We start from the raw sequence: 72,089 nt of genomic DNA on the forward strand, positions 1-72,089 counted from the left end.
AAAAACCATATGATTATCTCAATATATGCAGAGAAAGCCTTTGACAAAATTCAACATCCATTTATGAAAAAAAAAAAAAACCCTCCAGAAAGCAGGAATAGAAGGAACATTCCTCAACATAATAAAAGCTATATATGACAAACCCACAGTAAACATTATCCTCAGTGATGAAAATTTGAAAGCATTTCCCCTAAAGCAGGAACAAGGCAAGGGTGCCCACTCTCACCACTACTATTCAACATAGTTTTGAAAGTTTTAGCCACAACAGTCAGAGAAGAAAAAGAAATAAAAGGAATCCAGGTTGGAAAAGAAGTAAAACTCTCACTGTTTGCAGATGACATGATCCTCTACATAGAAAACCCTAAAGACTCCACCAGAAAATTACTAGAGCTAATCAATGAATATAGTAAAGTTGCAGGATATAAAATCAAAACAGAGAAATGCCTTGCATTCCTATACACTAACAATGAGAAAACAGAAAGATAAATAAAGGAAACAATTCCATTCACCATTGCAATGAAAAAAATAAAATACTTAGGAATATATCTACCTAAAGAAACAAAAGACCTATATATAGAAAACCTATATATAAAACACTGGTGAAAGAAATCAAAGAGGACACAAATAGATGGAGAAATAAACTGTGTTCATGGATCGGAAGAATCAATATAGTGAAAATGAGTATATTACCCAAAGCAATCTATAGATTCACTGCAATCCCTATCAAGCTACCAATGGTATTTTTCACAAAACAAGAATAAAAAATTTCATAATTTGTATGGAAATACAAAAAACCTAGAGTAGCCAAAGCAATCTTGAGAAAGAAGAATGGTACTGGAGGAATCAACCTGCCTGATTTTAGGCTATACTACAAAGCTACAGTCATCAAGATAGTATGGTACTGGGATAAAGACAGAAATATAGCTCAATGGAACAAAATAGAAAGCCCAGAGATATATCCATGCACCTATGGAGGACACCTTATCTTTGACAAAGGAGGCAAGAATATACAATGGAGAAAAGACAATCTCTTTAACAAGTGGTGCTGGGAAAACTGGTCAACCACTTGTAAAAGAATGAAACTAGAACACTTTCTAACACCATACACAAAAATAAACTCAAAATGGATGAAAGATATAAATGTAAGACCAGGAACTATTAAACTCCTAGAGGAAAACATAGGCAAAACACTCTCCAACATAAACCACAGCAGGATCCTCTATGACCCACCTCCCAGAATATTGACAATAAAACCAAAAATAAACAAATGGGACCTAATTAAAATTAAACACAACAAAGGAAACTATAAGCAAGGTGAAAAGACAGCCTTAAGAATGGGAGAAAATAATGGCAAATGAAGCAACGGACAAAGAATTAATCTCAAAAATATACAAGCAACTCTTGCAGCTCAATTCCAGGAAAGTAAATGACCCAATCAAAAAATGGGCCAAAGAACTAAACAGACATTTCTCCAAAGAAGACATACAGATGGCTACAAACACATGAAAGGATGTTCAACATCACTCATTATTAGAGAAATGCAAATCAGAACCACAGTGAGATACATCTCACACGGGTCAGAATGGCTGCTATCCAAAAGTCTACAAACAATAAATGCTGGAGAGGGTGTGGAAAAAAGGGAACCCTCTTACACTGTTTGTGGGAATGCAAACTAGTACAGCCACTATGGAGAACAGTGTGGAGATTCCTTAAAAAACTGGAAATAGAACTGCCATATGACCTAGCAATCCCACTGTTGGGCATACACACTGAGGAAACCAGAATTGAAAGAGACACGTGTACCCCAATGTTCATTGCAGCACTGTTTATAATAGCCAGGACGTGGAAGCAACTTAGATGTCCGTCAACAGACAGATGGATAAGAAAGCTGTGGTACGTATACACAATGGAATAATACTCAGCCATTAAAAAGAATACATATGAATCAGTTCTAAATAGGTGGATGAAACTGGAGCTTATTATACAGAGTGACGTAAGCCAGAAAGAAAAACACCAATACAGTATACTAACTCATATATATGAAATTTAGAAAAATGGTAACGATAACCCTATATGCAAGACAGCAAAAGAGACACAGATGTATAGAAGAGTCTTTTGGACTCTGTGGGAGAAGGCGAGGGTGGGATGATTTGATAGAATAGCATTGAAACATGTTTATTTTATGTGAAACAGATCGCCAGTCCAGGTTTGATGCATGAGACAGGGTGCTCAATGCTGGTGCACTGGGATGACCCGGAGGAATGGAATGGGGAGGGAGGTGGGAGGGGGGTTCAGGATGGGGAACACATGTACACCTATGGCTGATTCATGTCAATGTATGGCAAAAACCACTACAGTATTGTAAAGTAATTAGCCCCCAATTAAAATAAATAAATTAAAAAAAATTAAAAATGAGAATGTTGCAAATATAAAAAGAATTTTTGCATCTTTGTTTACAGGAGGTATGGGTATATAGTTTTCTTTTCTTGTAATGTCTTTGCCTGATTTTAGTACTAGAGGAATGCTGTCCTCATTGAATGAGTTAGGAAGCATTTCCTCATCTTCTATTCTCTGAAAAGAGATTGCAAAGAGTTGGTATTATTTTTTCCTTAAATTTTTGGTAGAATTCACCAGTAAACTTTACATGCCTCCTGAGAAATCTGTATGTAGGTCAAGAAGCAATAGTTAGAACTGGACATGGAACAACAGGCTTGCTCCAAATTGGGAAAGGGGTACATCAAAACTATATATTGTCATCTTGCTTATTTAACTTCTATGCAGAGTACATCATGCGAAATGCTGGACTGGATGAAGCACCAGCTGGAATCAAGATTGCAGGGAGAAATATCAATAACCTCTGGTATGCAGATGACACCATCCTTATGGCAGAAAGCGAAGAACTAAAGAGCCTTTGATGAAAGTGAGAGGAGAGTGAAAAAGCTGGCTTAAAACTCAACATTCAAAAAACTAAGATGGTGGCATCCAGTCCCATCACTCATGGCAAACAGATATGGAAACAGTGGCAGACTTTATTTTCTTGGGCTCCAAAATCACTGCAGATGGCGACTGCAGCCATGAAATTAAAAGACGCTTGCTCCTTGGAAGAGAAGTTATGACCAACCTAGACAGCATATTAAAAAACAGAAACATTATTTTGCCAACAAAGGTCCATCTAGTCAAAGCTATGGTTTTTCCAGTAGTCATGTATAGATGTGAGAGTTGGACTATAAAGAAAACTGAGCACAGATGAATTGGTGCTTTTGAACTGTGGTGTTGGAGAAGACTCTTGAGAGTCCCTTGGACTTCAAGGAGATCCAACCTGTCAATCCTAAAGGAAATCAGTCCTGAATATCCATTGGAAGAACAGATGCTGAAGCTGAAACTCCAATACTTAGGCCACCTGATGCAAACAACTGACTCATTTGAAAAGACCCTGTTCTGACAAAACAGTGGCTCAGCACTCAGACTTTTGTCCTGTCGTTGGCATGCTGTCATTGAAACACATGACGTTTAATGCACGGAAGGTAAAAGAGTGGATGAAGAATTATTCATTGGTTTTTCAAACTAGAATTAATATGCATCATTTCCACCTACATTCCATTGGCAAAATCTTAATCAAGGTGGAGCTTAAGAAAGTCCAGATATTTCTTAACATGTGGTATAACGTGCTATAATCTTGGAATTCTAGTCCAAAAAGAACCAAGGTCTGCTAAGGGAGGAAGTATTTTTATGGAAAGCCTAGCAGAAACATACTTGTTTGCAACAAATTGTATTTCTTTAAATCTTTTTATGATGAATCCTTTCGTTTACAGAATTAAACCTTAGGAATTATTACATATGTTAATTCAATGAAGTGTTACATTTTTATAGGAAACTTACCACTGAGTCAAAACATAAACCTTCATTTGTGACTTGGATGGTTACACCCAGATTCAGGAGGCCAAGAGGTCCTAGATCTCATTAGGTACCACCACTAACTTATCAATTCTCCAGTTCCAAGGAGGGCTTAAACAACCTTACTCGGGTTTGTTCTGCACACCCAGAAAAGAATACATAGGAGAACTGATGTGGTAACTCCGAGTTCAATGTCCAGATTGCCTGGGCAGATGACTTCATCTATCAGTCCTCTGGGCTTCCCTGATAGCTCAGTTGGTAAAGAATCCACCTGCAATGCAGGAGACACCAGTTTGATTCCTGGGTCGGGAAGATCTGCTGGAGAAGGGATAGGTAACCCATTCCAGTTTTCTTGGGTTTCCCTTGTGGCTCAGCTGGTAAAGAATCCACCTGCAATGTAGGAGACCTGGGTCAATCCCTGGATTGGGACGATCCCCTGGAGACAGGAAAGGCTACCCACTCCAGTATTCTGACCTGGAGATTTCCACGGACTCTATAGTCCATGGGGTCACAAAGAATCGGACATGACTGAGCACCTTTCACTTGACTTTACTCAGTCCTCTATCTCGTAATCTGTGAAATAGGTTATTCATAGTACCTAGTTCATAAAGTCATTGTGAAGATTAAATGAGTTATCTAATGTTATAGGCATTAGCTATTATTATTACTATTATTTGGCACAAAACAATGAAGACTTTTTTTTTAAGAAAAAGGACAAATATCTTTATTTCTTCTCTATCCACTCAGAATATATCTTGACCCTGTAGCATTATTGATTTAGCATTTTGGTTAGGTAGTGCATTACAGAGCATTTGATGGTGAAAACAGCCATACTTTTTATTTCTATGACTAGGAATGTATGGTGAACAGTCGGAATGTGATCACTATGTGAGATAAAAGGCAATTCCATTTGGTGTGGACAAGGCCCACTGTTCATTTGGCAGTGTGCTTCTTATATATCTCCAGGAATTCAGTCACATCTTCAGGAGACCCCAAGATGATGGGCGACTTCTGATGGATGTCAGTGGGAACAATGTCCAGCACAGTTTCCTTCCCGGTGGTAGCCATTCCTCCTGCCTTCTCTATGACATAGGCCATGGGGTTACATTCATACAGTAGTCTCAGCTGGAAAACAAGAGCAGCGTGCTCACACCAGAACATATTACACAGAAAAGAGATTTGTTCCATAGCAAAGTAGTGCAGAGCCGATCCAAGGTAACTGATACTTTCCTTTACCTTCCGTGAGGTTGTAAAAGCTCCCCCCATGAGATTGTGTCTAAGACTGAATGGTTAATTTAATCATTGGGTTAAGTTATGCCATCCATCAAGAGCCAGCAATAGATTGCCTGATGCATGTGAGGCAGACCACCTGGACTCAGGACTGAATGACATTTTGGCAGAACCAATGGTTCCCTTCTCTTTATAGCCCGGAGAATGGACCTAATGAGTGATTCTGTGTGTGTTTTGAATGGACCTTTGCCTATTCTAAAAGCATTTAAAGTCCATGGCAGTGTCTGGCTGCAGACATCTGGAAAGCAGACAGGCTCCTCCAAACAGTGTAATATTGTTTGCAAACTCTGTACACATTCCTTTTACAATTCTCCTAAGGCTCGAGGGTTGGGATTTAGTATGCTATACATCTTGGCATTTACTTTTAAATATTAACTTTTTTATTGTATGCATTTTCATGCAGTCTGCCTACTGAGTAGACAGCTTTTTGCAGGTGTTTCCTGACTCTATTTCCATACAGGTGTCAGGGTCAGATGTGCAAAGCTGAAAATAAAAAGGGGGGGGAGGAACCTCAATATTTACATTAAAGAACAATTTTTTGAGGCATTAGAGAAAAGTGCTATAAAGCAGGCTAATCACATAGGTTGGGATGTCAGAGGGGGCTATGATAAGAGTGGTGTTTTAAGTAAATAAGAACATCCTAGTAAACTGGATGCCACATGCCATAAACAGAGATCTGATCATATCTGAAATACATCAATTTATAACTATCTTATGGGGATCGTTGTTCCTTCTCTCATATTAAAAAAAGGTGGGGGGTCAAAAGGACACTACTTGAGAAGCAAACACACTGACCCTCTGTGTAGGAGAAAAGTGGGACACCCTTTCACCAGCATGAGCAAGCACAGCCCATCCCATGGCTTCCAGGAAGCCTGTGGGCATGAGACCAATGCATCAATAACAGCTCACCTGAAAGCTCTAGGTGTCCCCAGAGATTCTTTCCTTCTATAGAAAGGTATCATTTTCCGAGCAGCAAATGTCAGCTCATTAAGTTATTTCAATTTTCTGCCTTTTGAAAAAGCAATCAAAGAAAACCTCTATGTGGGATACATATGTGATTTGCTGCCTTGGTAATGAGGTTGGACTCTTTCATTTCACTTTATGAATGGAATTCATTCTGTCCAAGCCAAACCACATACCCACTGGAAGCACTAAGCACTTTCAGTCCCCTCTGACCATAACATCTTTACTTATCTTTAGCAACAGAAGGGCTCTCGAGAGATCATTTTTACCTGATATCACCTGACATGAACCAGGACAGCCTTTAATCTAGAAAAGAATATGCCATAGACATCCTTTGCTTCCTACTGCAGAGCATAACGGCTTCCGTGACCCTTCTTTCTTCCTCAGTCAAACCCCGTGGGCTGCAAATGAAATCTACTGCTGCTCCACCACTCATAGGGGATTTATTTACCTTTCCACTGGGGCTTTTCTTGTTAGCTGGATACATAAAGATCCCTCCATAGACTAGGGTGCGGTGTACATCGGCTACCATGGAGCCCACGTACCTGGCGCCATAGGGGGCTGAGTTGTCCTATAAGATGAAGACCAGCAATAATTAGGGTTATAAAAAGAGAGATTTCTTTCTGTCCTCTATGCTTATTCGATTCAGCAATCAAACAGAGCACCTTTTTTGAGGTGTGTATTTAGTGATGAAAATCTGTTCCCAAGAAGCAGAAAATGGGAATAATGGAGACAGCCTCTCACATCTCATAGTAGCTCAGCTTACCCAAGGAGGCCCCAAGCAGAATGGGGCAGATTTGGGCTCTGGGGTGGGGCAGGCATTTAGCAAGATCTGGCAGGAAGAAGGATTCCATGGAGCTGAGAAGCAGGGACAACGGTGAGGTTTGCATCTCACAGGAGCAGGAACTGCTCAGGAAAAGGAGAAGCTGTCTGCCTTGGGCCCGGGGAGGAGCCTGGTGCCACTGGGGCAGACGGCATTTCTAGGGAGAGGTGGAAGGAGAGATGATAAAGCTGGAGAGAGAGCCTGGGAGTCGGCTCCGAGGGCCCCAAGTGCCATACTAATAGCATTTGGGCTTCGTCCTTAGAGCACAGCAGCCTCTAGTGGTGTCAAGCTAGAATAGGACAAAATTGGATTTTCCCACATAGGACCAGCCATTTCTTCTCTTCGTTTTCAGTGATTTGTAACCTCTTTAGAGAGCTACCACAATGGATGCTAAATCTAGAGATGACACAGAAATCCATCCAGTCCACGGGGCTGGGGCCTGGGGTACAAGAATCACGTTTGTACCAACTGAGATCACGGACCCCAGAAGTGAACATGTTTTATTGCCACGATGTCATTCACCTGGCTGACATGATCGTCCTGACTTTCTTCAGTCAAGAGAAAGTGACAAAGGGGTAATGTCCCAGGACAGGGTTTCCAGTCCCCAGTACCTGAGTGGGAACTTAACCATAGGGGTCAGTGCACAGTGGAGTCCACTTACTTCCACCCCACCCCCCACCTTTGCTCTCCAGGGTAAATCATGAATCAACACATTTCTGCAAGCTCAGGGGCCATCCCCACCACCACCATCCCCAGCCCTCACTTACTGGGGGGAACTTCTTCCTCTGGACATACTCAGTGAGGGCAGGATCAAAGTCCTTCGCATAGCCCTCATTGAGGCTGTAGATGCTCCCTTTCTTTTTAATCTTCACATCCCTGTCCACCAAAATGAACTCTCCAATGGCCTGTGAAACAGAAAGGGAAGTGGAAAGGTGAGGACGTCTCCTCCAGGCCTACAGGAGAGGGTCGCAGATTGGGTTGGGGAGAAGGGGCGGCTCGAGGCCTGAGGTCACGCCTGTGCTTCAGTATATGCTTCAGTACAAAGAGCTAAGATTTTGTGTTTTCAATGAGGTGTAATTGACATAACATTATGTTAGTCTCAGGTATACAACATAATGCTTCCATATTTGTGTATGTTGTGAAATGATTACCAGCAAGGGAAATCCTTGGCCTAAGACAGGTGTGCCTTTGGGGGGGAAAAAAAGATGAGACTGGAGCTAGGATATCAGGAGAAGGTGTTCATGGTTGCTCTTATCTTAGCTTTCCGGTTTTTGTTCTGTCTTGATGTCATTTTCCCCGAGTACCCTGAGTTTACCGCATGTATAACTTCTGATGCCTTTGCTCACTGATCTGAAGACTGTTTCTCAGGACTCAAGCTTCCTCAAAGTCCCAGCACTAAGCTGATGCCTTCAGGGCTTAGATTCTTCAATGTTAATGTTAAGTCGCTTCAGTCACGTCTGACTCTTTGAGACTCTATGGACTGTAGCCTGCCAGGCTCCTCTGTCCATAGGATTCTCCAAGCAAGAATACTGGAGTGAGTTGCCATTTTGGAGATTTGAACTTGGGAAAACAGTGTCACATCACTACTGGAGCTCTGGACTGTTTGGGGCTTCTCCATGTCCCTGATAAGAGAGTGATTGAGGCTCTACCCATCTGAGAAAGAAGTTGCTCCAGAGACAGGCAAGTTAAGAAGGGAGGCCCTCCCATGGACACATCTCTCCCCAGCCACTTATTCCCATAGCAAAGCTTGGTTCCTGACAATATGGAGCACATTGAAACTAGAGAGGAAGGAAGGGAGGGAAGGAGAGAGGAGTGTAGGGAGAGAAAAGAGATGAGAAACAGTGGTCACTGAAAGGTACCATTGTGAGTGATTCTTTTTTTTTTCCTTTATGATTTTTTTTGTGAAAGTCCAGAAAATGAAGCCATTGCACAAGTGCTCATGAAGCCATGCTTCACAGACACCTCACCCTGGTACCTGGCCAAAGCATCCTACCCATGGAGGGGGTGAGTCTCTTGTACATGAAGAAAAGAGACTGAAAAGCCTATCGTACTTTAAAGCTTGCTAGAGAGGCACATAAAGCTGTTGCAGTCTTTTTAGCGGAAACTGTCAGCCAAAATGAAATGAAAGTACTATCCTGATCAGAGGCTTGCCACCCCCCGCAATCCCCACTCCGCAGGCATGGGGAGAAGAGGCTTTGTCAGCAATGGGGAGGGCAGCAAGCAGGAAGGAGGGCAGCCAGCCTGCATGGTTCTTCCAAACACTGAGTGACCATTAGGCGTGAGGACAGAAAGAGACTGTGAAACACACAGAAACTTACTCCCAGACACAACATCTGCAATCTTGAAACAAGAAGAGATTTAATGTTTCCATCAGTTCAAAGGTAATAGAGAAGTCACCAGAAGAATGTCTGGAGAAGAGGTAAATGCCCAGCAAGAGGATAAATTCACAAACATCAGTGATTTCGGAAACCAATCCCTGGGGTCAATGTGAACTTTGCTCTGGGTCTGCCACTGTTTTCCCCTGAAATAATGGCCTTTGGAGGCTTGAACTAGTGCCATTTCCTTACCCTTGTTTATTTGTTAAGTACCAGTATGCCAAGGAGCCGAAGTCCAGTTGTGCAACAGTGCAGGGGACAAAGGCAGCCTGTGTTCCAATTTCTATGACCTGCCACCCACAAACCCTGAGGCCCCACCACCAGCAGCCTGCTCCTCACAGGACCCCAGTAGGTAACGGTACCTAGTGTTCAGTTTGTCAGCAAAATGCATCAAATAAATAAAGTGCTTCATTAAATGTTATCTGAGGACATTTCTAAAACTGAAAGGTATTTATAAACTCAATTCTTTTTCCCTTGGGACACTGGACCAAAGGCATACCTACTGAAGATGATTCTATGGAGTCCACATCAAAGGTGGGTTTAATCGGGCAAAGTATTTAAAGAGAGTTCTTTGCCTGGTTTATCTGCTGTGTTAAAACTGTCATCTAACAGAGTAAATAAGCAACCCCAATTAATAGACATATGGAAGAAAGTATCCTCAAATTAAAATTAATATTCATTAGCAAATGAATATTTTTCATGGTGCCTTGGGCTCCTCTTCATGAGGGAGTTTCCTCTATAAGGTGGACTAAGAAATTATCTTCATTTCCTTATTTCCACTTCCTCAAGCTCGTCAAAGTCTTTCAAAACCACAAGAGTTCACTGAAGGTTTGCATGCACTGAAGCTTGCATTTCATTTGATGTTGCAATGCACATCAAATGAATCTGGGAGCTAATTTTGAAGAAATGAGGTGGTCTACTGCTTCAGCTGGGACACCCATTCACCTCAGGAAAATAAACTGGTAATGGAGAGAGTGGGTGGCAAACAGAACATCTAGGGCCCCATCTGGTCTATAAACGTGCTTTAGTTGGCTGGCACAGTGTTTTACACATCCAGAAACCTAACATTTTCTAAAAAGCCAGTGTTTCTTGAAACACTGGAAGCCGTAGAAGAGAGCCGCTATTCCCAAGGAGTAACAACCACTGGACCTCCCCAGTTCCCTGCCGCCCCCCACCGCCCTTCACAGTGCCTGCCATCTTGCCCCAGCACACTCCACTCATTCGTGTGGCCTGCCCAGCCCAGCAGGCATCTGAGTCAGCTCAGTAATGTCCACCCTAAAGAATTCATTGTGAAATAAAGACTCCCTCTTGTGCTCTGGACAGACACCATTTGTCACCTCAGTAATCTTCTTATAATGTACACATATGGCCCATCCATCTCTCTACCCTGCTTCCCCACCCCATCATCTCTGTCCCTCCATGGGTCTCATCTTCCACCTTTAGGAACTGACTCCCACCGCCACACACACAACAGACACTCACAGCCACCAGCCAAGCACCTAACTTTGCCCCCCACTCCGGGATCTCTCACCGGGTCCAGCATGAAGCAGTTGACTCCATTCGCCATGGCCAGGACCAACATAGTGGCACTGCCATAGAGCGCATAGCCAGCGGCCACCAGGTTCCGGCCTGGCTGCAGAGCGTCCTTCTCAGAAGGGTCATCTTTCGAAATCTAGGACAAGAAAGAAAATAAAACACATTTTTGTTTTGTTCTGTTTTGTGGTTCTTTTTGCAGTTCCTCCCTTAGCAAGATGCATTATCAAGGTGCTCTCCTAATGAAACAGGGCGTCTTCTTGGATGGGGAGGGGGACGGGGGCAGGGAGGAGGGCTTCCTCCACACACCAGTCATATCCTGATTATATTACCACAGCGACCTTCCCACCAAAACCCAAATTTCCTGCATCTGGATCCATCTTTCCAATCTGAGTCCTCCTTCAATCTTACTAATTTGATATTCCTTCATTTCTCCATTATCACTCTCAAAAAAAGAGCATGCCTCCATGCCAGCGCCCACTAATTTAATCTTATTACAGGCATCAATGTCTTTCCCTTGCCTACTCTATCTTTATTTAAACAAATTAAAACTGGGCTGCACGGCTACCAGTCTGGCGAGGAAATCAATTTCCTGATCCTGCCAGTTGGGGCACATACTCCAGTGAGCAACATGCTCCACAGCCACACAAAGAAACTCTCAGAAATACAGGCACTATCTCCCCAGGGTCATTACCATGCAGGACCATGCTCTCCATGTTTTTAACCATGACCCACAGTGAAAAATACATTTTATATCACAAACCAGTACCAATACAACTACATAAATTTAACAAAACAATACTTACACTTAGAACATGACATCTACTCTAATCTCCTTTGTTTTTTCATTAAAAACACAGCCCACTGGGTCAGTGCCTCAGTTTGTTCCCTAATACTAAGGAAAGGAACAACTTAAGGGCATGGCTCCTAAGCAGTGGTCACTAATAATTATCTTCTTAACAACTGGCTTCTATGGTCCTCAAAACAGCTGCAAACAAATCTTTCTGCTTGAAAATTCTCTACTTGAATTTAAACAGAAATGAAAATGAGCCGTTTCTGCAAATTTCATTTATTCCTTCCCCAACCACAGATTCTAGGGCCTGAGAATAAATAAGGGAATTCACATCATGATACTGGAGATGGAGGTCACCTCAGCAAACACATTCCTGGTAATTTTCCCTATAACTTTTGAATGTGTGACCCAGAGTCCAGGTACTGCAGAATCACTTGAGATGTTTATTTAAAATGCAATTCTGGGCCTGCGACCTAAACTTACTAATCAGATTTTCTAAGGTGGGCCCTGGGAATCCGCATTTTACCATGCACCATAGATGACTCTTGCACTGAAGCTTAAGAACCACTCATGTAAAAGGAAGAGTCACAAAAAATCACCTCTTTCATTTTTTTCTCGTATCTCCAAGCTTTGTGTTTAATAGTTTTCATCTAGATGGTCGGTTGGTTTCTTGGCTGGTTGGGTTGGGCCAAGTTATTTGATTTAGTTTGGTTTGTATTCCCAGGGTAGTACAGCTAAACATGGACTAAACACAGTATCAAATATTTGAGTTGTTTTCTCAAACTCCAAATTTTGCAAGTGCACAACCTTGAAAGAGGAATTGACTTCCTTCAAAACCAGTGATATAATGGGAAGAAAACAGGCAGGCTCTAAACCTCTCCTCTGTCATAACTACTTAACCCTGCAAGTGCAGCACAACATAGAACAAAGTCAGTATGTAAACAGATAAGCTGACTGGAAGCCCCTGGAGGCTTGGAGTAGTCAGTTCTCTACCAAGAAAAGTCCTTCAGAGAATCACCTCATCCAGAATCATCCATGTTGGCCTGTGGCACAAGAAAGAACAAGCTTGTATTTCCCAGATGGTCCATTGGTTAAGAATCTGTCTGTCAATGAAGGGGCTACAGGTTCAATTCCTGGTTCGGGAAGAGTCCATATGCCTCAGAGCAACTAAGCCCATGTGCAACAACAAAAGAAATCACTGCAATGAGAAGCAAGAGCACCACAACTGGAGAGTAGCCTCTACTTGATGCAACTAGAGAAAGCCCTCTTGCAACAATGAAGACCCAGCAGAGTCAAAAATTTAAAAAAAAATTTTTTTTAAAGAATGAACCACTTTTCCCTGAAATACTGTCACCAAATAATCTCAACCCTTCAACTTCCTTGCGTGGAATAAGAAATGGTAACATCTAGTGATGCTTTCTAAGGTCCACTTGACTTCACATTCCAGGATGTCTGGCTCTGGGTGAGTGATCACACCATCGTGATTATCTGGGTCATGAAGATCTTTTTTGTACAGTTCTTCTGTGTATTCTTACCACCTCTTCTTAATATCTTCTGTGTTTTTAAGGTCTATACAATTTCTGTCCTTTATCGAGCCCATCTTTGCATGAAATGTTGCCTTGGTATAGTGGAGGTGATGGAATTCCAGTTGAGCTATTTCAAATCCTGAAAGATGATGCTGTGAAAGTGCTGCACTCAATATGCCAGCAAATTTGGAAAACTCAGCAGTGGCCACAGGACTGGAAAAGGTCAGTTTTCATTCCAATCCCAAAGAAAGGCAATGCCAAAGAATGCTCAAACGACCGCACAACTGCACTCATCTCACACGCTAGTAAAGTAATGCTCAAAATTCTCCAAGCCAGGCTTCAGCAATACGTGAACTGTGATCTTCCAGATGTTCAAGCTGGTTTTAGAAAAGGCAGAGGAACCAGAGATCAAATTGCCAAATCCGCTGGATCATCGAAAAAGCAAGAGAGTTCCAGAAAAATATCTATTTCTGCTTTATTGACTATGCCAAAGCCTTTGACTGTGTGGATCACAATAAACTCTGGAAAATTCTGAAAGAGATGGGAATACCAGACCACCAAACCTGCCTCTTGAGAAATCTGTATGCAGGTCAGGAAGCAACAGTTAGGACTGGACATGGAACAACAGATTGGTTCCAAATAAGAAAAGGAGTACGTCAAGGCTGTATATTGTCACCCTGCTTATTTAACTTATATGCAGAGTACATCATGAGAAACGCTGGGCTGGAGGAAGCACAAGCTGGAATCAAGATTGCCAGGAGAAATCTCAATAACCTCAGATATGCAGATGACAGCACCCTTATGGCAGAAAGTGAAGAGGAACTAAAAAGCCTCTTGATGAAAGTGAAGGACAAGAGTGAAAAAGTTGGCTTAAAGCTCAACATTCAGAAAACTAAGATCATGGCATCCAGTCCCATCACTTCATGGGAAATAGATGGGGAAACAGTGGAAACAGTGTCAGACTTTATTTTTTTTGGCTCCAAAATCACTGAAGGTGGTGATTGCAGCCATGAAATTAAAAGATACTTACTCCTTGGAAGGAAAGTTATGACCAACCTAGATAGCATATTAAAAAGCAGAGACATTACTTTGCCAACAAAGGTCTGTCTAGTCAAGGCTATGGCTTTTCCAGTGGTCATGTATGGTTGTGAGAGTTGGACTATAAAGAAAGCTGAGCACCAAAGAACTGATGCTTTTGAACTGTGGTGTTGGAGAAGACTCTTGAGAGTCCCTTGGACTGCAAGGAGATCCAACCAGTCCATCCTAAAGGAGATCAGTCCTGGGTGTTCATTGGAAGGACTGATGCTAAAGCTGAAACTCCAATACTTTGGCCACTTCATGTGAAGAGTTGACTCATTGGAAAAGACTCTGATCCTGGGAGGGGTTGGGGGCAGGAGGAGAAGGGGATGACAGAGGATAAGATGGCTGGATGGCATCACCAACTCAATGGACATGAGTTTGAGTGAACTCTGGGAGTTGGTGATGGACAGGGAGGCCTGGTGTGCTGCGATTCTTGGGGTCGCAAAGAGTTGGACATGACTGAGCAACTGAACTGAACTGAACATTTTCTATGATCCATATGCTCAAAAGAAATACAAAGTAATTCCATCTAGTCATGGAGTTGGAGGAATTTTTTTCTAGCCCAAACCCCTTTCTAATGCCCAACCTCCTCCAAACCCCCAACAATGAATGCCTTTATTCAAAAAGAACCTATTACAGTCTCATGTGGATGCTCACAGACCAATGTGCAAAAAGCTTGGCAAAAATTAGAAAGCCTCTGGACCCTACCTTTTTCTACTTATCACAGGCCACCATCTGCTGCAGGTATTGCTTTGTTTTAACCCATGCTACTCCATATAGAGCATTAAAGACACCATGGATTCTGGAGACTTGAGGTGGTAGAGAAGAAAGTCAGGCAGAAGTGGTGTGGGGCTGTCATGTCAACAGTCTTCCCACAGAGGGACAACCCAACCCTCCCTAGAAGTTCTCAAAAGACATTTGGCAGCATCTCCAGTAACTCAGCCAATATTACTCACTACTGTACCAACCTAGTGTACAAAAAATATATATACAATGAGGTCTCTGATCTCAAGGGGTGTATAATCTGGAGTGAACATCAGCTGATTTTGCCTGGCCAGCATGCTTCACTCTTCTGCTGACAACTGAACTTTAATCTTCCTTAAGATACTGTCCCCCTCACTCTTAGCTCCAATGGTGGGCACATGACCCTGACTTGACCAGTCAGATCACTGCATGCCTTAGGCCACAGTGACTGGTTGAGAGATGGACTCATGACGTAAGTCAAGCCAAGCAGGGCTGATGAGGTGAAATCCCTGTTGAAATTGTTGGACAAGAGATTTCCATCTTCTTTTACTTGTCTATTAACTTTTGGCTGTGATGGGTCTTCATTGCTGCATGCGGGCTTTCTCTAGTTGCCACAAGCGGAGGCTACTCTTCCTTTGTGGTGCATGGCTTCTCACTGCAGTGGCTTCTCTTGTTGAGGAGCACAGGCTCTAGGTCCACAGGCTTCCGTAGTTGCCTCATGTAGGTTCAGTGCAGTGGCCTCTAGGGCATCCGGGCTCTAGAGTCCAGGCTTAGTAGTTGTGGCACATGGGCTTAGTTGCCCTGTTCATGTGGAATCTTCCGGGACCAGGGATAGAACCCATGTCCCCTGTACTGGCAGGTGAATTCTTAACCACTGGACCATCAGGGAAGTCTAAGTTTTGCATCTTCTGTTTGAGTTACTGAAAGGATTGAATGTAAGCCCAGACCTACTGGGAACCATTCTTCTACCAGAAAGGAGGGAGCTATAGAGATAGAAAGTGTCCTGTTATGTGAGTGTCTGAGTCCTTGAAAACAGCTGTACTACCCAGTGGACTTTCTAGTTACATACACCCATCATTTTCCATTCCCTTCCCTCCTTCCTTTCTCTCCTTAAGTTGGTTTGAGTTGTGAAACTGTGTGTTGGATATTAATAGAAAAAGCAAGTAATATTAATGGCTACTATTTATTGAGCACTTTTTATGTGCCAGGCACTATTTTCATTGCTGTTATGCTTAATTTTCAATATCTTGTCCTTACGGATAAGGAAATAAGAGGTTATATTGCCCAAGGTCCCACAAACCTAGTAAGTGTCAATGTCAGGAAGCCATATTCTATATGGCTATTAAGACTCTCTGTGTCCAGTTAAGGGAAGTGAATTGGATTCTGAAGCTGCTAGAGCACATCTGAAACTCTGCTTTTACTTCTGGGGACAGGATATGTTTAACGGATATTAAAAATTAGAATGTATCCAATAGAGGATAAGCACACTAGAGAGAGGTCGAAAAATCATCTCACATGAAAGATATTTAACTTAAGATTTAAAAGAAAGGGCTTTCCACGTGGTGCTAGTGGTAAAGAACCCTCCTGCCAATACAGGAGACTTAAAAGAAAGAGACTTGGGTTTGATCCCTGGGTCAGAAAGATCCCCTGGAGAAGGAAATGGCAACCCACTCCAGTATTCTTGCCTGGAGAATTCCATGGGCAGAGGACCCTGATGGGCTACAGTCCATAGGGTCGCAAAGAGTTGAACATGACTGAAGCGACTTTGCAAGCTTCAAAAGAGAGAGAGAGGAGGGCAAAAAAGCCATTTCCACGCATGTAAAAGAATCTTATTTTCTAATGATACAAAAGGCCATTATGAGCAACAGGGAGACAGATTTTGATTCAATATTTGGACAAACACTCATTCAACACCTCAGGAAATTCTACCCCTTCTGAATATCTCCAGCCAGAGGCAGGGTGATACTTCTGGAGGTGCCATGGCAGGAACTTCATAGAAACACTGGAACACAGGCCCTAAGAGATCCCTTTGGAGCCTGTTTCCAGGCATCTTGTGGGCAAGACCAGCTCACTGTTGCCGGATTCCGGATACCAAGTGATGTTATGCCACTGAGTGGGTGCACCAGGAAGCTGAATTCCAGCCCAGAACCAGCTCTGCAGAAAGCAGGAGAGGCCTCCTTTAAAACATCAGACATTTCAGTATTTACGCCCTGTAAGCTCTCAAATGGCTTCAAACAATCAATAAGGCTATTGAAAACTGAAATGACTTAAAGGCGATGTGACACTCATCACCTCTCTGTCTTTAAGAGAGTCACTTCAGGTTTATTGAGAAGAGTGTGGAGATGCATTGTTGAGTTCTTCCAGCATTTGTAACTCAAGCTGCCGTTGCAAGCTGTTTTTATTTTTTTTCAGTTGATAGTGTCAGTTTCCCAATTTTTTTCTCCCTTAAAAGAGTCTTTATTGGGGGAGGGGGCTTGAGGTAGAAACTGGGGCTGGCAAATGTTAATGCTGCTTTAGCTTTGGTTGAGTCATCAACCAAAAGCCTACCTCTATATGAAGAATTTTGCTACAAAGCTCTCTTGTATACTATAATATTTAGATCTGCTACCTTGCAGATAAAATTACATGCCTGCATATCTATACCAAGAATGGAATATTTCATGGTATGACTTGAAAGATAGATTAATTCCCGCCTTTGTCTTTCTGGTATGAGTATTAGAACCTTCAATTACTTAAACTGTCTCCCAGCCAAGACAAATGCAAAATTTATTTCAGTAACGAAAGAAAACTGTCCCACGGTGGTCCTACTCTCCATGTTTGAAAGGAGATTATGTGCAATACTAGACAAGTCACTTTGAAAAGTAACGCACAAATTGCAGTCTCAGTTCTTAAGTTATGGCCTCTATATCCCAGAATGGGGGAGTTGGAGGAAGCTCGGAGGTCAGCTGAATTAGCTGCCTCGTCCATTAAGATGAAGGAAAGGGCTCAGCCTCAAAGGCATCTGTAAAGTTTTATTTCTAAAATAAACAAGAGGACTGAAGACAAGATGACACATTTTAGATTTCATCGTGTTTTATGATGGACCCACAGGTATTTATCTATTTTTCACTTGTCTGTATATTTGAACTCTCTCCCACCTGCCAGCCCTCCACACACAGACTTAAAGAGAGGCTTTAGAGGTAGAGTTCCTGCACAGGTCATGCGGGTAGAAGAGACACAGGGCAGAAATCTGGATCCCCATGCTGTACCAGTGTGCTTTCTGTAATTTATAACAAAGGAGTTCAGGGTCAGCAAACTCCTCCCATAAACCAACAGAGAGTAAATATTCTAGGCTTTACTGTCAGAGTCCTTATCACAAGCACTTAACCCTGCCTGTGTCGTGCAAAATCAGCCAAAGGCAACATGTAAACAAGCAAGCTGACCATATGTCATTAAAACTTTATTTATGGAGACTGAAAATTAAGTTTCATATAAATGTCACGGGTCATGAAATATTATTCTTTTAATTTTCTTTTTAGCCATTCAAAAATGCCAAAGAGTTATTTTTTTGTTCACAGGCCATAGCAATCAGGCAATGGGCTGGATTGGGCCGGGGGAGACCATAGTCTGCAGACTTGATTTAGAAAATTTAAAGGACAGTTTTGATATAATCCCTACTGTTGTCACACTCTCACAATTCTCAATTCACATGGTTATCAGTGCTACAGCTATGCACCGTCTCTTCCCACCTACCTCTTACTACATTTTCTTTTAACAACTTAATAGATTTTCACCATGCAGTTAATGCTGGAAAAAGTCATAACTTGAGAAATAAGGGTTTTGTGTGTGTTTTGTTTTTTTTTTTTTCCCTGGTGGCTCAGGTCGTAGAGAATCTGTCTGTGATATGGGAGACCTGTGTTTGATCCCTGGGTTGGGAAGATCCCCTGGAGAAGGGAATGGCTACTTACTTCAGTATTCTTGCCCAGAGAATTCCATGGACAGAGGAGTCTGGCAGGCTACAGTCCATGGGGTCACAAAGAGTTGGACACAACTGAGTGACTAACACTTTCACTTTGGGGCTTCCCTGGTTACTTAGCTGGTAAATAATCTGCCTGCAATGCAGGAGACCTCGGTTCGATTCCTGGGTTGGAAAGATCCACTGAAGAAGGATAGGCTATCCCCCTACTTCAAGCCTCATGGGGTTTCATGATGTACAGTCTGGCTGTGCCATCAATAGTGAAACAGGACTGGATGTTCAACCTTAACTCTACTTTTGATCCCAAACCAGCTGCTTGATCCATTACATTTTACCTTTTTGTAGATGCCAAAGATGGTTCCAATGGACACAAGGCAGTCGATGTTGGATGATCCATCAAGGGGATCAAAACAGACCACATATTTACCCTGAACAAAAAAGAAAGAAAATATTAATACAACTTTGCTTTTAAAATGAATACATTGTAACAAAACAGAGAATATACACTAAGAGGTTAAAAGAAGAAATCTAAGTGAAAATTCAAGAAATGTGTTTATTTATACTCTGTCAGGGAAGGTATGAGATGGTACACAGAGTGAAAACAATAACAAATATATATCAAAAGATCATTAGGAAGAGAAACACAGAATAGGAGGCATAGATGAAGGTGAGAAATAAAAACATTAAATAATAATTTATTATATCATTGATTTGAATGAATCATCATTATGGTTTGAGTTTCCTGGCAGTCAAGGAAGAAGAGAAACAAGATTAGTCACTTCATTCTCTTTATTCATAAGGGAAATGTTAGTTGCTCAGTCGTGTCTGACTCTTTGTGACCCCATGGACTGTAGCTTGCCAGGCTCCTCTATTAATCCATGGAATTCTCCAAGCAAGAACACTGGAGTGGGTACCCATTCCTTTCTCCAGGGGATCTTCCCGACCCAGGGATCAAAACCATGTCTCCCACACTGCAGGCAGATTCTTTACTGTTTGAGCCACAAATGTAATAATTTAGGTGAAATAAAGTCAACATTAAGGTCTATAAGAAAATTTTCATGTCGTTCCTACAGTTGACACTTGGGGTTACAATGCACAGAGTTCTCACCCATATTCCTATTATAATTCCCAAAGGAAATAACCCTCAACTATAGTGGAACTACCAAAGATTCAGTCTACGGACAGGATTTTCAGTGGTACTCTGTACCTGATTGGTATTGGTTCTCAAGAGCCAATTGTGCACATCTCTTCCCAACTCTATTTTCAGTGATGTCATGTTGATAACTTAAAATCAATTATGGGACACCATTTCACAGTTTCAAGTGACAAGTGCTACAAATTAAAGATTTTTTTTTCTAATAGAGAAACAGTTTACCAGCATACCACTGGAAATTTTCCTTCTCCAAGTTAGCCACTTTAATACGTGGTTTTAAAATTTTTGCATCAAATTAAGGCACTTCTCTGATTCCCTGGCTTCTTGCTCCTAACAAATCCTCCTGGCCAATGCAGGAGAAACTGTCATCAGGAAAACAGGAGTATGCTTATCACTACAGTGCATTGTAATCAGAGAAGTTGGGCTGACAGAGAATATTAAACAGCAAATTCAATCCTAAAATTAACATGCCCAAAACTGATAAGTACCTTTAGAAACACAGCAGAGAACAATACGAACTTCAGTAGTATTTTAGGAATGACACAAAGCAATCAAATTGGATGTGACTCTCCATTTCTCTTATAAAGGTTAGATTGGATATCAGGCAGTGTCTTTAAATTGACCTCCTGTTGCTTTTTTCTCATCATACTCCTTCAGGTCCTCAATTCATCTCAAACAGGGAAAGATAGTAAGCCCTAAAACTGCATTTTTCTACTCAAAAGGTATTATTAGTATTATATGATTGTTGTTCAATAAAACCTGGATATACCCTTTCATTCACTTTTTCAACAATAATCTACTGTTGATCCCCTACAATGCACCAGGTATTGTGCCAGATGCTGGGATATAGAGAATAGAAATTGTTCTCTGCCCTCAAGAAGCAATCAGATTGGAGTGGAGCAGGACCTATAGGGCTTTCTTAGGAAAGATCCTCTCCCCCACCCCTATGTCCTCTGCCTGCCTTTTGTCTGTAGAAAAACACTTTGGCCAAAGAATAAATTCAATCAAGGAAAACAATCAAGGAAGACCAAATAATAGTTTAGTCATTAAGCAAAGTCAAGAACCTTTATTTCTTTCTTCTGAGCCATATCCCTTGAGCTGTTTTGCAGATACTGAATCCCCCACCAGGTAGAAGAAGTTAACTACATGAAAACCAGGCTAACCATTAAGCTTACACAATTATTTTTAAGAACTAGCTTCAAGGAGATGGGAACAAACTGACCCTGGAGTTGAAGATTAGCCGTATTTAAAACAATCAAGATGACACTGATCAGACCACTACATGACCAATTTCAAGATGACTGTCAGGGCCGTGCTGTTCTGCATACAGCTCCTTCCCTCTGCCTATAACTCCCTGAAACTCCCCTCTAAAAACTCTTGCCCCTAGATCAGCAGCAGGGAGTTTGTTCTTTGGGATATGAGTCCACCTTCTCCCCAACATGACTGGTTTCCTCAATAACGCTATCTTTCCTTTTACCCAACACTTGTCTCTCAGTGGGCTTCCCTTGTGGCTCAGCTGGGAAAGAATCTGCCTGAAATGCAGGAGACCTGGGTTCCATCCCTGGGTTGGGAAGATCTCCTGGAGAAGGGAAAGCCTACCCACTCCCATATTCTGGCCTAGAGAATTCAGGTCTAGTTCTCTGGCCCAGAGAACTATACAGTCCATGGGGTTGCAAGAGTCAGACACAACAGAGCAACTTTCACTTTCCCTTTTTTTCTCTCAGTATTTGATTCTTGAGCAACCTACGTTTGGTAACAAGATTAATAAGATTCCAATGGATTCTAATGCATGAATCACTGATAGGAACTTAGCTAGCAATTTAGATTGGCAGAAAGGTTGGTTGTGAAGATTGGAAACTAAGTGAATGGAGGTGAAGCAAATGATGTAGTTAACAGAAGACAGACTTTGTAGAGCTTTGAACATGACAATTAAAAGAAGTGGAGATAAATATGAATATATTTGAGTCTCTCCCATGAATGAGCACATAGGAGAGATGATAACAGAATAGACTGTGGTGAAAGTGTGGACAGGAAAGGACAGTCTGAGATATGGCAGTGAGGAGGAATCTGTGAAATGATGACTGGTGGTTCAGGAGGGATCTAGGGTGAGTCTTAAGAATCCAGCTTGGTTGAACAAGTGGAGTCATTGATGAAGCCAGAAAGAAAAATGATTACATTAAAACCCTCAGTAGCGTAGGAGCAGACCCACCCTTTTCTCAGGTTCTACTATTATGGCATGTTTATCTTCTTCTGATACAAGAACACAGGTAGCAAAAGATGACTTTAACACATTAACAACCAGGTCATTGGAGAGGACATCCAGCTTCTTCACTTGATCTCCCGTCACATTGGTAGTGCCAGCAATTCCATAGCTAGAGGGGAAAAAAAAAAGCCACAAAAATATAAGCCGTGAATACCAGAATGTTAGTGCATCTATAAAGTCACTAAAAGAGAGCATTTGGTAAGATTTAGAAGAAATGAAAGGAGACACATGGTTTGGGAGAAACAGAATGAGAAGGATGGCTGTCTCTCTGGAGTGGCTTCTGGAAGGAAGGCAATATTGTCACTCACCTGTCCAATGCCTAGCATGATAACCAGCACAGCTTTGTGGCTAAATCCATGTTTCTCAGCCTTTTTCTCATTATGGCCCTAAGGAGGCTTATTTTTTTCCTCTAACACACTCCCCCATGAAAATTTAATATTCCAGATAAAGTGTGTCAGTTTATGCACTATATGTCCATATGTTTCATACCTAAAATGACTGTTTTTTTCACCACCACCAATAACGAATTTTTACCCCTGAATGCATGAGTCAATGAGTTAATGTCTCTCACCTACAGTGAGTTAGGTGAGAGACAAAGCAAGCAAAGAAATCTTCTGTGTGGGAGGGAGCCTGAGATGGGAACTAAGCCAAGGGATCTATGGTTTTATAGCTGACAAGATCCTAAAAGAAAATAAATATTGACGGATCCCACCACCTCCTTTTATAGAGGAAGCTCACTCTAAGATACCTTCTCTAAACTGGAGCAGGAGAGCAGACGTGAGAAGCTCACTTTGACTTCCAGGCCAGGCCTCTCCTGGTGTTACCTCACAACCTCCAGCAGGAGTCCTAGGGGCTGGAGGGAGTAGGAAGTCCGGAGTCCTTACTTTATGTGCAAGGTACCTGCAAATCAGTAATTGTGGAATTCCCAGAAACCAAATAGTTGGTCCAAAGTAGAGCCTAGTTTGTTAGAATGAGGGAAGAAAAGGGTTGTCATAGCCTGGGGTTGAATAGGAACACTGAAAGGAGGGGAAATGTTTTTGAAGAAGGATGCACAGAACATGAGAAGAGGCTGGATGTGGAGAGGGAAAGAGTAAGAGCATTGAAGATAATGCCAAACAGCTGAGAGTGGGTGTTACGGAGCACCTTGGCTGAGATGGCTGGGAGCACTTATCTGGGGACTGACTGTCATGGTATTCACTGCTTCAACTCTCAAAGATGCATTTTCTCTACACATAACTTGGAAGACTCTGGCTGGTCAAAACTGAGCCAGCACCCAAATGGCTCATCTGGCCTGACTCTCTCCAGGAAGTAACCCCAGTTATCACCGAGCCCATTCTCCAGTGTCATCTCTTTCAGCATCATTTTCCCGCCCACCTGGAAACATCATCTCATCCCTCCAGCCCTCCTCCAAACCCTTTTCTTTTCATTATGTCACTCCTATTTCATGAATGAAAGACCAAGGGATCTATCAGACTTGCAGCTGAAGTTTTGCTTCTCCTTCCACACAATCTCTTTCTCACTTCAATTAAGAGGCTGATGTTGATGAAGAAGGAAGGCAGCCAGATTCTGGGTTGAACTAGGGCCTGGCTGGACCCAACCACTCACTGGCCTCCATCTCCCTCAACAGCCCTACTGGCATCAATTGGCTCTCCTTCCTAGCCTGACATTTCCACCATTAAAATCATCACTAATTCAAAAGGGCAAACAACATTGATGGAAAAGAATATGGGGTTCCTGACAGAGACCTGGCTCGGCTCTCAGCTTTACAAATCCTTTGCTTTCTCTGAGCTCTCCTTTTCACTCATGAACATGGAGGGCAATGATACCTCATGGGGATGCTGGAGGATTACACACATCGCATATACACAAAGGGTTTAGCACAGCTCTTGACTCTCAATGTTAAATCCCCTGTTTGTCCACTAAAAGGAGCCCTCATTAAGAATCTGCAGCACTATGGGAGGATTCTCAAGATCCACCTTGCTTCACCCATCATCGTATTGCCATGATTGTTTAACTTTTAATTCCATGAGGATGAGGATAGAGGGGTATGTTTTCCCCCACTGTGTCCCAGCTTCCATCACATAGTAGGCCCTCAAGCAATACTTGCTAAAAAGTATCCACTGAAGAGAATAGAAACTCAAGCCTGAAGAAATGAGTATAGGAATCAGTAGACTTCAAGGTCACTCCACACCCTGGAGTGTGGAAGAAGCCTCTGGCACAGTCCCCAGAGGGACTGGCCTATGGGGACAGCTCCAGGGAGGCCTGGGGGGCTGGGACAGGTGGATGAGCCACCGAGGCAAGCGTGGGCAATACCTACTTTCCACGTTCCACCTGCTCAGGCGCCTGGCTCAGTGAGTTGGGTGAAGAGCAGTCAGGCCTCAGCCCTCTCACTCAAAATCTTCCCAGAGGCCTGTGTGAGTGATTATTTACTCTGCAAATATTTTTTGTCCCCGCTGTACTGAGTGCTAGGGTTACAGTGCTAAACAAGATGCCATTCAGCATCTAACCCTCATGGAGCTTAGTGAGTGTGGAAAACAAGAAATCAATACGTACTTCGAATGAATAAGATAATGTCAGAAAGTGACAGGTGCTCTCATTTTAATAAAAGGAAACCAGGTGCTGGGGGACGGCTGGGAAAGGGTCAAGATGGTCAAGGAAGATCTCACTGCAAGGGAGCAGTTCCAGCTGAAGGATACTTTGGATGTTTTCCAAACAAAAATGAAGCTATGACAAAGCCCTAAGAGAGTCCAAATAAGCCAGCCAGTAATGATTCCAAAGAACAGCTCTGGGTTAGTAGTTTATCCAAAGGAACAAGGACTTTGTTTTTCACATATTTCCAAATGGGAAGGGTTGCTCTGTGCACATTTATACAAGTAACTTTTTTTAAACCTCAAAGTCTTTCCTATGCTGTGGGCTACAAGAGGCTATAGTCAGCCTCAGGGCAGCTGGCTCATCCAGCCGGGACCACCAGCCGGGTTCCATACTGCTGTTCTAGGGTTATAAGGTGGCTCCTGCCCTGGGGTCACACCACCTCTCATGGGGAGTCAGCTGCAGGATGAACACTGTGGGGGACACTCCCCATACCAGAACCCAAATGGCCATCTTCATGGCCAAACCATGCAGACCTCTGTGATGGCCCTGCCTCCCTGCCTGGACAGGTGGTCACCCCTCCATCCTCCTCTTTAGCCCTGTGGAGGCTCCTTCCACTGTTCTAACCAGAAAGATCCTTCCCCATCTTTCCTCCAGTTGCCTGTGAAGCATAAAAAAAAAAGAAAAGAGATTATTCTGGGCCCCTTAAAGTCAAGATTCAGGCACTTTCTAGGATATCTTGTGAGAAGCTTTCCCTTACTGGGACCTTGTGTTAGGAAGGTCTTCAAGAAGGATCAGGAAAGTGACTCTAAGGTAGAAACAGGCTTCAGTATGAAGAATGCCAATGAATGAAGAATTCCTGCCATCTCAGTAGTGACGATATCTGAGTCAATACCCCCATCACCTTGGTTTCTGCATGATGCACCTTAGCGTGTGAAGTTAGCTTTATCTCACACGGCCCTGCTTCATCCTGCCCAGGAATGACGAGCCAGGACTAAGCAAATGCTCAGTCAGGCTTCCCCCAAGACGTCTCACGAGGGTTCCCCAGAAGGGAAGCAAGACCTGGACAGTACATATTCTATGGATCAATGAAAAGTCGGAAGCAGGAAAGGATTCTGCAACTTTTTTTTTTTCTTTTTTTACTTTTTGGCCACACCTCCCTGGCATGTGGGATCTTAGTTCCCCAACAGGGATGAAACCCAAACCCCTTGCATTAGGAAGTGCAGAGTCTTCTCAAGTTGATTTTTCTTCCCAAACTCCAGAGAGTTTTTTCTTCCCAAGCTCGGAGAAGTCATTAGCTGAAGAATAGAGTTTATTTTCTTCAAAAGTTTTGAGAAAATCCTTTAAAACAATGCTGCTGCTGTTTAGTTGCTAAGTCATGTCTTTGTGACCCCATGGACTATAGCCCACCAGGCTCCTCTGTCCATGGGGATTCTCCAGGCAAGAATACTGGAGTGGGTTGCCATTTCCTTCTCCAGGGAGATCTTCCCTATCTAGGGATCAAACCCAGGTCTCCTGCTTGGCAGGTAGATTCTTTACCACTGAGCCACCTGGGAAGCTCCTTAAAAGCAATACTCTTCTGCATTTTGATCAGTCATCATTCCATCAAAGGTCCCAAAGGATAGAGCCTTCACTATATAACCTGATGGCCACAGGCAGCAGCAGCAGGGAAAGGCAACAGCATCATGGGCTTTCCTCCATGAGCTGGGACCCTAGACCATGAGGGTTCAAATCCCAGCTCTGCCACATGCTGAACAATTCTGTGTCAATCTCTTAGCATCTCTGATCTTTGGTAAAATCAGAATTTAGTGTATCTATGGCACAGTATGTAGAGAAGGAGTGTAAATGGGTTGACATGAGTAAAGGACTTAGAACAGAGACTGGCACCAAGGAAGTCGGCAGGAAACAGAATCCCACCCCCAACACCCCTCAGCAGGAATACAACCCTGCTGAGAAGCACCAGAGGGACCTGGGCTCAAATTCTGCCTTTTTCTCTTGCTGATTACATGATTTCCATCAAGTTGTCTCAGCTCCCTGATGGTTCATTTCTAGGCTTTGTAAGGACAAGGACTAATCCACCTGATGTACCTGGTTCATAGAGGCCAATGGCAGCCATCACCATTCTTAATGGAGCCCCACGTGTGGTGCTGTGTGCCTGATCCACAGGAACCCACTAAGTACCGGTTGGCTGATAAGGGGGAGGGGAACTACTTCTGAACCAGTTTTTCAGGCAGCTTCTGGGAAGACAGCCAATGCTGAACAGTGTCACAGACAGCTAAGCAAAAGAAAGTGCTCAAAGTTCACATTTGACTAACCGGGAGTATTATTTCATTTCAGACGCTTATGACATGTCACCTCAATTTTATTCATATTAGGTGGCCCTGCAGCCCAAGTTGTTCAGGGTGGCACAGCATTCTGTCAAGGTTTATGTCTCTGTGACTGTTCAATTTTAAATCCCTGGAGACACAAAAGTTCTCCGAGCTTGGGAAGAAAAAACTCTCTGGAGTTTGGGAAGAAAAATCAACTTAAGAAGCTGCTGTCTGTAATCTCTTTCTCTCTCTCTCTCTCTCTCTCTCTCTCTCTCTCTCTCTCTCTCGCTACACCACGCAGCAAGTAATCTCTCTTCCTTTATACTTATTATATAAACTTCACTGAAACTGTGCAACAGCTATAAGTCACTTTAATTCACATGGTGGGAAACTCTTTAGAAGGATAGGTTCATTTGACCAGAGTTTTTAAATCCTTAGGAATTTGAACTAAATATTAGCATGTTTTTCTTTTTTTCAAATTTGCATACAGTTTCTAGAGCTGTTTTACAGCCATAAAGTCTATGATTACTGATAGTCTGGGAAAGTCTCCTTTAACATTCCTGAAGCACCTCTCTAGATACAAGGACTGGAGTCAGGGCCACACTTAGAAAACTTTCGATGACTTCCTTGATTTGCTAACTAACTAGATCTTTTCCTTCTGAGGTCAGCATGACCATGTAAAGTTCTTGAATTAGCATGCACCAGAGCCAAGGAGGAAGAGCTCATCTTCACAAGAAAAAGGGAGGCAGATTGTTATTTAATCCTTATTGCTAAAGCAGACTTGTTGATTGATTCTGAAGTAAATGACCAACCATTCATCCAACCCAGAACGTCAAAAGGTCAGATCAGAAATACAGTCCACCCTGGGTATCCTGGGGTTTGCATCCACGAATTTCCACCTGTGGTTAATTGAACCCAAGATTACTCAGGGCAGATGTACTCAGACATTTTATCTAAGGGACTTGAGCATCCGTGGATTTTGGTAGGTGTGGGGTGTCATGGAACCAATCCTCATGGACATCTAGGGACAACTGTACTTTGAACAAGAGATGCCAACCAGAGCAGCTTCAAAGGCTGCAAACCCCAATGTTGGCTTACATTCATGCCAGCCCAAAGTGTGCTCATAGGATGGTATCAAATCCTCACAGAAATTAAACAGCAGAGCCACCAATCTGAGCCCAGCTCCATCTCTCTCCAAAATATGCTCTTAAAGCCAGATGGTCGACACCAAAATCAGATTGATTATATTCTTTGCAGCCAAAGATGGAGAAGCTCTATACAGTCAGCAAAAACAAGACAGGGAGCTGACTGTGGCTCGGATCATGAACTCCTTATTGCCAAATTCAGACTGAAATTGAAGAAAGTGGAGAAAACCACTAGACCATTCAGTTCAGTACAGGTCAGTTCAGTCGCTCAGTTGTGTCCAACTCTTTGCGAGACCATTCAGGTATGAACTAAATCAAATCCCTTAGGACTATACAGTGGGAGTGAGAAATAGATTTAAGGGACTAGATCTGATAGATAGAGTGCCTGATGAACTACGGATGGAGGTTTGTGACATTGTTCAGGAAACAGGAATCAAGACCATCCCCAAGAAAAAGAAATGCAAAAAAGCAAAATGGCTGTCTGAGGAGTCCTTACAAATAGCTGTGAAAAGACGGGAAGCGAAAAGCAAAGGAGAAAAGGAAAGATATAAGCATCTGAACGCAGAGTTCCAAAGAATAGCAAGGAGAGATAAGAAAGCCTTCATCAGTGATCAATGCAAAGAAATAGAGGAAAACAATAGAATGGGAAAAACTAGACATCTCTTCAAGAAAATGAGAGATACCAAGGGAACATTTCATGGAAAGATGGGCTCGATAAAGGACAGAAATGGTAGGGACCCAACAGAAGCAGAAGATATTAAAAAGAGGTGGCAAGAATACACAGAAGAACTGTACAAAAAAGATCTTCGTGACCCAATCACGATGGTGTTATCACTCACCTAGAGCCAGACATTCTGGAATGTGAAGTCAAGTGGGCCTTAGGAAGCATCACTACGAACAAAGCTGGTGGAGGTGATGGAATTCCAGTTGAGCTATTTCAAATCCTGAAAGATGATGCTGTGAAAGTGCTGCACTCAACATGCCAGCAAATTTGGAAAACTCAGCAGTGGCCACAGGACTGGAAAAGGTCCATTTTCATTCCAATCCCAAAGAAAGGCAATGCCAAAGAATGCTCAAACTACCGCACAATTGTACTCATCTCACATGCTAGTAAAGTAATGCTCAAAATTCTCCAAGCCAGGCTTCAGCAATACGTGAACCATGAACTTCCAGATGTTCAAGCTGGTTTTAGAAAAGGCAGAAGAACCAGAGATCAAATTGCCAACATCCACTGGATCCTGGAAGAAGCAAGAGAGTTCCAGAAAAATATCTATTTCTGCTTTATTGACTATGCCAAAGCCTTTGACTGTATGGATCACAATTAACTGTGGAAAATTCTGAAAGAGATGGGAATACCAGACCACCTGATCTGCCTCTTGAGAAACCTATATGCAGGTCAGGAAGCAACAGTTAGAACTGGACATGGAACAACAGACTGGCTCCAAATAGGAAGAGGAGTACATCAGGCTGTATATTGTCACCCTGCTTATTTAACTTATATGCAGAGTACATCATTAGAAATGCTGGGCTGGAGGAAGCACAAGCTGGAATCAAGATTGCCGGGAGAAATATCAATAACCTCAGATATGCAGATGATACCACCCTTATGGCTGAAAGTGCAAAAGAACTAAAGAGCCTCTTGATGAAAGTGAAAGAGGAGAATGAAAAAGTTGGTTTAAAGCTCAACATTCAGAAAACTAAGATCATGACATCCGGTCCCATCATTTTATGGTAGATAGATGGGGAAATGGTGGAAACAGTGTCAGACTTTATTTTTCTGGGCTCCAAAATCACTGCAGATAGTGATTGTAGCCATGAAATTAAAAGACGCTTAGTCCTTGGAAGGAAAGTTATGACCAACCTAGATAGCATATTAAAAAGCAGAGACATTACTTTTTCAAAAAAGGTCCATCTAGTCAAGACTATGGTTTTTCCAGTAGTCATCTATGGATGTGAGAGTTGGACTATAAAGAAAGCTGAGCACCAAAGAATTGATGCTTTTGAACTGTGATGTTGGAGAAGATTCTTCAGAGTCCCTTGGACTGCAAGGAGATCCAACCAGTCCATCCTAAAGGAGATCAGCCCTGAGTGTTCATTGGAAGGAATGATGCTGAAGCTGAAACTCCAATACTTTGGCCACCTGATGCGAAGAGCTGACTCATGTGAAAAGACCCTCATGCTGGGAAAGATTGGGGGCAGGAGGAGAAGGGGATGACAGAGGATGAGATGGTTGGATGGCATCATCGACTTGATGGACATGGGTTTGGGTAAACTCCAGGAGTTGGTGATGGACAGGGAGGCCTGGTGTGCTGCAGTTCATGGGATCGCAAAGAGTCGGACATGACTGAGCGACTGAACTGAACTGAACTGAACTGAAAGCCCCCCTATGTTTCTGTTCTGCTAAATCAGGTCCTGGTTTTCTTCTCTGCCTATCTCGGATGCATGTGTCAAAACCCAGAGGCCTAATCTTAAGTCACTTCTTCATACCCAAATTCCAGACTGTCGCCACTAACTGAAGGCTGAACAACATCTCCAATAGGATGCCCCTCTCACACCTCATGTTCAGCATCTCTGTAACGTTGGAATCATCTTCCCAGCCTTCTCTAGCCTCTAAAACTCAGCCCCTCCTTTGGAATTGTGGTTTTATTTTCGCTGTTTTGTTTTTTAACATCACAGCCCTGATCTCAGTTGCTAGGATCTGCTCTTTGAGAACCTCCCTCACTGTCCTTCTCCCCCAGCCCCCACCCAGACTTCTCCCATGTCCCCCCATCTCCTCTAATCCTGCAGTTCTGAATCCTGCTGGGTTTCCACATCTTCCACTTTCCCTCTTCTAACTCTGTACTTCCAGTCATAGCTGCCCCAGATGAATCTCCAATCGTGCCACTGCCCCACTCAAAAACCTGTACCTCTCCCCTTTGGTCACCCCCTCAAAAATAAAGTATTCACCCTTGCCACATAATGTTCCCCCAATGCGCCCACAATTTAACATCCACAAATGCTCCATCACTACATTACATGAAAGGTTCCAGGTTTCAGTCAAACCAAATAAGCATCTTTTCCAGAAACATCTTCCTAGCTTGTACCTCTCCTCACACGGCAGCCCAGCCATCAGGCCTTATGACCAGCTATGCCTGCCCACTACAAATGACCATCTTGATGGGCCACCATCTTTCACATCCACATATTTTTGCCAACTATACAAAAGTATCTTTCAGAATCTCTATTGCTGGGACTTTCCTGTTGGTTCAGGGGTTAAGACTCCATGCTCCCAATGCAAAGGGCCCAGGTTTGATCCTGGTCAGGGACCTAGATCCCTCTGAAAGGAAGACCCCTGCAGGTAGGAACCAAGATTCTGAGTGCTGCAGCTAAGCCTGGAATCATCTTCCTACCTTTCTCCAGCCTCTAAAACTCAGCTTATGTGGCCAAATAAATCTCTTTTGAAAAGATTGTCCATTGTATTCTAACTCTATACATGTAATATTTTCCCTAAAGAGTAAGCTCTGTATCTTTCTCATCTCTCAGTAACTTCTAAAATTTAAGAGAGAGAGAGAGAGAGAGCTCCAGGCTCTATGTTTAAACTCCTGATCTGCCTGATGAGGAGTCAGGGCTGATGTCCATAAACTGGTCCCACAAGGTTCCTGCAAGTCTGCAATCATCTTGTCCCTCTGGCTAGATGCCCTACTAGGGCAAGTCAGCAGCACTAACAAGTCATTTGCAGGTATGCTAGCCTTTTCATCCAGAATATCAAAGCCGATAATAAGCATAATTTGGAGCCCAAGTTGAGATCTTGTCTTATTGCCCCCTTCCCAACTACATATGATACAGAGACAGTCAAACTTACTTTCCCACAGGCATACAGAATGTTCAGGTTCTACTCTTTCTCTATCAGCCATCCACATGACCATGTGAAATGCCCATTTCATGGGTACAATGCTCTTTGAAATAGTGAAAGACCAGTGACATGCCCAAACATATGGGAAATGTCAAATAGCTCATGATATGGCTGTACAGTGGAACACTGTGTGTGCTAAGTCACTTCAGTTGTGTCCAACTCTTTTCAAACTTATGAACTACAGCCTGCTGGGCTCCTCTGTCCATGGATCCTTTAGGCAAAAATACTGAAGTGGGTTGCCATGCCCTCCTCCAGGGAATCTTCCTGACCCAGGGTTCGAACCTGGTTCTCTAATGTCTCCTGCATTGACAGGCAAGATCTTGATCACTAGTGCCACCTGGGAAGCCCTAGTGAACACTATGCAGCAGTTAAAAAGGAGGAGGTGAATTTACATGTCCTGACATTGGAGGATGCTCATTAGATAGAGTTGAATAATGAAAGCAAACTGCAGAAAGGCATGTCAAGTGTGATTCCATTTTGTTTGCTGTTTACAAATAGTCACATGGAAGTGCTTATCCATGTATAAATTTATATGAATATAGAGAAGTATCTAGTAAAAAGAGACCCAGTAAATTATGAACAGTGGATACCCCAGGGAATGGATAAAGGTGGGTCTCACTTTTCCCTTTGTGTTCTTCTGAGTGGTTTGAATTTTTGTTGAGTAACATATAAAGGGTTTCCCTGGTGACTCAGATGGAAAGGATCTGCCTGCAATGCAAGAGACCCAAGTTCAATAACTGGGTCAGGAAGATCCCTTGGAAGAAGGCACAGCATTCTTACCTTGAGAATTCCATGGACAGTAGAGTCCATGGAGTTGCAAAGACTTGGACACAACTGAATGACTAACACACACACACACACACACACACACACACACATACACACAACATATAAAGGACTTTATAATTATAGCAAAAACTATTTTTAACCTAGTGCTTATAGGTGTCTAGTTTTAAAAATATGCACAATTCATACAGCCAAAATTGGCACCCTTTGTCCAGGTTCTACTAATATCCCACTACCTATGGTCCCACTATCTGAGGTTACTTTATAAGGTGCGAAAAAAAGAAGTGAAGTCATTCAGTCGGGTCTGACTCTTTGCAACCCCATGGACTGTAGCCTGCCAGGCTCCTCCATCCATGGAATTTTTCAGGCAAGAGTACTGGAGTGGGTGGCCATTTCCTTCTCCAGAGGATCTTCCTGACCCAGGGATCGAATCTGGGTCTCCCTCATTGCAGGCAGACGTTATACCATCTGAGCCACCAGGGAAGCCCTAAGGTGGGAAGGATGCACCTCAAAGCAGATCTTGAGTTTCTGAGTCTCTTTGGGGTTGTGAGAGGTGCTGACACATTTTTAAATAATACAAAAATGACAAGCACTCTTTTTTAAAACAGTAGGAAATCCTATGGATAGAGGAGCCTGGTGGGCTACAGTGCAGGGGGTCACAAAGAATCGGACATGACTGAGTTACTTTTACTTACCTTCACTTTTTAAATAAGCCCCCTGGTTTTCAAAGTCAGGTAAAGCTGTGAGGACACTTTTACTTATTGTACATTACGTTTAAAGTAAGAATTTAATTGAATGTCTCCTCAGACATGTATTAAGAAGGTCCATAGGTGGAATAGTAATGGAGTCACCACCTTCTAACATATTTCCCAATCCCTCTCCCATCAGGGCCCAACTTTGCTTGACATCTGCAAATAAATGATGATAAACTCTTTCCTTAAGAGTCAGCTCGGATAGATTGGGAGTTTGGGATTGACATGTACACACTGTTATATTTAAAATAGATAACCAATAAGGACCTACTGTATAGCACAGGGGACTCTGCCAATACTCTGTAATAACCTAAATGGAAAAAGTTTTGAAAAAGATACATGTATATGTATAACTGAATCACTTTATTGTATAACTGAAACTAGCAGAACATTGTTAACCAACTATACTCCAATATAAGATTTAAAAAAAAATTTTTTTAAGTTAGCTCTACCAAGCCATACTGTAAAACCAAAGGTGAAGAACTGACAAGATAAGGAATCCAGGTTTCAGGGGCTGGGCTTTTTCAGCTGCAATGAGCACTGTGTACAATGCTTATGAAGTGCTCCTAAGTATGAGAAATACTAGGAAGGAGTATGAGCAATCTAAAACCCAAGTATCCTTCAGCTAAAGTGAGGACCAGTCTAAACATAAAATACTTGTGCACACCAGAATAAAGCAAAGGGTATTTGTCTTAGTAACATAAAAGCCTCGCAAGAAGGTACCCTTTGAATCCCTGTGTCCGTTCATTCCTTCACTACGCACAATGTGATCTGCAGACCAGCAGCCCTACCACCACAGAACTTAGAAATCCCGCATCTCAGTCCCCACCCCAGACCTTCTGCAGCCCGGTGTCCACCAGCACTGAAGCCCTGAAGGCGCTGAATACTGCAGGCTTCCTCCCAGCCCGGCGCACCTGCTGCTTCTTAACAAGACTTGTTCAGGGTCAAGGAGATACTCAATTAGAAACCTGACTTGGGACCCCAATTTCAAAGGGAATGAAAGCAAAAGGAGAGAAAAACGGAAAGGGAGGCACGGGGACCAGCACTTTCCCATTTGAGGCTAGGGTGGGTGTGGTGGGCAGGCCAGGTGCCCATGGGGCCAGTCAGTTTCACCAGGAGGAGGCCGAGAGAGGTGCCAAGGCTGCTCAGCCCAGGGGCGCCGGTTGCAGGGTGGAGGCAGGTATGGACTGTGAGACAAGCCCCCCAGGTGGGCACCCACAAGCTTAAGGGAGGGGGGAACTAGGGCTTGAGTGTGGTTTGAGCTTCTGCAGAGGAGCTACCGGAGACAGTGTGTAGGTATCTCAGCTATCAGAGAGACAGACTGACAGGCGGGGCAGAGCACCAGACAGCATGCTGCCTGGTAGATCCCCAGCCAGAGAGAGAGAGGACTCCGCCAGGGTGGGGACTGGGGGGTACAGAAGCCTGACTCACAGGTGCGCGATGCCCGCCTTGCGCACGGCCGTGGAGATGGCTTTGACCGCGGTGCAAAGCGAGTTGAGCAGTTGGGTCATCTCGCCCGTGCCACGGGCCTTCCTGCCCTCTTCCATGACGAAGCGGGTCACGGTGACGATATTGGTGTCGAAGGCTGCCTGGTCCGTCATGCTGGGGCCCGGTTGCGGCTCGCTGGGCGACAGGTGCGGACGGCGGGACGCGGTGGGAAGCGGCCGCAGCACAGAGAGTCAGCGCGGCGGCTCCGGAGCGGGCCAGGTTCCAGGCGGGGGGGGCGGGTAGCCTATAGGCGCGGGTCACCGCCCTCCGCCCCCGGGAACACCTCCGCGCCCCGGACCCCGCCCCCCCCGACTGCGGCCCCGCCCTCTCCGACCCTCTATGACGTCCGGGATCCTCGTCCAGTCTCAGTTCCCCAGCCGCTGGGTGTCCCCCCGCCTCGTGCCCCGCCCCCACCCCACCTCCAATTCCTCGCTGTCGCCGCGACGCGCCTCTGCCCAACTGCCTCCAGCGTGGTAGAGCGCTACTCTGGGCCATGGTCCTTTTCAGTTCGCACGACGACCTTGCCACGGAGGTGCAATCCTGATTCCCGCCCTACCCCACTAAGATAGAAAACGGAAGTTGGGAAGGTTAAGCGCGGTGCTCAGTGCAGCGTGGCTAGTGAGTGAGAAGCCCGCGCTGCAGCCCAGCTGCTCCGGGGTTCAGGCTTTAACCGCTGTGCTTCCCACCGCCACCGTCGTCACCTGCCATCTGCTCCCTGCCCTCTGTCCACCCCTGCTTGTCCTGTCGTCTGACTCTTCTGACCAACTTCAAGAGACTGAATTCCTCTGTTCCTTACTGTCCGGTGGCTTGGTTTTGGATCCTTAATTCAGATCTGTTCTCAAGATTTCTGTAGTCTGAGAGCTATTAAAGGGACCTGTTAATGCGAGTTCCTGTGCCAAACCCACAGTAAGGCCAAACAAAGTGAAACAGTCTGAGTTTGGAGCAGAGAAAGGTTTATTGCAAGGCCATGCAAGGAAACAAGGTGGCTCATACCCTGAAAAGTTTCCAGCTCCTCAAAGGATTTTGACAAAGTATTTTTAAGGGCAGATTTGCGGGGAGGGTGGAGGGGGGGCGGCGCAGGGGGCAGTGGCAGGGGCTATGTGCTCATTGTCATCAAGCAGTTTCTTCATTTGGTGGAGGGGTGGAGGGAGGCGGATTCATGTCTACAAAATAACTCAGGAAACTTGTATCAAATACTGTTATCTGTATTATCTAGGTACTTCAAAGAGGAGCTGATATGGGGGAAGGCCTCAGAGAGTCCTGCTGGTGCTGGGTTAGAGACCTTCCTTTCCAATAACTGCACTTTGCAGAGAAAATGTTCACAGACCCAGGAAAGGGTATCCTGGATACCACACTGAGATCAGAGGCTCCAAGGCCACATCCTGAGGGTTTTGTAGGCACATTGCTTCTGTCCTAAGGCAGTTCATGCACTTATTCATGGAACAAGATTTATTGAGCATCTGCTATTAGCAAGACCGTGCTTTGAGAGCTAGCCCCTGTCTCCTTACAAGCACCCCAAACGATGGGCCTGTTGAGTTCTGTACAATTTCTGGCAATTCTGGTAGGAAATGTGCCCTGGCCAGGAACAAAGGGAGCTGGCCACACTGGAGTGAAGAGGACTAATTTGCTTCTGATTTTGGTCAGATAGTCCAGGTCCTCTTAGTCAGACATTGTTCTGTTGGGTGTCTACTGGTTCAGACTGTTCCCTGGCTCAGTCTCTGTGAGCCAAGTGGCCACCTGCACAACTCTGTTCAATGCCAGTAGACTTCAGAGGGTGAGTAGAATTCAGAACTGGTGCTACAATAGGTGGGGATGTCAGGATAGCCTCACTTTTTAGACCAGAATTTGAGAAGCACTCAGTTGGGCTTGGGTTTCTGATTTCACCCTGGGTTCCAGACCGGGTCCTGATTTCTATCACTGGGAGGTTGCATTCCTGCCACCAAGGAACCAGAGGTCTCTGTGAATGAGAACTCCCTTCCTACTACTTTGGAAGGTTGCATTCTTTCCAGTGGGAAACTGCAGACCTCTGGTTTAGAAGCCACCTTTTCTGTGATGAGGGTGGGGGGCAATTTGAGTCCCTTTTCAATAAGGGAGACTTTTGTGTGCAGGGAACACATGGGTGGATAGGATTCTTGAACTCACCCTTTCAGGTGGCAGAAGCTGACTACTAAACTGGGGTTCGAGTTCTGAGGCTTTGGCTGCTGGTCTGGGTTCATCCTGGTTTTGAGTCATAGGGTTCTAGTTTATGTTTTTGCCTTGTTTGTCTCGTCTTCAATGTCTGATTGTCTTATCTGTTAATAAATTAATTGAAATTGAGTTCCTTAGCAACCATAGGAAAATCTACTTTCAGGCTCAGGACAAGCAAACTCTGGTATCTATAACTCACATTAGTCAGCCCTTGAGAATGGCTGACTGTGGTACATCAGAATGGAAAACAACTTTTCTGTTCCCAATTGTTCTTCATCGGAATGTATTATAAATTGGAAATCTTTGGGGTGTAACCCATGCAAAATACCAGATGGCGTTTGTCAGGAATGTTGCCTGGCCCCAAGACTCAATAGAAAATCAAGAAAAGTGGCCAGAAGATAGGTCTCTAAACTGTAACACCACCTGCAGTTGGATCTTTATTGCAAAAGGTTAGAAAAGTGGAACAAGATCCCATTAGTACAGTGCCTTATGGGGCTGCAGCAACACCAAACTCAGCCCAGTCACCAGACCTGGAGACCAGCTACAGGAGTAGTGCCCACCACTGACCCACATGGGATCCCATGGAGACTGGGCAGGGCCTGACGAGCATCATCAAAGTCTCCCACTTAAAGGGACGAAGGCTGCTGCCTGGAGACCTATAAATGGGAAAAGTCAGAAACACTCAACAGGAGGCAATGAAAACCCATCAACATTCTTAGAGAAGGTAGAGAATGCCTCTGACAACTCTTAATAGAGGTGCCCCTGAGAGCAACCCAGTGGTTATACTTTATACCTCAAAGTGGCCCCCAACATCTAAGGGAAGTTGCAGAAAGTAGCAGTGGGTCCAAATGCCCCCAGACTCTCATGTGGTGGGTATTTCTGTTGGGAGTGTTCAATAACCCAGATATTGGCTGAGGAAGAAAAGGAGGACAAGCAGCTAAAGAGACAAACCAGTCTCCTGGCTGTTGCCCCCTAGGGCACACTGAGTAACCCATGGCACTGATGGATGAACGCAGGTGAATATGCTGAGGGACCAAGGTGCGGGCCCAATCAATGTGCTTCCAGCAAGATGGAAGACAGTAAGTAAAAGGGAATGCCCCAATCATCCTCTGTGAGGGGGGGCCATGGAGAGTGCAAGGTGCCACAAGCAGAGGAGCACTGACAGGGACTAGGGGCTCTCTAGCTGGCTCCTTGGGGTATAATCCCCATCTCCCCAGAGGAGCCCTGGGTTGTCTAAGAAGTGGAAGAAGAAAAAGTAGAATTTTTAATAGTTCTTGAAGCCATTTCTGCTCAGTCTTGACCACCTTGAAGGGAAGAATGTTCCAACAGGAGTGTGCTGTTAAAGGGGAATTGGGCAGATCTAACAGGAGGTTCTTTTTTAGAACCATTGATATGTGAAATGGGACCCTTCAAATAAAAGTCTCTATAAGTTTTGACCTAATAGAAACCATGCAACATTGATTGGGACTTGAACCCATGTGCCAGGACTCAAACCCAACCGGAAGCCAGATTGGGACTTCAACCTACAGGCTGAGACTTGAACCTGGCTTCTTTTAAACTGAGATCACACACTTGATCTCAGGATTTAATGAAGCTCAGGTTCTTGATGTCTATTGCAGAAAGAATTCAGTAAGAGACAAAGTGAGAGGTAAGAAGTGGATTTATTTAGAGAAAAAAACACTCCACAGACAGAATGTGGGCCATCTCAGAAGGCAAAACATGCCAGAATATGGCATGGTTAATTTTTATGGGCTGGGCAATTTCAAAGGCTAATGAGTGGGAGAATTATACTAACTAATCCTGGGGAAGGAGTTGGGGATTTCCAGGAATTGGGCCACTGTACACTTTTTGGTCTTCTGTGGTTAGCCTCTGAACAGTCATAGCACTGGTCAGTATGTCATTTAGCATGCCAATGTATTACAATAAACATATAATGAGTCTCAAGCTCTACTGGAAGTCAAATCTTCCACCATCTTGGACCTAGTTGGTTCTAACCAGTTTTTTTATTTATTTTCATGTCCTGTGGCTATGTCAGGCTTTTAAAAGTTGTGCCTTGCCCCCTTCCTCTTGTTTCATTATGAATGGGCATATATCTCAGGAGAGGAACACAGCTTTCACTATCCCTGGAAGAGGATATAATAGAACCTGAAAACTTAATGGCCCATATCTTGAGAGTCCTTTGGACAGCAAGGAGATCAAACCTGTCAATCCTAAAGGAAATCAACCCTGAATATTCACTAGAAGGACAGATGTTGAAGTTGAAGCTCCAATACTTTGGCCACCTGATGTGAAGAGCCGACTCATTGGAAAAGATCCTGATACTGGGAAAGATTGAGGGCAAGAGGAGAAGGGAGCAACAGAGGATGAGATGGTTGGATGGCATCACTGACTAATGGACATGAATCTGAACAAACTCCAGGAGATAGTGAAGGACAGGGAAGCGAGTGTGGTGTGCTGCAGTTCATGGGGTCACAAAGCATTGGGCATGACTTAGTGATGGAACAACAAAAATTTTAGAGAAAGTAAACCCAGCTCTATGGGCTCTAGGTCCAGTAGAAAGAGCTAAAAAAAAAAAAAAATGGCTTTAGGAATCCTACTTAAGACTTTGGGGCCCCTTAAGAGACTATTCGACTACTTCCAAACAATTGGATTCTGAGGGGGGTGAAAAATGGCCTCCATGCTTTAGAGCTGAGGTTAAGGAATTTCTTAAACCTAAGGAGGATGCTTAAAAGTTTTTGTTAATAGATTATCAAGATGGGAGGCCACCTCCCTGTTGCGCTAGCTGCCTTGAGGTGTGGGGCAACAAGCAGAAGTACCTTCATTTCAGGGGGTGGGTGGCAGGGGTGGTAAGTGATCACCTAGATTGTTACTTCTCAATGTCCTGCCTCTGACACAAAGCTGAGTGAGGAAATCGGTGATCACTGCTTGTTCACAGGACGGAGAACTGTAACAAAGTTGGTAATGCCATACACGTACCATTTACATCTACAGTGTCATGTGAGGTCAGTGTGTTTTGTGATGATCGAGGAGGAGAAATCATTGCAGCCAGCAAGGAGCAGCCCTGCCAGGCACAGGTGGAGGCAGGAGGGAGAAATCCTGTTTGTGGAGGTGCCCACTGTCCTCCGGTCGTGCACCTTCCTGACTCTGGCTAACACCCAGGTGATGAGCTTATGTACTCTGACTCAGAAAAGAACTAGTCACAGTCAGTAACATGATGGATGGGACATAACTGTGCAATAGGCAAGTACAGTCTGAATCTCCATTTCCATGTCCTTTAGCCCCTTACTGATAACAAGGGAACTTTCTTCTGCTTTTGTATAAAAGCAACAGTTGTTGAAACAGAACAGGACCCTGTAGGGCCCTCCTGGATACACATCCTTTCCATGTCCTCCATTTCTTGTTGGTAGGAAGAAAGCTTCAGTCAATCTCCTTGACCTTCCCTGAATTCCAAAGGGCAGATTCAAATAGTTGTTAATCAAATAAGGGAGGGAATGCAGAAACAAAGGAGAAGTAGTCAAGAAACAATAGTTATGACAAACCTAGAAAGCAGAGGCACTATTTTGCTGACAAAGGTCTGTACAGTCAAAGTTACGTTTTTTTCCAGTAGTCATGGATGTGAGAGTTGGACCATAAAGAAGTCTGAGCACTAAAGAATTGATGCTTTCGAACTGTGGGGCTAGAGAAGACTCTTGAGAGTTCCTTAGGCAGCAAGGAGATCAAACCAGTCAATCTGAAAGGAAATCAACCCTGGATAGTAATTGAGAGGACTGATGCTGAAGTTGAAGCTCCAATACTTTGGCCACCTGATGTAAAGAGCCGACTCATTGGAAAAAACCCTGGTGCTAGGAAAGATTGAGGGCAAGAGGAGAAGGGGGCGAGAGAGGATGAGATGGTTGGATGGCATCACTGACTCAATGGGCATGGATCTGGGCAAACGCCAGGAGATAGTGAAGGATAGGGGAGCCTGGCGTGCTGTGGTTCATGGGGTCACAATGAGTCGAACACGATTGAGTGACTGAACAACAACAAATGGAGGGAACACAGAAATGAAGAGGAGCAGTCAAGAAACAATAGTGCAGCCATGGGGCAAGGTCCTGGATCCTCCTCAAGTAAAATACACAAGAATATCTTGGCGTTCTTCTGTAGGAATTAAGGCCCCTACCCAGGTGGAGGATGATAACTTCAGGCTAAGCCCAAGATTCCAGAAATACCACCCTGTTAACTCACCACCAACCAATCAGAAGGGAGCCTGCACACAGTGGAGGATAATGAAGGCTCTGGTCACCTCCCTAAATGATTCTTCCTTTAAAAACTTTCATGGTTGAGCAGAATCTTTGAAGTTGTTCCTTGGATACGAATTTGCCTTTTCCCCAGGTTGCTGGCCTCCTGAATAAACCAGACTGTCCTTTGCAACCAACACACTCTTGAGTATTGTCTTCCTCAGTTCAGTAGTACTGTCACTATCCACATAACAAAGCTTACATAGCACGTGTTGATACTTCCTGCAGGGTGAGCATGGAGGTTCTTAAACGCTGCACCTGCATCAGTGTACAGTCTTCTAAGGTGGCCACCACCATTAGCCCCAGTTAACAGATGAACCAAATATTGCTCAGTGAGGTAAGTAGGCATGTAGACCCAGGCCATCTAGCTCCAGAGTCTGTGTACCTGACCACCATGCAAAACGGCCTATATCTAAGGGGATGGTTACCTTTGTAAGCGGCGGGCTTCCCCTCACTGTGGGTGACAGGAAGCAACAGATGAGCTACACGGATGCGCTTTCATGTACTTAGTGTGTCCTGTCTGCCCAGCTGGGAGTTGAGCACTCTGCCATCATGACACCCCTCTGAACGGAAACAACCATCCTACTTTACAGACAAATAAGGTGTGTTTAGTGAGATAGGGGAACTGGTTAAGGTCTCCAGGCTGGGGAGAGCTGGCACTCAGAATCCAGCAGGCCTGCCCCACCCCAATCCTGACCATTTCACCTCTTATTAGAGATGGTTTCCAAGGCAATAAACTTCAGGAGGGCTGGGCTGGGCTGGACTAGATGCCTTTTATGTCCCACCAAATCTGAGATCCCAAGGGACTAAATGTCTGGCACATAAGGGGACAAACACTTAAACAGAGCTGCTATTACCCATTGCTAGGCCCCAAATATTAGTCTTTATACTTCAAGTTTTATATTTAAGGAAATATTTCTTTTCCAAGGCCCTTCTGCTTTTAGCATTCTGCAGTATTTCTCCTGAAAAATTGCCCAAGGAGCAAAGAGTTAACTGGTGTTTGTCCTTTTATATGAAATGCTCTTCTCCAGACTTGCTGACTATTCTTCTCCCATCAAAACCCTCCACCTTGGGGACTTTCCTAGTGATCCAGTGGTTAAAAATCTGCCTTGTGATGCAGGGGATGCAGGTTCAATCCCCAGTGGAAGAGTTAAGATCCCACATGCTGCAGAGCAACTAAGCCCACATATCACAACTAGAAAAGCCTGTGTGACACAACCAAGACCTGATGAAGCCAAATGAACAAATGCTATTTTTAAAAAAACATCCACCTTGTGAACATGGTTGACTCACTGTCCTCCAAATTCAACTCAGTTCTCTTATGCTATTTCTTGTTCCTTTTGGCTCCAGAATGTTCAATCCTGGATACCAACCCTTGATAACTATCTAAATCCTAACAATAGCAGTAGATTGACCATCTATTAATTTTCATGTGCTATGCTTTTATTGATGTATTTCATTTGACCTATAAACAGGCAAAGTGCTAATGTTCATAATTATTTGTATTTTCAAAATAGAGGGCTCCCCAGATAGCTCAGTGGTTCGGAATCTGCCTGTCAATGAAGGAGACGTGGATTTGATCCCTGGTCTGGGAAGAGTCCACATGCCACAGAGCAACTAAGCCAGTGTGCCACACCTAATGAGCCTGTGCTCGAGGTCCCAGAAGCTGTAACTACCGAGCCCATGTGCCCTAGAACCTGTGCTCTGCAACAAGAGAAGCCAGGACAATGAGAAGCCTGTGTACCACAACAAAGAGTAGCCCCCGCTCGCAACTGGAGAAAGCCCACATGCAGCAACAAGACCCAGCACAATCAAAGATAAAAAACAAATAAAATTATTAAAGTAAATAAATAAATTAGAGCAGATCCAGTGTTATCCCTATAATGACAATCATTGGCTGAGGAATGATCATTTATCTGGACCAGTAGGAGTTCAACATTGGATTTTTGTTGGAACCAGTGAGTGAAGTCGCTCAGTCATGTCCAACTCTTTGTGACCCCATGGACTGTAGCCTACCAGGCTTCTCTGTCCATGGGATTTTCCGGGCAAGAGTACTGGAGTGGGGTACCATTTCCTTCTCCAGGGGATCTTCCTGACCCAGGGATTGAACCTGGGTCTCCCACATTGTAGGCAGACACTTTACCCTCTGAGCCACCAGGGAAGCCCAGAGCCACCAGGGAAGCCACTGGTTTTGTTGGAACCAGTGGGTAAATCTAAGCTGGTAGAACATAAGTCTGGAAATACCGTTGGTCATACACTTTCCTCCAAGGGAAGAGAGGGTCTGCAAGATGACACAGAGAGGAAAGGGAAGATGAGAGATACAGAGAGACCCTTGCCTCACCTCAGTTCCTAGTCGTCTTGGTTATCATAGTGGATGCTGTAGTATGTCACCAGTTCCTCACTAAGGATAAATAACTTATTCTCCAGCTCCTTGGATCCAGCTTCCTGAATCCAAGAGAACCACTTCCTCTGTGCCATGACCTTTCCCATAGCAGCCTAGAGCCAATGACAGGTTGACAGGGGGATAGAAGTTCTGGCCCCCCTGCCCTACCTTCAGACTATTCTGACAGGTCAGCCCAGCTTCAGAGGTCCCTACAGGGCTGGCTGAGCCCTCTCCTCCACTTTGAGTTCCATCCTGCTGTTGCAATCATTAGCCTAGTCACTATCAGTGGGGGTAGGAAAAGTAGGCTAATTTCTAAGTAGGAAAATGGATCCCTAGGGTATGGGATGGACAGGAGAGGAGGAGCAGTTGTAGAATGGAGCATGGCGTGGGAGGAGTTTCATGGAGCCAGAAGGTCAGATAAGGACATGAAGAGCTACAGGGCTTTGCCATATGAGGAGCCATTGGAGGAACTGAAAATATAATATGAGGAACAATAGAAGGAGCTAAAAATATGTGGTGGAAAAGTAAAAATTTATGAGGAATATGACAGAATCTTCACACATTTGACAGGCAATCAAGCAGAGGTTGAATCAACTTTCTTCAGCTTGCCTCCTGACTTTCGACTTGACCCCCTACAGTTTATTCTCAGGCCTTTCATCATCTGGCTGTTGCTTCTCTTTCTAAACTTATCTCCTATGGCTCTTCCTCATCCCTCCCCCCTACCCTCTTCTAGCCACCCTGGCCTTCTTACTGTTCCTTGAATGTGTGAGTGTCTGTGCTGTGTCGCTTCAGTTGTGTCTGACTCCTTGAGACCCTATAGACTGTAGCCCGCCAGGCTCCTCTGTCTTTGGAATTCTCTAAGCAAGAATACTGGAGTGGGTTGCCTTGCTTTCCTCCAGGGGATCTCCTCTACCCAGGGACTGAACTCATGTCTCCTATGTCTCCTGCATTGGCAGGTGGGTTCTTTACCACTATTGCCTCCTAGGAAGCCCTGTTCCTTGAATACTCCAACCCATTTCCACCTTGAACTTTACACCTGCTGCCCTCTTTGCTTATTCTTCTATACATTTTTCTATAAGCTCTTCATTTGCCCCATTCCTTTTGTTGTTCAGCCTTGAATCAAAGGGGCTTCCCTGATGGCTCAATGGCAAAAACTCCACCTGCCAAAGCAGGAGGCATACATTCAGTCCCTGGATCAGAAAGATCCCCTAGAGAAGGAAATGGCAACCCACTCCAGTATTCTTGCTTGGAAAAATCCATCAACAGAGGAGCTTGGCGGGCTGCAGTCCATGAGATCACAAAAAGTCAGACATGGCTGAGCGCATGCAGCACAGCCCTTGAATCAAAGGTCATTTCCTAAGAAATCTTCCTATGATCAGTTTGTACCTCATGGCCCTGTTTCATGTGCTTCTTGGCATTCTTTGCTCCCTGAAATGGTTTTGTATCATTTATTCTGTAATTTTGTTTCCTGAGAATGCAAACCCCTTCTACTTCCAGGGTCTTGACTGTATAACAGCTCCCAAGGGGACATGTAATAAATTAGGTACATAGGTCCTGAGCTACTCAGAGGTCCCCACACTTCAGACACCTGGAATAAATCCAGGACCCTGAGCACAATTTGAGCAAAATGCCACTGCCAGCTCTCTGACCATGCAAGCCTGTAATCTCAGGGTGACCATGGGCCAGTAATCCAAATTCCTGGGGCTAATCTTGGCACTCCTGGGCCCTCACACCCAGTCATTCTGAAACAGCTGAAACAGCTCTCCCATCTCCCCACTTTTTGCCAGTTCCCATCCTCTCATTCTCTGCCCTTATTGCTTTACTGCTCTTGAAGATACTCAGATCTTGTCACCCCTTCACTCTAGAATCTCTCAAGGCTCCCTATTGACAGGGGGAAAATGTCAGCTCTTGAGCAGGACGTCTAAAACCACCACCGCACAGTACTAAACCCCACCCCTCAACTCCCGCCTTCACCCTCTCCCACGCTCCAGCTGCCTCACTCCCCAAAACAGCACCCCCCTGCACTTGTTTGCACATTTGGTCCTGGAACTCCCTCTGTGACAATGACTTTGCACCTACTAAACCTGACAAGCTCTTCAAGGCCACTGCCCTGGATCAAAGACTGCACAGGGAGGTCTTGACCATTTCACCATCCAGCGGGGCACTCATCTATGCCCCAGCTAGTGATACCATCATCATTTTAGCAAAATAGCAGAAAGGTCAGAAAAGGGGCATAATGAAACATCCATGGGCTGGGTTTCTTGGATGTGTCCCCACAGCCTGTCTCTAATTAATCCCTATGACAATCTCCTGAGATTCTTAACCCATTTACATAAGCTTAGACAGATTTACTCTTCTGCCTAATGCCATACAGTAATAAGTAGCAGAGTTGGAATTTGAACGCTAGCACTAAACATGATTCTATCTCATGGGATGAGACCATGAAAGAGAACACTCAGATTCCAGGACCAACTCTGCTAAAAACCAGCTCATCTTAATTATGAATGTCAATCTCTTTGGGCCAAGCTTCCTTATTTTTAAAATAAGGAGGTGAAACTAAAAGTTTTTGCAAAATTTCTTCCTTCTCTTACATTCTTTGACTCAGAGTAGTAAAAATAGCTAATGTTTGTTGAGTGCTCATTCTATGCCTAGCTTTGTGCAAAGTATGGTTTTAAATAAACTGTCTCACTTGACCCCACACACCCTTATGATTAAATGCAGCTATGATTTCACTCATTTCACTTTAATGAGGAAACTGGTTTGGAGATGTTAAGTAGCTCCCCCAGGTCACACAGCTAAGCAGCGGGGGAAGCGCCTTAGGAGTCTACTGTCTACTGTCTGGCTTCCAGGATCTGTGGAGTTCAGGTCTTGCCCGAGGCCCATCTCTTTCCAGTATCAATGCTGGTCCATCTGCTATTTTCCTGCCTGAAACAGTCCACCCCTCTCTCACTTGCCCTGGTAATCCTTGGCCACCAGAGAGGTCTCTGAGGTCCAGCTCCCTAGGGGCTGCTGGGTCCGCTACCCTCCTGTGGGCCCACACTGCCCTTTGGACCCCCTCCATCATCCACTTATTACTGAGCTCTGTCCCTTTTCTGCCCTCCACCCTGGGCTCCAAGCTCCAAGGAGGCCAGGAACTGCCTCTGCTGATCCAGGACACAGAAAAACACATCGTGCTGTAAAAGGATTATGTTTTCATTTAGAGCAGCACTTGCTGAGGAGAGATGACAACAGAATGCTGCTTCACCTCAACTGGTTCTAACTAACTCAGGATGCTAGACCCATAGTAGAACTCACTGGAGACTCTTTTGGGACCAATACACAGGGGATTGTATTGTATTTTTTTGTGTTGATTGTATTGTGTATTATTGTATTGTATTGTATTTTTCTAAGATGTCCTATCCGGGGTACATGCATCCATCCTTATTTAGCATAGCCACCATGAAACCTATTTTTCCTAATTCCTGAGGTGAAAAATCTGAATTTTCTCCTCCCAGAAAACATTTCAGTGAATTTCTTCACTTCCCTTTCAAGAAAAAAAAAAACTCAGCATTTTTTTCTTGTTGTTGTTATTATTATATTTGTGTATGGTTCTGATGGTCTTTGCTTTATTCTTTGACAGCAGATAGTAGGCACAATAAATGTTTATTGAGTGTCATAAATACAAATAACTTGTTATATCAGGTGAGGGACAATACACCCATGGATGCCTCAGGAACCAGGAGGAAGCCAGACTCATTTCTCCATGAGGTAACTGGGGAAGCGTTCACAGAGGAAGGGAGGGGTGAACTTGGGTTTGCTCATCATCCTCTGCTTTTTCCTACTCCACCAGCGTTTTTGTTCCAGCCTTCCTTTTCCAGCGTCGATCCTACAAGGCATCATTTCAATGGCATTCTTGGCAATACTCACGTCTCCTTGCCCTCCAGTCTTTTCACCACCTCTGCCAGGATAAACCCAGCTACTTGCTTTCTCTCTCCTCTGGGCACTCTGCTGGAGAAAGTCATGCCAACTGTCACACCATAGGTTCATAAACACACACACGGTTGGACATTTCTCCAATCAACCCCCTCGCCTTTTCTCAAATGTCCAGCCCTTCACCTCCAACTTCAATGATTAAATAAAGGCTTCAGGTAGGAGCTCTTCAACTGCTTCTGCCCAAATGAGAAATCTAACTACATCTGCCTCTGATCTGACCTTCTTTCCTTCCTCCTGAAGCCCAATCTTGCCTCTGAGCCTTGAAGCCCACCTGCCTCCCTTCTCAGCAAACCCTGCCCCACTGTGGAGTGTCTCCTTGCATATTCAGCTACCTCCTCACAAAAGGATCTCTCTCGTTACCCATGAACATATACAAACCCTACATCTTAAAAGAAAAACAAGCAAATCCTTCCCTTGACCCCCTTACTTCTCTCCAGCTGCCATTTCACAGTCAAGTCTCGAGAAAATGTAAAAAAGGTCAATGAGTATCAAAACTTGCTCCATTTTCACATCCTACTATGGGTTAACTTTGACGCCTACTTGTTCATACCTCCTCATTGAATGAACCCTTGCCAGGGTCACTGATAAATTCCATGCTGCTAAATTCGGAGTACATTTTCAGTTCTCCTCTTGACTTCTCAGGAATATTAGACATTGTTGACTGCACCCTTTTTCTTGCAACACTCCCTTGGCTCCTTGCAACACACCCTCCTGCTTTGTCTTCTGGCCCTCTGGAGCTCTTCCTGGATCTTCTCAGGTATCTCCCATGGCCAGTCTGTGGCTTTAATTACCATCTATTTTCTAATAGCTACCAACTCCGATCTCCATCCCAGATCACCCCTTGAAGCTCCAGATTCCTATGCCCAATCACTTCATATATTCAAGAAGACTCTATTTGGAGGGACTTCTCTGATGGTTCAGGGGCTAAAACTCTGGGCTCCCAATCCCTGGTCAGGGGACTACACCCGACATGGCACAACTAAAGGTCCCACATAGCACAACAAAGATCAAAGATCTCGTGCTGCAACTAAAACCCAGTATAGCCAAATAAAAAATGTTAGAAAAAAAAATTTTTTAGACAGAAGTTTTAAGTTTACAACAAAATTGAGAGGAAGGTATAGAGACTTTTCCAAATACCTTCTGTCCCACCATGCATAGCCTCACTTACTAGAACGGTGCATTTGTTTCCCAAAATGAAGCTACACTGACGCATCATCATTCAAAATCCATAGTTCACATTAGGGTTCACACTTAGTGTTGTCCATTCAATGGGTTTGGACAAATGTATAATGACATGTATTCATCATTATAATGTCAGGCAGAGTATTTTCATCACCCTAAAAATCCTCTCCGTTCTTCTGATTCATTTCTCTCCACAACCTTGCCACTGGCAACCACTGATCTTTTTAGTGTCTCCATAGTCTTGCCCTTTCCCAAATGTCATAATTGGAATCATACACAGTGTGGCTTTCTCAGATGAGTTTTTTTCACTTAATAATATTCATTCAAGTTTTTTCCGTGTCTTTTCGTGGCTTGATAGCTCTTTTCTTTTTAGTGCTGAATAATATCCCATTATCTGGAAGAACCACAGTTTATTTAACCATTCATCTACTGAAGGATATCTTGGTTGCTTCCAAGTTTTGGCAATAATGACTGAAGTGGCTCCAAACATCATTCTGCAGGTTTTTGTGTGGACATAAGTTTTCAACTCCTTTAAGTAAATACCAAAGACCATGATTGCTGGTTTGTATGACAAGAGTATGTTAGTTTTGTAAGAAACCTGCAAACTGCATTCCAGAGAAGCTGTACCATTTTGCATTCCTGCCAGCAATATATGAGAGTTCCATTATGAAGATGGAGGCAGAGGCTAGAGTGATTTAGCCAGAAGCCAAGAAGCACTTGGGACCGCCCCACCCCCCCAAGTGCTAAGTGTCAAGGAGGGTTTCTCCCCTAAAGCCATCAAAGGAAATACAGCCCTGCCAACACCCTGATTTCAGATTTAACCTCCAAAAATGTGTGGGAATACATTTCTGTATTTTTAAGTTACCCATTTTATGGTACTTTGTTATGGTGGACACAGGGAATTAATACAGGGACTGTTCAAATCCTCTGATTAAATTCCTTCATTTTACAGGTGACAAAAAGAAAATGTTTAGCGAGTACAAAATGTTTTCACATAGCTGATCACGTTCAGTAATAATAGCAACTCTCTGAAGTAGCAGTTATTGCTCAAGAGGAGGGAATGAAAGCAGTACAATGATTTGCCTGCTAATAAGCCACTGAGCACTGGAGCAGCAGGTGAATAGTTCTTCCCACCAGTTCTCTCTGCCTGTGTCTCAGAGGGGTCCAATCACATGTCCACATCACACAGCTGATGAGAAATGGTCTAAAATAGAGGTCTTCTTTTCCACTCATTTCTGCTCCAGCAGCCTCCCCAGGTATAACTGGCTACACCTCAAAACTATTGAACAATCAAGATACTGAGTCCATGGGACAACCTCAGAGCTCGTAACCTAGATCCCTGGGCTAAGTAAAAACTGATGTTTCCAAACACAAGGATAGTAGGTTGGAGGTTATTTGAGTGAGTGGCACAGGCTGTTCATTTCTTCAACAAATGGGCCTTGTTGTTGTTGTTATTATTTAGTTGCTAAGTCATGTCTGATTCCTTTTGTGACCCCATGGACTGTAGCCTGTCAGGCTCCTCTTTCCTTGAGATTTCTTAGGCATGAATATGGAGTGGGTTGCAATTTCCTTCTCCAGAGGATCTTCCCATCCCAGGGATTGAACCTATCTCCTGCAGTTCCTGCATTGCAGGTGGATTCTTTACCACTGAGCTACCAGGGAAGCCTGAAATAGGCTTTAAGATTTTCCAAATATTCGGAAAATCAAGATAATTCAGAAAATCAGCTGTTTCGGGCCAATCTGCTGTGGGGAACTCTCCATTCCAGTAGGTCTTATAAAATATTTTATGTGCTGTAAGGGCCTCTACCTCAGAGTCCCAGGGGTTCTAATGGTAATGGGCAAATAATCCAATTGTGCAAGTAATCAAGGAACAATAGCAGTTGTTCTTGTGAGGAAGCCCCCCAGTTTGCAATTACTTAGCAGTTTAAAGTCACTTCATTTGGAAAATTTTGCCTCTGAGAAAGGCTGAAGCTCTCATTCAGAGACCAATTAGATTAAATTAGGAGTGACATATTAGCTGGGAAGTCTTTATTCATTTTGGGTTATTTGCAACTGTAATTATAATTCAAATACAGTCAGAGCCATCCTTTGGAACATTTTCTTGCCTTAGCAGGCACTGGAGGGTACTGGGTCCCTGGGAGGTGCTCCCGGGGGTGTGTGTACCGCCAGCCAAATGACCCAGGGCTGCTTTGTCACCAGATTCTGCTCTAGACCCCTTCTTCCTGCTGCTATTGGAGAACCACAGGAAGTAAGAGCCCCTAACGAGATCTTCCTTTCATAAAAACTGTTTGTTGAGGTATATTTAATAATAAATTGCATACATTTAAAACACACAATTTGATAAACTTTGACGTGTAGAAATAACTTCACAATCAAAATAATAAATATATCATTGCCCCCTCAATTTCCTCATGACCTTTACAATCTACCCCCTCAACTGACTCTCCCACCCAGCCTTGCCCTCTTCCTGCATACAGAACACACACATATTCAGGCAACCACTTTGCTTTTCATTGTTCTAGATTAATTAGTTTGTATTTTCTAGGATCTCATGTGAATGGGATCATACAGTATGCACCCTTCTTCTATTCTGTTACATGTAATAATTATTTCTAGATTCATCTACGTTGTTGCTAGTATCAATAGTCTCTTTTTATTGCTAAGTAGCATTCCATTGTACTGATATACCATAATCAAACTATTTAGCTGTTGAGAAATATGGGCTGTTCCCAGTTTGAGTCTGTAACAGATAAAACTGCTACGAACATTTGTGGGTACAAATGTTTTCATTTCTCTTGGGAAGATATCTAGGGGTGGGATGCCTGGACCATATGGTAGATGTATATTTAATTTTTCAGAAATCGCCACACTGTTTTCCAAAGCCATTGTACCATTTTGTCCCCATTAGAAATGTATGAAAGTTGCATTCATCTACTTCCTCACCAACATTTGATATGGTTGGTTAATAATTTTAATTTTAGCCATTCTAACTGGTTGCATTAAATATATTGTAATTTTAACTAGCCTTTCTGTAATGACAATGACATTGAACATCTTTTTATGTGTTTACTTGCTAACTGTATGCCTTTCTCAGTAAAGTGTTTATTCACATTTTTTGCCCATTTTTAAAAATTGGGTTGATTGTCATTCTCTGAGTTTTGAATATTCTTTGAATATTCCACATACAGGCTTTTATCAAGCATGTGATTTGCAAATACTTTCTCCCAGGTTGTGGTTTCTCTTTTCATTCTCTTAACAGTGTCTTTTTGTTGCAGGAAGGGGTACCCTTTACAAGGCCTGAGAGTAGGCTCTTGTCTAACACTCAGAAATGAATTGTCTGAAGAGACACAGGTTGCTGACAGAGCAAGAGACTTCATTGGGAAGAGGTGCCTGTGTACAGAACAGGAGGGAAAGGGAACCCAGGAGGACCGCTCTGTCTTACAGCCTCTGATTTTATGGCGATGGGATTAGTTTCCAAGTTGTCTCTGGCCAATCACTCTGACTCAGGGTCCTTCCTGGTGGCACTCACATCACTCGGCCAAGATGGATTCCAGCAAGGATTCCAGGAGGTTGGTAGGATGTGTGGCATCTTCTTTGGACCTTTTCCAAATTCTTCCAGTTGCTGTTGGCTTGTTAGTTCCATGTTCCTTACCAGGACTCTGGTCATAAAATAACTCATACAAATGGTTACTATGATGCCTGGCCAGGGTGGGCAGTTTCAGTCAGCATTTCCCCTAACATTTTGAAGAGCTGAAGTTTTTAGTTTTGATAAAGTCCTATTATCAATTTTATGTGTTAAGGACTATATTTTGCTGTTATATCTAAATAAAATCTTTTCCTAGCCCAATACCACAAAATTATCTTCTATGTTTTCTTCCAGAAATTTTATACTTTTCAGTTTATCTTTAGGTCTATGATACATTTTGAATTAATTTTTATATGTGGTGCAAAGCATGGATCCAAGTTCAATTGGTTGCCTATGGATACCCAATTGTTCAGCATCATCTTTTCTCCACTAAATTGCCTTTGAACCTTTGTGAAAAATCTGTTGTCTATGTATGTGTACATCTAATTTCTGGACTCTCTAACCTGTCCCATTGATCGTTTTGTCTATCTTACATCAATACCATATATTTTTATTTTTGTAGCTTTAAAATAAGTCCTCAAATCAAGTAGTGTTAGTAGATCAACTTTGTTCTTTTTAAAGCTGTTTTGGAAACCAGCACAATATGGTAAAGCAATTTTCCTCCAATTAGAAAATAAATCTAAAAAAGAAAGTTGTTTTGACTAGGCTGCTGCTGCTGCTGCTGCTAAGTTGCTACTAAATTCCTGTAATTCCATGTGAATTTTCACTTCACTTTGTCATTTCCTACAAATCCTGCAAGAATTATAATAGGCATTTTGGCCTACAATTACAGTATAACTCTCAATTTAGTAGAGATTGTTTAATTTCTCTCAGCAATGTTTTATATTTTTTGAATGCACCTGTTTTGCTTGTCCTTTGTCAGATTTTATCCTCAGTATTTCATAACTTTTTACACCATAGTAAATAGCATTGTTTTGTTTTGTTTTAATTTCAACCTCTGATTGTTTATAGTTAGTAAAAACAAAAGACTGGGGTTTTATATTAATCTTGTTATTGATCAATATATGTGATTGATCTTACCACCTTGTTATTTTGTCCAGATTTTTCCCATGTGTTTCAGGTGACTTCCTGTTGGCTTGGAAGTCCCAACATTCTGTGAAAATTCCTGATTAGAATTCAGATTCCTTTCTCCTCCTACATAATTGTATCCTTTCCTGTCATAGCACCTGACTGCCTCTTTAGTATATTATTATTATTATTACAATTATCATTATTAAATTTTAAAATGCATTCTAATTTCTCATTTGCTGTAATTACCCCCTAGAGCCACAGCAGATGGCAGGCTGCTGAGAAGGAATTTTCAGATCAAGAATGAGGCTTGATTTTCTATTGTTTTAATTCTCCTCTTACTAAAAATTCCCATAGTGTAGTTTTTTTTTTTATCAAATTCTGGGTACATCAGGATCATCAAAGGAGTATATTTTTTAAATACAGATTCTCAACATCCTTTTCCTCCCACCCAATGAAATCTGCAGAGTGTTTTAAGCCTCTATACAGGAGATTCTGATGTGTACCAAGATTTAGAAGTCTCCACTGTAGAGAATTCTTGTGGACCACCCAGCTCAGCACTTGCAAAATTATGAAGTTGTAAAACTTCTCTCCTCAGTATTCCTGTTCTTTGTGTTTTCTCTAGTCAGCCTCTTAGGTTTCTCAGTTCTCTCCCCAGCAAAGCAGACTTTTGCAAATTATGTCCAAGTGTTGTTTTAGGGATATCACCTTGGCATGCTTTCTTACGCTTACTTCCAAAAGAAACACAGTCAACAGCCCCTCCTGCCTAGGAGGCCCGGTGACCCTGCCTCCCACCCACCCAGCCACAGTTTTTTGGTTCCGGGTGCACATAACTAAAAGTCAACCTCGGACTGACTCAAGTAAACTGAGCAAGTTATGGTCTCCTACAAAAGCAGTGTTGAAGCTGGGCCAGTGCAATTCCTGTGCTCTTGTGAAAAGTCCAGAGGAGGGTAATCCATAGAGACAGAAATCAGATTGGTGGTTGCCAGGGGCTGTGGGGAGAGGGGAGGAGGAGTGACTGCTTAGGGTTACAGGATCTCTTATGAGTGATGAAAATGCTTTGAAACTAGATAGAAGAGATTGCACAACATCATGAATGAGCTAAATTCTACTGAATTGTTTACTTAAAATTTCCACTAAAAGGCAGGGAAGGCGGGTGCTAGAGTGATTATGAGGCCCTGAGAGCCCCTAGCAGCAGGTCCTGGAGGGCACACCCTTCAGAGCATGAAGGGGCTTGAGAGGGGACTCTAGCATCACTAAGTCGTTAGATGTAGTCACCTTTGCAGGCAGGGTGGAGGGTAGAAGAGGAAGTCACAGAATCAGGCTGGATGAGCACAGTGGGGATGACAGGGTCTTGAAACAAAAGAGACCAGTTGTTGGCACTTAACTATCCGATTTGAAGGTAGAGTTTCCATAATTACTGTGAGAACCAGCCTCGCCCAAGGGGCACCTGAAGGGCTTGGTTTGAAAGGAGCTGTGCAGATGGGGATACTTAATATGCATAACAAAAGAGGTAGTAAAACACCAAAAACCAACAGGTTCTGTAGAAATCTGGACTAAGCCTCAGGTATTCAGACCTTGCTGGGGGGAGCTGAGTGCGCTGGGCTGTGTTTTGTCATATGCTGGTGCAGTTGCACTGTGGAGCCCATCACCTACTGGCCACGTTGTGGGTGGGGAGGAGGTCTCTCCTGAAGATGAGTCCGTATCTACTGAATGTTGGGTAGAGAGGCAATCCTGAGACAGGAAGCAGAAAGTCAAATGGCAGACTCCAGGGAGACTGGAGAGGGAATCCAATCTTCCCTCGGTCTGGAGTTTCAGCAGGTGTCAGCCCAGTTGTTAGCATTCCTGGATGATGGAGGATGGCAGGATGGTGAGGGGATAATGGGGGACGCCATGTGGTGGCAGGCCAGCAGCTAGGACTTCCCTATGAGGCAGAAGTCCTAAATATGGGTGTGTATCAGAATCCCAGGGAAGTTTCAAAATATTATACCTGCTCTTGGATCCTACCCCCACAAAAGTTCTTTTTCAGAAGGTGGAGGAGGGGAAGAGCAGGGCGGAATCAGATTTTCAGACATGAGTCCAGGTGATTTTAAGGCACAATCCTAAACAGCCTTAGGGAATCCTATGATGCCGCTGAAGATGAGTGAGATGTAGACCAGGGTGAACAAGTCCTGGGTGGTGAAGAGGTGCAAATGTTAAAGCCACAATAAGGGTTTGGATGGAAAAGGAGATTTGCAAGCAGAAGGCTCTGGAGCATTATAAATGGGGAGTAACAGGATCTGATTCACACTTCAAAAATTATGACCTCAGAGCTATTAAAATAACATGATACTCAAGGGGTAGTCTTATCCACTTGTGAAAGAAAGTCTGATTGTAAGCACTTAGGGTCACAGGGTAACTTCCTTTCATATCTGCATCGTTCTCTGACTTTATTTTAAAGTCAGTGTGAATTAGTCATTCTAACATTTTACCATGAATTATAAAGCCATATGGTTGGCAAAGGCCTCAAGAGAGCATTTAGTCCAACCTGCAGCTTCCTGGCAAGTCTGTACCTAAATCATTTCAGAGAGAAAAAATCTAAATTATATGTCAGTGCTGACCCAAAGGATCAGTTTCCCTCCCATCTACCCTGCTGTGATGAGAACACTCACCACCACTCTGATGAGAGGTTTGAAAATAATTCTGGTTGTTCTAAATAAATAAAGCAACAGGAAGAATGAGACTCTGAAAAAACCTTGCAAGCCTTTGGATGTTTAGAATCTAGTCTTTCTAAACCCCACCTCTGACTACTCAAATCTATTATTTACCTCTCTGTATAAAATGCATCAGTTCAAGTCCAGTCCATAGATAGTTATGGAGCACCTAGCAACTACCGAAGGGGAGTTACTAATATTCAAGATAGGATCCTAAAATGGAAAATTAGGAACATCAGGTTAAAGTAGACATTTTTAAGCAAGGAAACAGGATTGCTATATATTGCTAAGGGAAAATGGTAATGCACTATCTGATATTATTTTTTTGCAAAACAAAAGAAGAGGGGAAGGATTGGAATAATCTTCAAGTTAAAGGTTTAAGTGAAAAAAGAAAGATGTACAACAGTATGTACAGCATTCTTCAATTTGTGTTTAAAAACCAGTGTGTATGAGTGATTGGCAAATCCTATTACAGAGCCTCTAGTTTAAATCACTTGCTATTATAAGAAATAGCGATAAGGACAGAGAGCAGAAAGTAAATAAAAAGTAAAATAAGGAAATCTGTTTGGGGGTATGGCAGGAGGGCAAAGAAACACTGGGGAAAAAATCTGCCAAGATTCATATCAATCTGGTCTTTTCTCCCATTTTCAAATATCCTCCCCATAGCTTTGCTGTCTCAGTCCCATATTGACAAATGCCAGTAATGGAAAAGTATTAGAGCAATAGTACTCTGAGGAAGCTGTCCGGCTTTTAAGTGTGGTTCCATTATGGGATTACCCGGCGCCTCCAAGTCCAATACCTGCATCCCAAGGACGGGGGATGTAGCCCAGGGAGCACAGGCAAAGTGACAAAGGAGCCGGCAGTTAGGCTCTATGGCAGCAGATAACATTCTCTTCTTCCAAAGAACCACAAAGCCTTTTAAAAAGCAAATGAAATAAAGATGTGAGTGAGAAGTCCTCCCCCCGAGATAAACAGATCTGAGAGAAAGAAAGTAGAAAGCAGGTGAATTGCCAAGGAGAAGGCGGTGAGTAATGTGAAAACCATCAAAATTTCAGAATTAATTACATACCACTCTTCAAGACATGAGAGATAAGAAGCCAGAAAAATACTAATTTAGTGAAGGCTGAACAAACAACTCTTTTCCCAGTGGCAAAGAAAGGGAGAAGTGAGGTTCTTTAAACTCTGGCAATTATGCAGATGGCAGAGAGAATAAAGACTAAATTTCATAGGCGCTGCAAGCCCACATAATAAGGGAGAGCATTAGGGAGACAAAAAGCAGTCTGAAGTGTTTACAGTTTTCAGTGCACCAACAGCTCAGCGAACATTCAGAACACATTATCTCACTTGTGAAAAACTGCCCTTAGAAATCAAGGAAATTAATCAAGAAGTTAAACATTGATTAAAAACAAGCTTAGCGAATATAGGAGAAAGGTCGAGACTGAAGAGTCACCGAAAGCTGAATCAGCTCTTTCTATGCTGTGGCGCGGGTGGCATTTGATTTGGAGCACAAGGTCCAGATCTAAGGGGAGTTTGTGGAGGCACTGTGGGCTTTGGGGGCCTTGAGCCTGCGCTCAGGGAGATAGCTGTTAGTGTCAGCTATTCTTGAGAAAAGCCAATGATGCAACCACTGAACCACTGGGACCTGACCCTGCTTGACGTCTGTGCTCAGGGAAGGGCAGCCAGCGTTTGTTTGCAGCCACATAACTGCGGGATCTTCCAGCACCCAGTCGCCAAAATCTGCACTCCAACATCCAGGTGAATAAAGTGCTGTGTTGTGGGTGGCAGTCTTGTTTCCCCATGCTCCTGTTGTCATAAATGTTGAGCAAACAGGAAAGGTCATTTCTCTACAGATAAAGGCTTGCTTCTTAGCACAGCACCAAGAACAAGGGATGTTGCAGGCATATGCTCAGAGCTACTTTGGGGAGTAGTGGTGAGGAGGAGGGCTTTTCCTGATGACTGATGAATTTGCACCATACACTTCTGTGTGTGTGTCCTTTTCACACCAGAATTGAGATCCAGCCAGCATCAGCTCCTTACAAACCTTTGCCAAAATGTAAATGACACAGAACCCTCGAGTAGTAAAGGGGGAGAAACAAAAAGGAAAACTTCCTGCCCTCCCACCTGATCCAGTTTACCTCCTGTGACTACACACCACTAATCCCTTTCCCTAGAACTCCATGAATTAAGATATATATAAAATTTTACATGACCAAAATTTTCACCAGGAAAGAGAATAAGTTTTTTTAAAGTCATTCCCTTAACATCCTTTAGTTACATTAGAACTTACAGCAGACATCCTGAACTTCTTAAAGCTATATGAAACGTTACATGTCCTATTCTCTTCAGTTCAGTTCAGTTCAGTTCAGTCGCTCAGTCTTGTCCGACTCTTTGCAACCCCATGAATCGCAGCACGCCAGGCCTCCCTGTCCATCATGAACTCCCGGAGTTCACTCAAACTCACGTCCCTTGAGTCGGTGATGCCATCCAGCCATCTCATCCTGTCGTCCCCTTCTCCTCCTACCTCCAATCCCTCCCAGGATCAGAGTCTTTTCCAATGAGTCAACTCTTCACATGAGGTGGCCAAAGTACTGGAGTTTCAGCTTTAACATCATTCCTTCCAATGAACACCCAGGACTGATCTTCTTTAGAATGGACTGGTTGGATCACCTTGCAGTCCAAGGGACTCTCAAGAGTCTTCTCCAACACCACAGTTCAAAAGCATCAATTTTTTGGCACTCAGCTTTCTTTATAGTCCAACTCTCACATCCATACATGAGCACAGGAAAAACCATAGCCTTGACTAGACAGACCTTTGTTGGCAAAGTAATGTCTCTGCTTTTGAATATGCTATTCTCTTAGGCAGGTACTATTTGGGGAGATGATGGTAGAATGGTTATGAGCTTTTGAGTCAAAAAAAGACTAGGTTCAAATGCTAGCTGTGTCAATTACAAGTTGTGTATCTTTGAGCAAGATGATTAATCTCACTGAATCTCAGTTTCATCATCTGTAAAATAGAAATAATAACATCTACTTTGTGGGAGGTCTTCTCTGGTGGCTCAGTGGTAAAGAAGCCACCTGCCAATGCACAAGACCAAAGCTTGATGCCTAGGTTGGGAAGATTCCCTGGAAAATGAAATGGCAACCCACTCTAGTATTCTTGCCTGGGAAATCTCATGGACAGAGGATCCTGGCGGGTTAAAGTCCACAGGATGGCAAAAGAGTCAGACATGACTTAGTGACTAAATGACAAACAACAACTTTATGAGACCATTCAATGCAATGGCCCACAAGATAGAATGCACATAGCACAGTGATTAGAGCACAGAAAGATCTCAGAAATTAAGTTATTATTATTAAAATAAGCTAGAATTTTGAAATGAATGTTTTCTCTAAATGATTCATTTCAAACTTTGTATGGTCTTTACTGTGGACCACCTTCTGGGCCAAATGTGTGCTCTATGAATGAATGCAAGCTGTACAGTGACAAAACAAGAAAGTCTCAGCATGAGAAATGTTGCATACACATGTTCAGAAGAAAAATTAAAATTTTCCTATCCTCCAGTAACTCGTTTTTTAATTCTATTTTTGTTTGTGCTGTGTCTTCATTGTTGCACCAGGAGTTTCTCTAATTGCTGTGAGCAGGGGCTACTCTATAATTGTGGTGCGCAGGTCCTCACTGTGGTGGCTTCTCCTGTTGCCGAGCACAGGCTCTAGGTGCACGGGCTTCAATAGTTGCAACATGTGGACTCAGCAGTTGTGGCTCGCAGGCTTAGTTGCTCTGTGGCATGAGGAGTCATCCCAGATCAGGGATTGAACCTGTGTCCTCTGCATTGGCAGGCAGATTCTTATCCACTGTACCGCCAGGGAAGTTCTCCAGTAACCCTTGTTAAGTTTGTTTGTTCTGTCCGCAAGCACTACCATTGCAAATTAAATGATACCTCTGACATTTATCCTTATACCTAGAGTTTTGATGTATGACAAAGTTTATATTTCAATATCCTACCATTCTAGGAAATTTGGGTATTGATATAACACAAATTCCAAAAAGAGTACATTGTGAAAGACATTTGTGTTTCAAATACTGTGCGTGAGTAATCAGAGAGAGAAGGAAAAAATGGGTCTTTGCATAGCTCCTTCCTAATGTAATTTACTGTGAATTTATGCCTCACATTTAAGAGAGTACATACTTCAGTCAGGATTCAGCAGCAGAAAATAGAAAAGCCCTAGGCACTTTAAGCAAAAAGGGATTTAATACTGCGCTTACAAAACCATGGGAGAGGTTGGAGGAACACCCCTCCAGGAGCTGATGCCTCACCATTGTCAGGGTGAGAAAGATGGGGAATCAAGAAGCTACCTGGGACTATTGTCTTGGGAGTACTTTTGATGCAAGTCAGGGATTAGAAAGCCTTGCGGTCTCAGTTGTTCCCTCAGAGGCACATCGCTTGTCCTAGACCTGCGCTGGCTAAAGCAAGTATCCTTCCATGTGTCCTGACCCGCAGGTAGCTGTGCTGCAAATAATCCACCTCCACTGCTGAGTGTGCTGGCAGAAAGAACAGAAAGATATGTTGTGCTAATTTACTTTCAGACGGCTTGGGAGTGCATGTAATCCAAGGAACCCAAATCATATCCTCAATCCAACCATAGGAGAGTCTAGAAAGGAGGTTTCTTACTTCTGAATGGAGGTATGCTAGAAGGTGCTGGAAATGGAGGCTAAGTACCAACTCATTCTAGCACCACCCATCCTGCGGGGCAGTACTGGGCTTGGAAGCCAAGGAACCAAAGGGGAACACCAACTCTGCCCCTTGCTAGTAGCTACGTGATCACAGCAAAAGCTCTTGATTCTTTCACGTGTAAAACAAGGAGGTTGGAAGACGCCATCTCTAAGCACCATGTCGGTTCTTTTCACTTTTGTAAAAACTGTAAGGAGAGATCATTCCACCGCCTCTTACCTCCCAGAAGTAGCATTGTTTTGTCTGTGGTCATTGTCCTTCCTGGGAAACTTATCCCAGTAGCAGCTGGGTCTCAGCTGTTTTATGTTGACAGGACTTTGCCAGATGCCTTCCAGCCCATTCCACCTTGGAGGTTTAGTGCACAATGCAATTAATTGCAGTTAGAGTTCCAAAGAATAGCAAGGAGAGATAAGAGAGCCTTCCTCAGAGATCAATGCAAAGAAATAGAGGAAAACAACAGAATGGGAAACACTAGAGATCTCTTCCGGAGAAGGCAATGGCACCCCACTCCAGTACTCTTGCCTGGAAAATCCCATAGATGGAGGAGCCTGGTGGGCTGCAGTCCATGGGGTCGCCAAGTCTTTGACATGACTGAGTGACTTCACTTTCACTTTTCACTTTCATGTGTTGGAGAAGGAAATGGCAACCCACTCCAGTGTTCTTGCCTGGAGAATCCCAGGGACGGGGGAGCCTGTGAGCTGCCGTCTATGGGGTCGCACAGAGTCAGACACGACTGAAGCGACTTATCAGTAGCAGCAGCAGAGATCTCTTCAAGAAAATTAGAGATACCAAGAGAACATTTCATGCAAAGATGGGCTTAATAAAGGACAGAAATGGTATGGACCTAACAGAAGCAGAAGATATTAAGAAGAGGTGGCAAGAATACGTGGAAGAACTATACAAAAAAGATCTTCAAGACCCAGATAATCACAATGGTGTGATCACTCACCTAGAACCAGACATCCTGGAATGTGAAGTCAAGTGGGCCTTAGAAAGCATCACTACGAACAAAGCTAGTGGAAATGATGGAATTCCAGTTGAGCTATTTCAAATCCTGAAAGATGACACTGTGTAAGTGCTGCACTCAATATGCCAGCAAATTTGGAAAACTCAGCAGTGGCCACAGGACTGGAAAAGGTCAGTTTTCATCCCAATCCCAAAGAAAGGCAATGCCAAAGAATGTTCAAACTACTACATAATTGCAGTCATCTCACGCACTAGTAAAGTAATGCTCAAAATTCTCCAAGCCAGGCTTAGCAATACATGAACCATTAACTTGCTGATGTTCAAGCTGGTTTTAGAAAAGGCAGAGGAACCGGAGATCAAATTGCCAACATCCACTGGATCCTGGAAAAAGCAAGAGAGTTCCAGAAAAACATCTATTTCTGCTTTATTGACTATGCCAAAGCCTTTGACTGTGTGGATCACAATAAACTCTGGAAAATTCTGAAAGAGATGGGAATACCAGACCACCTGACCTGCCTCTTGAGAAATCTGTATGCAGGTCAGGAAGCAACAGTTAGAACTGGACATGGAACAACAGACTGGTTCCAAATAGGAAAAGGAGTACGACAAGTTTGTATATTGTCACCCTGTTTATTTAACTTATATGCAGAGTACATCATGAGAAACACTGGGCTGGAAGAAACACAAGCTGGAATCAAGATTGCCGGGAGAAATATCAATAACCTCAGATATGCAGATGACACCACCCTTATGGCAGAAAGTGAAGAGGAACTAAAAAGCCTCTTGATGAAAGTGAAAGAGGAGAGTGAAAAAGTTGGCTTAAAGCTCAACATTCAGAAAACGAAGATCATGGCATCTGGTCCCATCACTTCATGGCAAATTTTTCTGGGCTCCAAAATCACTGCAGATGGTGATTGCAGCCATGAAATTAAAGGTTGCTTACTCCTTAGAAGAAAAGTTATGACAAACCTAGCTCCATATTAAAAAGCAGAGAGATTCCTTTGTCAACAAAGGTCCATCTAGTCAAGGCTATGGTTTTTCCAGTGGTCATGTATGGATGTGAGAGTTGGACTGTGAAGAAAGCTGAGAGCTGAAGAATCGATGCTTTTGAACTGTGGTGTTGGAGAAGACTCTTGAGAGTCCCTTGGACTGCAAGGAGATCCAACCAGTCCATTCTAAAGGAGATCAGTCCTGGGTGTTCTTTGGAAGGACTGATGCTAAAGCTGAAATTCCAATACTTTGGCCACTTCATGCGAAGAGTTGACTTATTGGAAAAGACCCCGATGCTGGGAGGGATTGGGGGTAGGAGAAGAAGGGGATGACAGAGGATGAGATGGCTGGATGGCATCACCGACTCGATGGACGTGAGTTTGAGTGAACTCTGGGAGTTGGTGATGGACAGGGAGGCCTGGCGTGCTGCGATTCATGGGGTTGCAAAGAGTTGGACCTGGCTGAGTGACTGAACTGAACTGAACTGAAATGTAGGAAGAGGGCAGAAGACAGTTGGCAGAGCTGCAGTTCTGTGATCCCACATCTGCATTTCCAAGAGTCCCTAGACAGCCTCTGATGTCAGTCAGCATTCCTTGAGCCTCTTGGTGAACATACTGAGAAAACGTGTTTCATGGCTTGTAGGTACTACATCAGGCTCAAAGACATCTGAAGGAAATCCTTCCTAATAAACTCTTACAGCAGTGCTTCTCAGACTTAGATGTACACACAGATCTTGTGAAAATGGAGATCCTGAGTCAATGGGTCTGCGGTGGTTTCTGAGATTCCATGTGTCCGACAAATTCAGGTGCTAGGTTTCCACGTACCACATTTCCATCCCAGACTCACCCCAAGTAGATTGAATTAAGGCAAATATTTGTATTCAGTTCAGTTCAGTCACTAAGTCATTTCCGACTCTTTGCAACCCCATGAATCGCAGCACGCCAGGCCTCCCTGTTCATCACAAACTCCTGGAGTTCACTCAGACTCATGTCCATCAAGTCGGTGATGCCATCCAGCCATCTCATCCTCTGTCGTCCCCTTCTCCTGTTGCCCCCAATCCCTCCCAGCATCAGAGTCTTCGATGAGTCAACTCTTCGCACGAGGTGGCCAAAGTACTGGAGTTTCAGCTTTAGCATCATTCCCTCCAAAGAAATCCCAGGTCTGATCTCCTTCAGAATGGACTGAATGTCCTAAATTGAAGATTCCAAACCTGATGGGATTTGTGTGTGTGTGTGTGTTTTCCTGTAAATAGTCAATACAAATCTAACATAACTGCTCAGAGACACGTATCCCAAGGGGGTCTGGTCTGCAGTTTCTCCTCCTCCCATATCATCCCTATTTCCATGCCCACTCCTTCTGAAACTAGCTCTCTGGGTTTGGGCCTGAGTTTCCTCATCAGTAAAGTGCAGATAGTAATGTCTCAGTATGCAACTGGTTAGGAGAATAGGAGACACAGCATACCAAAAGAGCACTTGCTACATCCCCAGAAGCTCGGAGCTGCTGCGCGTATCCTCATCCTTAGTTACTGCCATCCTTGCCTCCATCTCATTTCACTTTGGAACCTTCTTTCTATCAGGTGTGAAGAAAGACATTACTCACCTCATTTCTGAAGCATGGAAAATCTGCCATTCACTCTTGAATGGCAAGGGGGAATACTGAATGGTATAAGATAGAGAATTTTTAAAACTTGTAAATATTTATATTAATCCTAAAATGGTAACCTGTGCATTTATAGAATTATTTGTATAGTAAGTTATGGTAAAAAAAAAAAAGCATAGAAAAAAGTGAAGTGACAAAAAAGTAGAAATTAAACAAATACTCAGAAAGGAAACATGAATTAAGAATGAGGATATTCATGTCAGCTTTATATATAATAGCAAAGAAATTGGAAACACCTAAACACACAGCATTCTAGATACAGGTATGCAAAGCGTAGCAACTCTATACACAAAATATCATGTAGCCTTTAATGCTTTGTTTAGATTTTTAGTGGCATGAAAAATGCATATGACATGATGTTTAGAGTCAAAAGAAAATCTGGCTACAAATTCATGTCTACCAAATTAAAACACACAGAGGAAAAAAGGCTGGAAGGGAACATGCTACAATAAAAAAATAGTAGTTGCATCTGACTGGCTTTTTGTTTCTGTGTCTTCATACTTTTCTGTACTTCCCAAACTCTCAGTAATGACAATATATTATGAGCACAGACTGTGGAGCCAGACGGTTGCCACTCCCTGCCACCTGCCAGCTAGGTTAGTCATCACACACAGCTCTCTGTGTCTCTATTTCACCAGCAGTAAAATGGGGATAGTAATCACCTCTAGCCCTTGGAATTCTGTTAGGATGAAATGAGTGCATAGTTATTAAGCACTTAGAGCAGTGCCTTGCACAAAATAAGTGCCTTGCAAGTATTATCTGTGGTTATTTCCATAGATGTTGCTCATATTAGCAAAAAAGAAAAAAGCAAAAATTTAGAAAAAGATGAAAGATTGGAAAAAACATGTATACATGTTAGGATGATATTTGTCTTAAGTAAATATTTCATTTTGAACTAATTTCACACCTAGAGAAAAATTGCCAAGTTCAGAGAGGCCCCATGTATCCTTCACCCAGTCTCCTGGATTGTTAACAGCTTCCATACCTTAGAACATGCATCAAAACTATGAGATTAACACTGGTACATTATTAACCACACCTCAGATCTTATTTGAAATTCACCTTATTTTTTCTATTTATATACTGTATTTGTTTCAAGAGGGTAAGATCTTTGAATTTTGACTAATGTGTTTTTTTAACTTTTTTATTATGAAGCATATAAAGAAGTTCATAAAACATAAATGTACTGGTTAAAGGAAGCAAGAAATAGAACACCACCAGTACCTTGGAATGTAATCTTGTGTCCTTTTTTCATCGTAATTTCCCTCCACCTGCCTATTCCAGACATAATGGAGTAAAAGATAGTGACTTTTATGGCAATTACATCCTTGCTTTTCTTTATAGTGTTACCATCCAGTCCAGCTGTGGATATCTCAATAAAGTAGCTTTGCGTGTTTGGGGACTTTATATACATGAAATCATAGTGTGTATGTATATTTGACCATGCCGAGGTTTGTGGGATCTTAGTTCCCCAACCAGAGATTGAACAAGTACCCTTGTAGAGAAAGTATGGAGTCTGAACCACTGGACTGCCAGGGAAGTCCCTGTATATATTCTTTTATTCAACATTATTTTGTTGTTGTGTTTCCTGTGTATCTATGGCTCATTCATTTTCATTGCTCTAACATTTCATTATTGTTGTTACTTCCTCCTGCTCCCTATCTTTCCTGATCAAATAGACCTTCTGTCTCCAATGCCCCAGGGATGGCAATGCAGCAGCAGAAAATCAGATTAAAATGCTTTACTATTATTATTTCAAAGCGCAGATCCTCAAGGATGAGGATGAACAATAGATTCATCATAAGATGTCTCTGCCTCGACCCTGTTGACCTTTTGGTCCAGATAATTCTTTGATGTGAGAACTGTCCTGTGCATTGTAAGATGTTTCACAGCATCATTGGCCTCTATCTGCTGGATGCCAGTAGCACCCACTCCGTCCCTTGTTGTAACAATTCAGAATGTTACTGAAACTCTATCACAGGCTCCATAGAAGACACCTAGTCCATGATCAAACCCTGCGGTTCAGAGTCAAATGAGCAAAGCTCCGTGTTGGTTGAGTATTCCAAGCAGAAGAAACCCATGTTCCCTGTGTGTGGGAAGAGCCCAGAATACATGAATTCCTGCCCATCAAGCCAGGAGAATGATACTATATTCAGGCAGACAGATCCAAGACAGCCCCAACAGAGTTTCCTGCAACCAGGAGAAATCTGGGAGCTACTAAATGTTTTGTGAGCACCCGAGAGCTGTGACAACATGGCATAGAGAACTAGAGATCTGAGGGGCCCATCAGCTTGGGCAAAAAGGACATAGCAGTAGTCTGCATGCATAAATGGCTGAAATAAATGAAAACAAAAATGATGATGGCACCAAGGACCCAGACAGTGCCCCCTCCCACTGATGACTTGGTTCTGTATGAACCCCCTAGGAAATTACATAGGAGCCCAGAAAATGAAGGGCAGATCTGAATTGACTGATAATTATGATTCCAAGGCTTGACGAAGCAAGAACTTAAGGGGAAATTATTTCAAAACAAAGTGAATTCAGGACAATTAGACAAGTAAAAGAAATAAAAGGCATCCAGACTGGAAAGGAAGAAGTTAAACTATCTATATTCACAGATGATATGATTTTGTATGTAAAAAATGCTAAGGAACACACACAACTAAAAAAAAAAGGGAAAAACAAAACTTACTAGAACTAATAAATAAGTACAGCAAGTTTGCAGGAATAGGATCAATGAACAAAAATCAAACACTATTTTTAGTGTATTTATAAACAGTAATGAACAATCCAAAAATGAAATTAAGAAAATGATTAAATTTATATCAACCTCACAAAGAATAAAATATTTGGGACTAAATTTAACAAAACAAGTGCAAAATTTATGTACTGAAAACTATAAAATACTATTGGAGAAAAACTAAAGAAGACCTAAATAAATAGGACATTCTGCATTCATTAATTAAAAGACTTAATTGTTAAGATGGCAATTCTCAAATTATTCTACAGTTGCAATACAATTCCTTTCAAAACCTCAGTTACACTTTTGCAGAAATTGAGAAGTTGATCCTAAAAGTCTTATAAAAATGTGAAAGATTTAGAATAGCCAAAACAAGCCTGAAAAAAAAGTAGAGGAACTCACACTTCCACTATGAAGCTACAGTAGTCAAGACAGTATGGTACTGGTATAAGGACAGACTTATAGACCAATGGAATAAAACTGAGAGTCCAGAAATAAACCACTGTATTTATGGCCAATTGATTTTTGACAAGAGACAATCAAATAGGTTAAGAAAGAATAGTCTTTTCAACAAGCAATGTTGGAGCAACCAGAGATCTGCATGGAAAAGAATGAAGTTGGACTCCTACTTCACAGCACATATGACAACTAATTCAAAATGGATCAAAGATCTGAATGCAAGAGCTAAAGCTATAAAGCCCTTAGAAAATACAGGTGTACATTTTCATGATTTTAAATTGGGCAATGATTTCTTAGCAATTACAGCAAAGCACAAGAAATTTTTAAAGAAAGGATAAATTGTTGTTTTTGTTGTTCAGTCTCTAAGTCATATCCAGCTCTTTGCAACCCCATGGACTGCAGCAGATAAGACTTCATCAAAAATCTTAAACTTTTTCTACTGTAATGACATTATTTAAAAGTGAAAAGACAATGCACAAAATGAGAGAAAATATTTGCAAGTCAAATATTGAATAAGGGACTTGTCTCAAAGTATTAAAAAAAACCCTTTAAAATGCAGTAGAAAAGCTGCTGCTGCTGCTGCTGCTAAGTCAGTTCAGTTATGTCCGACTCTGTGCGACCCCTTAGACGGCAGCCCACCTGGCTCCACCGTCCTTGGGATTCTCCAGGCAAGAACACCGGAGTGGTTTGCCATCTCCTTCTCCAATGCATGAAAGTGAAAAGTGAAAGTGAAGTCACTCAGTCGTGTCCAACCCTCAGCGACCCCATGGACTGCAGCCTACCAGGCTCCTCCATCCTTGGGATTTTTCCAGGCAGGAGTACCAGAGTGGGGTGCCATTGCCTTCTCCAGAAAAAGCAAATAACCCCAATCAAAAATAGACAAAGGATTTGAAAGACACTTCACCAAAAGATATACAAATGACAAATATGCACAAGAAAAAATTCTCAACATCATTCCTTACTAGGGAAATGGCAAATTGTAATCACAGTGAGATACCATGTCATTTGTATTAGAATAAATATAATTTTTAAAGGACTGACAATAGTAAGTGTTGACAAAGATGTTGAGAATTTGGAGTCCTCATACACTTCTGATGAGTATGTAAGATGGTGTGAGTAAAAGTCCTGTTGGGCTCCTGGACACAGAAGCCTTTCTGTCCCCCATTTACTATTCTTGGGGAGCAGACTCCAAGAAGAGTCAAGGGAGGAGCAGCTAAGAAACTGCCTGAGACAAGATTAAAGAAGTACAAGCCCTACTCACACCCTAATCCTTATCAGCAATCCTGCCCTTGAACCATTGCTATAAAACTCCCCACTAAATCCTCCCAAGTTGGAAAACACAGTTTTGAGAGGCACAAACCTACTGTGTTCCCCTTTGCCTGGCAAAGCAATTAAGCTATTCTTTTCTGCTTCACACAAACTGGGTCTCGGAGATTCAGTTCAGCACTGGTACAGAGAGACCCAGTTTTCAGCACCAGAGTTAGCTATCTTTATCACTCATACTGCCTTATGACATCTTTTTCACTACTGTTTTAGTTAATTGTCACATATTTTCAACTAAATTGTAGAGAGCTCATATATAATACAATGTTTGCTTGTTAATGGGGGTTTCCCACGTGGTGCTAGTGGTAAAGAACCCGCCTGCCACTGCAAGAGACTTGGGTTCAATCTCTGGGTGGGGAAGATCCCCTGGAGGAGGGCATGGCAATCCACTCCAGTATTCTTGACTGGAGAATCCCATGGGCAGAAGAGCTTGGTGGGCTACAGCCCAAGGGGTCACAAAGACACAGACACAATTGAAGTGACTAACCATGCAGGCATACATGGTAATGTCCGTAGCCCTACACCAAATCTCAAGGAGTATTTGCTGAATGAAAAGTCATGTCCTTAACAAAACTCAACATAAAATTAAGGTATTCAGTTGGATGCCATGTAAAGAAGTAACAAGCAACATGAGAATACTGATTCTAAATGTCTTGACTTCAGTGTTTAATTTGGCTGTGTTAGCACTGGATCTGTTTTCAGCAGAACTTGGAATATTTTTTCTAAGCACGAGTTTCTTGGCTGAAATGCAGTGGGGTTGCCTCTCTGTAGTGAAACCTGTAACTATGCCATTCAAAATAAATGAATTCTGTGTGGGGAATAGAGCCAACTCTGGGAACTTTGATTTGTTACCTCCCAGATTTAAAGGAACAACTCTGACCCAGTGAGATAACAGATGGAGAGGTAAACTTTTGCTCTTGTTCTACATGATATTTACAAAAAAAGATAAGGAAAAAAAAAAGGCAGAAGGTAGAAACAGGGCAAAATAAATGATTTCCAGCATTCTCTGAATTCCTGGAACAGTGTTGAAATAGACATTTTTCTTAGGAAGCCATTATAAGGTATTGTGTTTGGCCACTACAGAGCAGGTCTTTTCCTTCCAAAGTTATATAATTTTTGCTTATTATTATTCTTGCTGAAACATTTCTGGAACCCATCCTTTCCCTCTACTCTCATGAATATGGTCAAAACAGCTGCATGTCCCTGATGGACCAAGTTTCAAGTCTGTCACCACACCCAGCTGTCTCCACTGTTCCTTTATGTCTAGCTGATTGCAAGTTCCTTACCATTTAACAGATGAATAGAACTCCGATCAATGGCTGAACATCCAGGAGTTCCTGTCATCTTTTCCTTAGCAGTCATTTGTTTGAATGTCTACAGTTGTTCAGGTTTTAAATTCTTTACCCTGTTTAATCCTCAAAACATCTCATAAAGAGGTGATAAAATTGTCTTCATTTGACAGAGGACAGAAATGAGACTTAGAAGCTGCCAACGGGCTGGATGGCACAAGCCAGAGTGACAGGCATTGAGTCATCTGGAGGTATACCCTGACCACTGGGACAGGAAGGAGTTGGGCAAATAGATTCCCTCTCCTCCATTGACTTGGAACACTTCCAGAGAAGCCCTAGAGAGGTGGGCGAGCCTGCTGTGCAGTCTGGTGTCTCTGTGGCTCATTGTGCTGCCATGGCCAATGCAGTTACGTGTTACCTCCCATTCATTCACATCTTTCTTTGCTTCACAGACCCCCTTTTCCCTCACCCGGACTGCCCTAAGTTTGCACGTTCCAAATAAATTATCAGCACTCTAATCCGTGTCTCAGGCTCTGCTTTCCTGAGGACCTTGGTTAAGCAATTATTTTAAATTCTCAATTTACAAAATTGGGTTACTGGTTTTAAAATGGTTCGCTGAGGCATGAAAAGAGTAATGAGCATAGTAACATAAACTACAGTTCAGAAAAGCATCCCAAATGTAACAGTGGATAGGAATTTCTTATACATAAGGAATATGAGTCCGTGTAGATCAAACAAGCGATTATTTCACATGAGAAACAGAAAAAGAAAAATCAAATTGAAGATACACTTTCTTTGAAACTTTGTCAAATCTCGCTTTATTTTCACACAAAATGTCCTGAATTGTCTATTAGAAGAGTTAAGTTTTTCTAAGACAAACAAAAAGTAATATTTTAAGGTATTCAATTTTGTTGCTAAGGCCAAAGAACAGACCCAAAACATAAAGACATCATTCAACTTCTACTTCTTTTAGTAAGAACAAGTAGTTTACTTTGCTGCTAAGAATCTTATAAAATCAGTCCCAAATTTGTAAATGTTGTGCCCAGAGAAGAAGCAGAGTAATTTATTCACAAAAGTCCTGTATAAAATATCTCTGTAAATGTCACATAAAATTCAATGGCATAAAAATGTGGAAAAGTCATTGCTATCATATGTGTAGAGCAGATAGTTTACTTTACAGCTGGATAAATATGTTCGTGTCCAAAGAATGAATCAACTGTCGGCCTACG

The 72,089-nt window shown here is 43.1% G+C and overlaps 1 protein-coding gene across 1 annotated transcript; it reads right to left on the reverse strand.

Annotated features, from left to right (window-relative positions):
• Positions 1-4,827: 4,827 nt before the first annotated feature.
• FBP1 (fructose-bisphosphatase 1) lies at positions 4,828-35,466 on the reverse strand. The gene is given in 7 exon segments (NM_001319798.1): positions 4,828-5,019; positions 6,599-6,718; positions 7,738-7,875; positions 10,877-11,017; positions 19,312-19,404; positions 22,339-22,501; positions 35,297-35,466. Coding segments are annotated over 7 exon segments (1,017 nt in total).
• Between the last annotated feature and the right edge of the window lie 36,623 nt (positions 35,467-72,089).

The sequence above is a fragment of the Bubalus bubalis genome, chromosome 3 (genome assembly GCF_019923935.1).
Source record: "Bubalus bubalis isolate 160015118507 breed Murrah chromosome 3, NDDB_SH_1, whole genome shotgun sequence".
NCBI classification, from domain to species: Eukaryota; Metazoa; Chordata; class Mammalia; order Artiodactyla; family Bovidae; genus Bubalus; species Bubalus bubalis.